The sequence below is a fragment of the Oncorhynchus nerka genome, linkage group LG14 (genome assembly GCF_034236695.1).
Source record: "Oncorhynchus nerka isolate Pitt River linkage group LG14, Oner_Uvic_2.0, whole genome shotgun sequence".
In the NCBI taxonomy this organism is placed as follows: Eukaryota; Metazoa; Chordata; class Actinopteri; order Salmoniformes; family Salmonidae; genus Oncorhynchus; species Oncorhynchus nerka.
In genome coordinates, this window is record NC_088409.1 from 67,642,623 (window position 1) to 67,703,813 (window position 61,191).

Genomic DNA, 61,191 nt, shown 5'->3' on the forward strand with positions numbered 1-61,191 from the left:
GACATGAGTCAGCTAGTGCACCTACAGCTTCACGTCACCACGACGACTCAGAACAGTGACCATGGAGATGACAGAGAAACAAGAGAGAGCGAGAGGTGGAAGGACAAAGGCAGAGAGAGGGTGAAGGACAGTGTGCGTAACGCCAGTGTCTATGCAGGCTTTTATAACTCTGAAAAGTTCCCACTCAGTCTCAGTCAATAGAGGTTGCCTTCCTCTGCTCAGACGTTGCATACATCAATCAATGGTTGCATGCCACATCATTGACCGTGCAGTTGGGCACTAGGTTGCTATAACATACTGTACATGTAGATGTGATTAGCTGATACGTACAATACCTGTCCAGGCTTTGAAACACGACCAGAACCTGGACTTATTTTACAGCAGCCAATCGGAGCACTTACCTCTCTTGTTCATACGAAAAAAGTGCAGCCCAATTGGCCAGGACAGGAGAGTCATCAATAAAACCCCGCCTACCTGAAGAAAGGGGGCTGTGACCTAGCCAATCAGGAGGGGGATAGAGAAAGGGAGGGAGAGAAAGGTTCATATCACAATGCAGACAACTGAACATACACATTTCACATTGTTGCTTTGGGTTGCTTGATGTGATTGGTCTGAGACAGCTAGACTGGCCAACCTGCAGGGAGAGGAGAAGGGTCTTCCACTCTTTACTCCACACCTCAGAGAGAACGGCCGTGGCACTGACAGAGAACGCCATGGTCACCACGATCCCCATCTAACACAGAAAAACAACAAAGGACTAATCAACATGGGTCATCCTGATCTGTCTGTGCTGCTTCACAGAGGTTGAATGTGTGCTGTACTACATGGATGATAGGAGATACCTTGTGACTCCAGTGAAGGTACAACCTCTGTCCCTCAGACAGTAAACACACTGCTAGTACCTGCAAGACAACAACAGAGAGACGTAGATTAACAGAGCAGCAGTAGTGCTGTTGTATAGTAATGTAGTAGTACTGAAGAGAGAAGGGGTAGTACAGGTTTATAGTAATGTAGTAGTACTGAAGAGAGACGGGGTAGTACAGGTTTATAGTAATGTAGTAGTACTGAGGAGAGCAGCAGTAGTACAGTTGTATAGTAATGTAGTAGTATTGAAGAGAGTAGGAGTAGTACTGTTGTATAGTAATGTAGTAGCACTGAAGAGAGCAGGAGTAGTACAGTTGTATAGTAATGTAGTAGCACTGAAGAGAGCAGCAGTAGTACAGTTGTATAGTAATGTAGTAGTATTGAAGAGAGTAGGAGTAGTACTGTTGTATAGTAATGTAGTAGCACTGAAGAGAGCAGGAGTAGTACAGTTGTATAGTAATGTAGTAGCACTGAAGAGAGCAGCAGTAGTACAGTTGTATAGTAATGTAGTAGTACTGAAGACAGCATCAGTAGTAGTATAGTGATAGTACTATAGTTGTCACTAGCAACAGCAATAGTATAGTAGTAATAATATTATAGTAATAGTAGTAATATAAGTATAGTAGTATTACTAGTTCTCACCAGTAGCAGAAAGATGTAGGTTAAATGAGCAGCAGTAGTAGTATAGTAGTAGTAATAGTACAGTAATATCAGTAGTATAAGTATAGCAGTATTTATAGTAGTAGTACTAGTTCTCACCAGCAGCAGAGAGATGTAGGTGAACAGAGCAGCAGCAACAACCAGCAGCACCAGAGACCAGGGGAACCAGAATCCCAGAGTCTCAAATTTAAACCTGCAATGCAAACATATAAACTCAATCCAAATAACTTCCCAGATATTTCCCATGCTTGTTCAATGAACGATAAACAATTAACGAACATGCACCTGTGGAACGGCCGTTAAGACACTAACAGCTTACAGGCGGTAGGTAATTAAGGTCACAGTTATGAAAACTTAGGACACTAAAGAGGCCTTTCTACTGACTCTGAAAAACACTAAAAGAAAGATTTCCAGGGTCCCTGCTCATCTGTGTGAATGTGCCTTAGGCATGCTGCATGGAGGCATGAGGACTGCAGATGTGGCCAGGGCAATAAATTGCAATGTCCGTATTGTGAGACGCCTGATCGTCCTCGCAGGCAGACCACGTGTAACAACACCTGCACAGGATCAGTACATCCGAACATCACACCTGTAGGACAGGTACAGGATGGCAACAACTGCCAGAGTTACACCAGGAACGCACAATCCCTCCATCAGTGCTCACACTGTCCACAATAGCCTGAGAGAGGCTGGAATGAGGGATTGTAGGCCTGTTGTAAGGCAGGTCCTCACCAGACATCACCAGCAACAACGTTGCCTATGGGCAAAAACCCACTGTCGCTGGACCAGACAGGACTGGCAAAAAGTGCTCTTCACTGACGAGTCGTGGTTTTGTCTCACCAGGGGTGATGGTCGGATTTGCGTTTATCGTTGAAGGAATGAGTGTTACACTGAGGCCTGTACTCTGGAGCGGGAGAGATTTGGAGGTGGAGGGTCCGTCATGGTCTGGGGCGGTGTGTCACAGCATCATCGGACTGAGCTTGTTGTCATTGCAGGCAATCTCAACACTGTGCGTTACAGGGAAGACATCCTCCTCCCTCATGTGGTACCCTTCCTGCAGACTCATCCTGGCATGACCTTCCAGCATGACAATGCCACCAGCCATACTGCTCATTCTGTGCGTGATTTCCTGCAAGACAGGAATGTCAGTGTTCTGCTATGGCCAGCGAAGAGCTCGGATCTCAATCCCATTGAGCACGTCTGTGACCTGTTGCATCGGAGGGTGAGGGCTAGAGCCATTCCCCCCAGAAATGTCCGGGAACTTGCAGGTGCCTTGGTAGAAGAGTGAGGTAACATCTCACAGCAAGAACTGGCAAATCTGGTACAGTCCATGAGGAGGAGATGCACTGCAGTACTTAATGCAGCTGGTGGGCACACCAGATACTGACTGTTACTTTTGATTTTGAGCCGGGACAGGGACACATTTACTCCATTTCGGTTGGTCACATGTCTGTGAAACTTGTTCAGTTTATGCCTCAGTTGTTGAATCTTGTTATATTCATATACATTTTTACACATGTTAGGTTTGCTGAAAATAAACACAGTTGACAGTGAGAGGGGACGTTTCTTTTTTTGCTGAGTTTAGTACAATCAGTGTGTGTGTGTGTGTGTGTGTGTGTGTGTGTGTGTGTGTGTGTGTGTGTGTGTGTGTGTGTGTGTGTGTGTGTGTGTGTGTGTGTGTGTGTGTGTGTGTGTGTGTGTGTGTGTGTGTGTGTGTGTGTGGTGTGTTTGTGTGTCGTGCGCTTGTGTGTGTGTGTGACCCACCAGTCAAAGTCATTGTAATCATTGTGAGCCTGGCTCCAGAAGTAGAGGAACAGAGAGGAGAGGAGGAAGGTCAGGACCAGGAAAACCACGCTCCCACACTCCACCTGGAGGAGAGAGAGAGGAGGAAGGTCAGGACCAGGAAAACCACGCTCCCACACTCCACCTGGAGGAGAGAGAGAAGGAAGGTCAGGACCAGGAAAACCATGCTCCCACACTCCACCAGGAGGAGAGAGGGGAGGAAGGTCAGGACCAGGAAAACCACACTCCCACACTCCACCTGGAGGAAAGAGAGAAGGAAGGTCAGGACCAGGAAAACCACGCTCCCACACTCCACCTAGAGGAGAGAGAGGAGGAAGGTCAGGACCAGGAAAACCACGCTCCCACACTCCACCTGGAGGAAAGAGAGAAGAAAGGTCAGGACCAGGAAAACCACGCTCCCACACTCCACCAGGAGGAGAGAGAGGAGGAAGGTCAGGACCAGGAAAACCACACTCCCACACTCCACCTGGAGGAAAGAGAGAAGGAAGGTCAGGACCAGGAAAACCACGCTCCCACACTCCACCTAGAGGAGAGAGAGGAGGAAGGTCAGGACCAGGAAAACCACGCTCCCACACTCCACCTGGAGGAAAGAGAGAAGGAAGGTCAGGACCAGGAAAACCACGCTCCCACACTCCACCAGGAGGAGAGAGAGGAGGAAGGTCAGGACCAGGAAAACCACGCTCCCACACTCCACCTAGAGGAGAGAGAGAAGGAAGATCAGGACCAGGAAAACCACGCTCCCACACTCCACCTGGAGGAGAGAGAGGAGGAAGGTCAGGACCAGGAAAACCACGCTCCCACACTCCACCTGGAGGAGAGAGAGGAGGAAGGTCAGGACCAGGAAAACCACACTCCCACACTCCACCTGGAGGAGAGAGAGATGGGGGAGAGGGTGAGGGAGGGTGGAGGGAGGGAGGGAAGGAGAGAGGGAGGGGGGTTGAGGGAGAGAGGGGGGTGTCAGAGAGAGCGAGAGTGAGAGCGAGGGAGTCAGAGAAAGAGTGTAATTTTTCCTGTAAAGACATAGTTCAGTAAAATGACAAACACACTGCAGTATGTCAGCAGAGAGAGAATGATTGACATTGGGAAAAGATGATGATGATGATGTAAATATGCTAGCTAGCTAGTTAGCTAAGCTGTCAAAACAAAATAGTTGTTACTTGATTTGAGTTTGTTCTGCTGCTAACATCTGCCTCTTACTAACAAGCAGTCGAATTGCTCCATTTCCCGCCTGGCGCACAGTGGTCACAGCATTCAAGTCAGACAGGAGCGCGCTCTAAGAGGGAAGGCAGGGAAGGAGCTATTTTCTCAGATTCAAGAGTTTATGAAATTAGTTATTTTGATGTTGTGTGTGTGTGTGTGTGTGTGCGTGTGTGCGTGCGTGCGTGCGTGCGTGCGTGCGTGCGTGCGTGCGTGCGTGCGTGCGTGCGTGCGTGCGAGCTTCTGTGTGTGTATAGCCTACCCTGCTGCAGCAGCTCTCCCCGGGCTGTGACTTGGCCCTCTGGTAGCGTCTCCATTGACAGCCGTATAGACCAGCCAGACATGACACAAACGGCTGGTGCTCATACCTAGATAAAAGCACAATAATACTACAATATAATGCAATATACAAGAATATACTACAATAATACTATAATATAATGCAATATACAAGAATATACTACAATAATACTATAATATCACCTGAAAACAACACACTATAATTCTATAACAATACTATTATACCTGTTAACGACAGCTTATACTATAGTACTGTATCATCTATCATTTAGAATGGAATCTTCTACACAAGACAACACACACACTAGTAGTTACCTCTGCAGCAGCTGCCGCCGCACCACCTTTAGCTTCCCCAGCTTCAGACTGGACACAGACCCTCACCCACTGCCTCAGCCACAGCCCCTCATCACAGAGAGAGAAGGAAAGGAGGGGGAAGAGAGACAGAAAGGAAGGGAAGGGAAGGAGAGAGAGAGACAGACGGAACAGGAAAGATGGAATGGTTCTTTTTTGGTCCCAGTAGTTTATTCAGTATTGGAGGAGAGCTGTGGAGAGAGAGAGAGAGAGAGAGATGGGAGCTTAAAGGGGCCATCTGTAATTTCTGCATTAATTTTTGGACCTTGAAAAGGTATGATATTTACCCATGTATTTCTTGAAGAATTTATAAATGCCTTATGAGTTTAATTCAACTGTTGTACCCCATCACAACCCAAAACATAAGCTTAGAGAGACTTTAGTAGATGATGCAGGCAATTCATAAGTTTACCAACAGACCAGGATTTACCAGAGGAAAGCTAGTAGACCTAGGGCTAGATTCAATCCAATTTCCCCTTTCAGCTATGAACCTTTTCAAGGCTACATATCCACGTTTGGAAAACCGCATTCACAGTACAAGCTGCATATGCTGAATCAACTGGAAATGAATTACCTTTAAATGTCAATAGCTATCACGATCTCCCATGGTCCGATTTGAATCTAGGCCCTACTGTATCTTTGGACACATCCAAAATGGCCTCCCTTCTCCAGCCCTGAGCTCCATCCATCAACACTGAGCTGCATCCAGCTCGTTTTTAAACACTAACATACTGTATCTAGTCTACTTAAAACCAGGTCACCGAACAAACATCTACAGCACTCTACACTGTCTCCACTGATCTAATATTCCACCTACAGCACTCTACACTGTCTCCACTGATCTAATATTCCACCTTACAGCACTCTACACTGTCTCCACTGATCTAACACCCCATCTACAGCACTCTACACTGTCTCCACTGATCTAATATTCCATCTACAGCACTCTACACTGTCTCCACTGATCTGATATTCCATCTACAGCACTCTACACTGTCTCCACTGATCTAATATTCCATGTACAGCACTCTACACTGTCTCCACTGATCTAACACCCCATCTACAGCACTCTACACTGTCTCCACTGATCTAACACCCCATCTACAGCACTCTACACTGTCTCCACTGATCTAATATTCCATCTACAGCTATCTACAATGTCTCCACTGATCTAATATTCCATCTACAGCACTCTACACTGTCTCCACTGATCTAATATTCCATCTACAGCACTCTACACTGTCTCCACTGATCTAATATTCCATCTACAGCACTCTACACTGTCTCCACTGACCTAATATTCCATCTACAGCACTCTACACTGTCTCCACTGATCTAATATTCCATCTACAGCACTCTACACTGTCTCCACTGATCTAACACCCCATCTACAGCACTCTACACTGTCTCCACTGATCTAATATTCCATCTACAGCACTCTACACTGTCTCCACTGATCTAACACCCCATCTACAGCACTCTACACTGTCTCCACTGATCTAACACCCCATCTACAGCACTCTACACTGTCTCCACTGATCTAATATTCCATCTACATCACTCTACACTGTCTCCACTGATCTTATATTCCATCTACAGCACTCTACACTGTCTCCACTGATCTAATATTCCATCTACAGCACTCTACACTGTCTCCACTGATCTAACACCCCATCTACAGCACTCTACACTGTCTCCACTGATCTAATATTCCATCTACAGCACTCTACACTGTCTCCACTGATCTAACACCCCATCTACAGCACTCTACACTGTCTCCACTGATCTAATATTCCATGTACAGCACTCTACACTGTCTCCACTGATCTAACACCCCATCTACAGCACTCTACACTGTCTCCACTGATCTAATATTCCATCTACAGCACTCTACACTGTCTCCACTGATCTAATATTCCATCTACAGCACTCTACACTGTCTCCACTGATCTAATATTCCATCTACAGCACTCTACACTGTCTCCACTGATCTAATATTCCATCTACAGCACTCTACACTGTCTCCACTGATCTAACACCCCATCTACAGCACTCTACACTGTCTCCACTGATCTAATATTCCATGTACAGCACTCTACACTGTCTCCACTGATCTAACACCCCATCTACAGCACTCTACACTGTCTCCACTGATCTAATATTCCATCTACAGCACTCTACACTGTCTCCACTGATCTAACACCCCATCTACAGCACTCTACACTGTCTCCACTGATCTAACACCCCATCTACAGCACTCTACACTGTCTCCACTGATCTAACACCCCATCTACAGCACTCTACACTGTCTCCACTGATCTAACACCCCATCTACAGCACTCTACATCTGCACTCTCACACTCCACTGATCTAATATTCCATCTACAGCACTCTACATTGTCTCCACTGATCTTATATTCCATCTACAGCACTCTACACTGTCTCCACTGATCTAATATTCCATCTACAGCACTCTACACTGTCTCCACTGATCTAATATTCCATCTACAGCACTCTACACTGTCTCCACTGATCTAACACCCCATCTACAGCACTCTACACTGTCTCCACTGATCTAACACCCCATCTACAGCACTATACACTGTCTCCACTGATCTAACACTCCATCCTGTACACTGACCTAAGACCTGAAGGTAGTTAGAGAGAGAGGGGTGGGGGAAGGAGGAAGGGAGAGAGGGGGTACTTGTCTTCCGGTTAGAGTGGATAGGATAGAAGATATTAAGACTAGGGAAAGAGATGAGGGTAAATATAGGAGAGCTGAAGGTCTACCACCTATCAGACAAACAATCAACCAATCAGGTAGGCTACCCAAACAGGTCTCCCCCACAGAACACAAACTATCTACCTTCTTCACTCTATTTGTTTTCATTTTGGACATTTAGCTTAAAGTTAGTCGATTCAAATATAGTTTACGAAAGTTCTAACAGGAAGGCTGGACTGAATTCTTCTTTAACTGCATCCAGTTAGCATAACATCATTCACTGCTGTTTCCTATTCTACGGGCATACCGGGAATGAATACAAACACATCATCAGCATAGCGACTGGTTTCTTCTCTTCTTTCCTACTAGCCACGTGTGGAATATCATTCACCTATTAACCTTACAGCCTATAAGCACAATAATGAACATTCCTCATGCTTGCTGTTTAACCTATTGGCTCTCTCTTGCAATAATTACCTTCCTGTCTCTCAACCAATGGGATGTTTTGTATGTCAATTTACCCATGTTCTCTCAGCTTCCGACCACCATCCATCTCCCCGCCACCACCAGCCATAATAACCTTAAGGCCCGCAAATAGAACTCCTTTCCCCCAGTGGGGGGGTTTTGATGCCAGTAGTTACGCGTAGGGCTACCTGCCATCACATCATCTGGCTCCGAGGATCTTCCCTCGAAGACGAGGCCAATCCCCAAACTATTTAATCAAATGTCTTATTGCATTCCATCTTTGTTGGTCTTTCAGTTAAGCCTGTACTTGTGGAGGAAATGATTTAATTGCCTACTATGTTGTTTAATTACACATACTATGCTGTTACTTGTCCATTGTTATATTGTTATATTATATAGTATTTTGCTGATACAGGCTTGTCTTGTGTGATTTACTCATAAGTCTGGGTGTGCATATATGAGCTGTTTAGGTGCGACTGCAGTATGTGACATCTTGTTTTCACAATCTACAGGAATTTAGATATGTGGAAACATGCAGGAATTAACAGACACTGGTGGCAAATTCAGCTATCTTAATCTGCACAGACAAGCTAAATCAGCTTTTACACACCATGTTCCCTCCCTGTTTCCACCCATCTGCTAAACTGCCACGTAGACAAAACAAGTTGTACTTTTTCTATAAAAGGAGAGAGACAACGCTGTTCGTTGGGCTTTCCTAACGATGCACTGTTGAGTGGTTGTTATTGATTGCTTCATTTTTGCAAATCTTATAATAAAGTTGTTTTGAAGAATACAGTCTCTCTCCTTTTGGTTAGAATTACCACAACATATTCGATTGAACTAAGTTAAACACATCTATATCGGATTAAAAAGGCCTACCTCATCTGTACTGTAACACTAACCCACATCTGAACCACCATTAATCCAGGTTAATCGCATACACTGATCATTTCTCTTTCACAGGACAGACCTACTCCCGTGACCTGGCACAGCATGTCTTTAAAACCTTTTAGGGATAGCCCTGTTTTTTTCCCCATTTTCGCCTAAAATGACATACCCAAATCTAACTGCCTGTAGCTCAGGCCCTGAAGCAAGGATATGCATATTCTTGGTACCATTTGAAAGTAATCACTTTGAAGTTTGTGGAAATGTGACTTGAATGTAGGAGAATATAACACAATAGATCTGGTAGAAGAAAATATCAACAGTTTTTTCCCCCTACCACCATCTTTGAAATGCAACAGAAAAGTCCCACGTCTGTAATTCCGATGGTGTCCACAAGACAGCCACAGTGTATGTGCAAAGTTTCAGACGGATAACTTGAAGTATGAGCGAAACGCGTGACATTTAGTGTGAAGTCACCCAGGTACATTTAGGCAAATCGTGAAGGTGCCATACCGGGTCAATGGATTAATGCTCTCTATGGTAAAATTAAAAAAAAGAGATTTGATGTAAAAAGGAGAGAAAGAGACAGTGACTAAGCTGATCTGAGGTCAAGGTAAAGATTAGATTGAGGTTTATTGTCCTACAAGAGGAAATTCTTACAGCTCACTTCATTACACACACAAACCCCGTAGAAACACGGCAGGAAACAGTCAGACATACTGTATATGGTAGGATGGGCTGGTGTTGTACCAGCAGCTATAGGATGCAAGGTCAATAAAACCCTGAGAGAACTGGACCAACACAAACCCTGTAGAAACACAGCAGGAAACAGTCAGACATACTGTATATGGTAGGATGGGCTGGTGTTGTACCAGCAGCTATAGGATGCAAGGTCAATAAAACCCTGAGAGAACTGGACCAACACAAACCCTGTAGAAACACAGCAGGAAACAGTCAGACATACTGTATATGGTAGGATGGGCTGGTGTTGTACCAGCAGCTATAGGATGCAAGGTCAATAAAACCCTGAGAGAACTGGACCAACACAAACCCTGTAGAAACACAGCAGGAAACAGTCAGACATACTGTATATGGTAGGATGGGCTGGTGTTGTACCAGCAGCTATAGGATGCAAGGTCAATAAAACCCTGAGAGAACTGGACCAACACAAACCCTGTAGAAACACAGCAGGAAACAGTCAGACATACTGTATATGGTAGGATGGGCTGGTGTTGTACCAGCAGCTATAGGATGCAAAGTCAATAAAACCCTGAGAGAACTGGACCAACACAAACCCTGTAGAAACACAGCAGGAAACAGTCAGACATACTGTATATGGTAGGATGGGCTGGTGTTATACCAGCAGCTATAGGATGCAAAGTCAATAAAACCCTGAGAGAACTGGACCAACACAAACCCTGTAGAAACACAGCAGGAAACAGTCAGACATACCGTATATGGTAGGATGGGCTGGTGTTGTACCAGCAGCTATAGGATGCAAAGTCAATAAAACCCTGAGAGAACTGGACCAACACAAACCCTGTAGAAACACAGCAGGAAACAGTCAGACATACTGTATATGGTAGGATGGGCTGGTGTTGTACCAGCAGCTATAGGATGCAAAGTCAATAAAACCCTGAGAGAACTGGACCAACACAAACCCTGTAGAAACACAGCAGGAAACAGTCAGACATACTGTATATGGTAGGATGGGCTGGTGTTGTACCAGCAGCTATAGGATGCAAAGTCAATAAAACCCTGAGAGAACTGGACCAACACAAACCCTTTAGAAACACAGCAGGAAACAGTCAGACATACTGTATATGGTAGGATGGGCTGGTGTTGTACCAGCAGCTATAGGATGCAAAGTCAATAAAACCCTGAGAGAACTGGACCAACACAAACCCTGTAGAAACACAGCAGGAAACAGTCAGACATACTGTATATGGTAGGATGGGCTGGTGTTGTACCAGCAGCTATAGGATGCAAAGTCAATAAAACCCTGAGAGAACTGGACCAACACAAACCCTGTAGAAACACAGCAGGAAACAATCAGACATACTGTATATGGTAGGATGGGCTGGTGTTGTACCAGCAGCTATAGGATACAAAGTCAATAAAACCCTGAGAGAACTGGACCAACACAAACCCTGTAGAAACACAGCAGGAAACAGTCAGACATACTGTATATGGTAGGATGGGCTGGTGTTGTACCAGCAGCTATAGGATGCAAAGTCAATAAAACCCTGAGAGAACTGGACCAACACAAACCCTTTAGAAACACAGCAGGAAACAGTCAGACATACTGTATATGGTAGGATGGGCTGGTGTTGTACCAGCAGCTATAGGATGCAAAGTCAATAAAACCCTGAGAGAACTGGACCAACACAAACCCTGTAGAAACACAGCAGGAAACAGTCAGACATACTGTATATGGTAGGATGGGCTGGTGTTGTACCAGCAGCTATAGGATGCAAAGTCAATAAAACCCTGAGAGAACTGGACCAACACAAACCCTGTAGAAACACAGCAGGAAACAGTCAGACATACTGTATATGGTAGGATGGGCTGGTGTTGTACCAGCAGCTATAGGATGCAAAGTCAATAAAACCCTGAGAGAACTGGACCAACACAAACCCTGTAGAAACACAGCAGGAAACAGTCAGACATACTGTATATGGTAGGATGGGCTGGTGTTGTACCAGCAGCTATAGGATGCAAAGTCAATAAAACCCTGAGAGAACTGGACCAACACAAACCACTAACCCAGAAAGGACAGAGAGAGCGAGAAAAGAGATATGCAGGAAGATGTGATGTTTTGCTCATCATCTGCATGGATACAGTGGATGATGTTTCGATGTTTGTATTAATGTATCATTAATGCCAGTTGACTAGTAGAAGTAGAATGACTCTGTACTTTGGAGAGTAGCCTAAACCGTAGAATTAGAGTAGAACAGACATGGAACCCCTGACCTTGTCAATGACTGGTAAACTCATACACTCACAATGCCTGACGTTGAAAGGGGATTCCCGTTCTACCCATTCTTATTGTTATATGGCCTACTATACACCATCTGCCCTGTACAGTAGGCTTAACAATGACCTTAGGCAAGGGCTACAGACAGTATGTGTGTGTCTATAAATAAACAGTGTTAAACTTAACAGTGACTCTCTGTTGTCTCCGTTGTTCATTCATTCTCTCCCAGCATCACCCCATAATCATCACCAGCTATACACCAGCACCAATAGGCCTCCCATCCAAGCTGAGTACCAATACACCAGGCACCGATACAAATCTTCAACCCAATACACCAGCACCAATCCCAGAAGCAGTTGACCTACCCCAGCACCAAGACCTATCACAGCACCAATGCAATGTCTCACCTAATACACCAACCAGGCTATTCGTGGACAGAGGGAGGGACGAGAGAGAGCGCGAGAGAGATATATGTAGGCTATGCTATGTACCCACATATTCCCGGGCTGTCACATACCCAACAGAATCAAAAAAGAGCGGACCCTGAAACAAACAGACCGTTAGATAGATCTGGTAAATCTAGAAATCTCCCGATCAATATAACGGTCTGGTCATTCCCTCCGTGTGTCGGTCACTCCGGAGACAATGACGGCTCTACACAGCAGCAGACGCAATCTATCAATCTTCATTCAATCAACTGTTATGATCAGAGTGTTCAATGGTCAACCTACAGCCTATTCATGAATACTAACAATTAGTCAGTCATCGTTTTAATGATCTATTTGTAGAATAGCCCAGTAAACTACTGTTTTACCGTGACAGTGTTGCAGTGGGTTGTCTCTGGCGCAAGAGAGGATGATCTGCCTTTAAATACATGGGACTCGTTAACTAATAATAAAACAAGAAAAAACAAGAATCCTATTACCACCAGGCAACAATATATTCCAGACTTACCGGACGGTGATTATAACAGCTACTGTTGTTATTATGTTATTATTTTATCTGTCTGTTTATCCGTTTAGAAAAAAAAGCACGCGATCTGTGTTGCCGCAGCCTCCTGCAGTCTGGTGGTGGTATAATAACAGCCGCGTCTGTCTCGCTCCAGAGAAAGAACCTTAGCACGAGAGAGAGAGAGAGAGAGAGAGAGAGAGCGAGAGAGAGAGAGAGAGCGGGAGAGAGAGAGAGAGAGAGAGAGAGAGAGAGAGAGAGAGACGGCCACTCCCACCTGTTGCTAACAGCACATCTATAATTACACAGTAAGGAATAATGCTCCAAATAGGCTGAAACTATTACGCTCGTTCTTTGGCAGCGAATGAAAAGGTTGTTGTTTGAAGCTCAGACTAGAGGGATGCAACATAACGGATTTGACCACACCGATTTTAAAGTGTTATAGTCTAGTTGATCATTATTTAGTAGCCTATGCTAAAGTGTGTGGTTGGAGTAGGAGGCAATGAGTGAGGATGCAAGGAGTATGCAATTGAGATTCTCCCAGAGATCGAGGAATAGACAGAGACGGATAAACGAGGCAGTGAGAGGGGAAAAAAGGGATAGAAATAAAGAGCTGGTGGGTTGCGACACAGACGCACACATACCCTTTGTCTAGCCAGGCAGATTAAGACTGTGGCAACAGTAATTACCAGTTGAATCAGTGTCTTGAGTCTTATTTCCCATTCAGATAAGAACCCCACCCAGAGGAGGAGAAACACCTACAATAACACTTTATATAAACAGACCTAACCAGGGGTACACCCAACAGACCGAGACAGACAGACTCTCTCCATAATAGAGATTTGTCTCAGTCAAAATAAGATTTTTATAAGCATCATAATTATGTCTATAATACACAGGAAGAGAAGACTTCAATAACTATCGCCACCCTTATAAGAACTGGTCTGAACCAGTCTATCCCAGTTCTAAACCGGTCTAACCTCAGGTGGACTATAGTATTCTGGGGAACTGAAAATATTTGAATGTTGTCTAGCCTCTTCTCACAACAGCAGGAGCATGCAGAGCACCAGAGGAGCGTGTAGAGCACTAAAGGAGCGTGTAGAGCACTAGAGGAGCGTGTAGAGCACTAGAGGAGCGTGCAGAGCACTAGAGGAGCGTGTAGAGCACTAGAGGAGCGTGTAGAGCACTAGAGGAGCGTGCAGAGCACTAGAGGAGCGTGTAGAGCACTAGAGGAGCGTGCAGAGCACCAGAGGAGCGTGCAGAGCACCAGAGGAGCTTGTAGAGCTCTAGAGGAGCGTGTAGAGCACTAGAGGAGCGTGCAGAGCACTAGAGGAGCGTGCAGAGCACTAGAGGAGCGTGTAGAGCACTAGAGGAGCGTGCAGAGCACCATAGGAGCGTGCAGAGCACTAGACGAGCGTGCAGAGCACCAGAGGAGCGTGCAGAGCACCAGAGGAGCGTGTAGAGCACCAGAAGAGCGTGTAGAGCTCTAGAGTAGCGTGTAGAGCACTAGAGGAGTGTGCAGAGCCCTAGAGGAGCGTGTAGCGCACCAGAAGAGCGTGCAGAGCACTAGAGGAGCGTGTAGAGCACTAGAGGAGCGTGCAGAGCACTAGAGGAGCGTGCAGAGCACCAGAGGAGCGTGCAGAGCACCAGAGGAGCGTGCAGAGCACTAGAGGAGTGTGTAGAGCACTAGAGGAGCGTGTAGAGCTCTAGAGGAGCGTGTAGAGCACTAGAGGAGCGTGCAGAGCACTTGAGGAGCGTGTAGAGCACTAGAGGAGCGTGCAGAGCACTAGAGGAGCGTGCAGAGCACTAGAGGAGCGTGTAGAGCACTAGAGGAGCGTGTAGAGCACTAGAGGAGCGTGCAGAGCACTAGAGGAGCGTGTAGAGCACTAGAGGAGCGTGCAGAGCACTAGAGGAGCGTGTAGAGCACTAGAGGAGCGTGAAGAGCCCTAGAGGAGCGTGTAGCGCACCAGAGGAGCGTGCAGAGCACTAGAGGAGCGTGTAGAGCACCAGAAGAGCGTGCAGAGCTCTAGAGGAGCGTGTAGAGCACCAGAAGAGCGTGTAGAGCTCTAGGGGAGCGTGTAGAGCACTAGAGGAGCGTGCAGAGCACTAGAGGAGCGTGTAGAGCACTAGAGGAGCGTGCAGAGCACTAGAGGAGCGTGCAGAGCCCTAGAGGAGTGTGTAGAGCACTAGAGGAGCGTGCAGAGCACTAGAGGATCGTGCAGAGCACCAGAGGAGCGTGCAGAGCCCTAGAGGAGTGTGTAGAGCACTAGAGGAGCGTGCAGAGCACTAGAGGAGCGTGCAGAGCACTAGAGGAGCGTGCAGAGCACCAGAGGAGCGTGCATAGCACTAGAGGAGCGTGTAGAGCACTAGAGGAGCGTGCAGAGCACTAGAGGACCGTGTAGAGCACTAGAGGAGCGTGCAGAGCACTAGAGGAGCGTGCAGAGCACTAGAGGAGCGTGTAGAGCACTAGAGGAGCGTGTAGAGCACTAGAGGAGCGTGCAGAGCCCTAAAGGAGCGTGTAGCGCACCAGAGGAGCGTGCAGAGCACTAGAGGAGCGTGTAGAGCACCAGAAGAGCGTGCAGAGCTCTAGAGGAGCGTGTAGAGCACCAGAAGAGCGTGTAGAGCTCTAGGGGAGCGTGTAGAGCACTAGAGGAGCTTGTAGAGCACTAGAGGAGCGTGCAGAGCACTTGAGGAGCGTGTAGAGCACTAGAGGAGCGTGCAGAGCACTAGAGGAGCGTGTAGAGCACTAGAGGAGCGTGCAGAGCACTAGAGGAGCGTGTAGAGCACTAGAGGAGCGTGCAGAGCCCTAGAGGAGCGTGTAGCGCACCAGAGGAGCGTGCAGAGCACTACAGGAGCGTGTAGAGCACCAGAAGAGCGTGCAGAGCACCAGAGGAGCGTGCAGAGCACTAGAGGAGTGTGTAGAGCACTAGAGGAGCGTGTAGAGCTCTAGAGGAGCGTGTAGAGCACTAGAGGAGCGTGCAGAGCACTAGAGGAGTGTGTAGAGCACTAGAGGAGCGTGCAGAGCACTAGAGGAGCGTGCAGAGCCCTAGAGCGTGCAGAGCACTAGAGGAGCGTGCAGAGCACTAGAGGAGCGTGTAGAGCACTAGAGGAGCGTGCAGAGCACTAGAGGAGCGTGCAGAGCACTAGAGGAGCGTGTAGAGCACTAGAGGAGCGTGCAGAGCACTAGAGGAGCGTGTAGAGCACTAGAGGAGCGTGCAGAGCACTAGAGGAGCGTGTAGAGCACTAGAGGAGCGTGAAGAGCCCTAGAGGAGCGTGTAGCGCACCAGAGGAGCGTGCAGAGCACTGGAGGAGCGTGTAGAGCACCAGAAGAGCGTGCAGAGCTCTAGAGGAGCGTGAAGAGCACCAGAAGAGCGTGTAGAGCTCTAGGGGAGCGTGTAGAGCACTAGAGGAGCTTTTAGAGCACTAGAGGAGCGTGCAGAGCACTAGAGGAGCGTGTAGAGCACTAGAGGAGCGTGCAGAGCACTAGAGGAGCGTGTAGAGCACTAGAGGAGCGTGCAGAGCACTAGAGGAGCGTGCAGAGCCCTAGAGGAGTGTGTAGAGCACTAGAGGAGCGTGCAGAGCACTAGAGGATCGTGCAGAGCACCAGAGGAGCGTGCAGAGCCCTAGAGGAGCGTGCAGAGCACTAGAGGAGCGTGCAGAGCACTAGAGGAGCGTGCAGAGCACCAGAGGAGCGTGCAGAGCACTAGAGGAGCGTGTAGAGCACTAGAGGAGCGTGCAGAGCACTAGAGGAGCGTGTAGAGCACTAGAGGAGCGTGCAGAGCACTAGAGGAGCGTGTAGAGCACTAGAGGAGCGTGCAGAGCACTAGAGGAGCGTGTAGAGCACTAGAGGAGCGTGCAGAGCCCTAGAGGAGCGTGTAGCGCACCAGAGGAGCAGAGCAGAGCACGTGTAGAGCACCAGAAGAGCGTGTAGAGCACTAGAGCAGCCCAGAGGAGCGTGTAGCGCACCAGAGGAGCGTGCAGAGCACTAGAGGAGCGTGCAGAGCACCAGAGGAGCGTGCAGAGCACTAGAGGAGCGTGTAGAGCACCAGAGGAGCGTGCAGAGCACTAGAGGAGCGTGTAGAGCACTAGAGGAGCGTGCAGAGCACTAGAGGAGCGTGTAGAGCACTAGAGGCGCGTGTAGAGCACCAGAGGAGCGTGTAGAGCACTAGAGGAGCGAGTAGAGCACTAGAGGAGCGTGCAGAGCACTAGAGGCGCGTGTAGAGCACCAGAGGAGCGTGCAGAGCCCTAGAGGAGCGTGCAGAGCACTAGAGGAGCGTGTAGAGCACTAGAGGAGCGTGCAGAGCACTAGAGGAGCGTGTAGAGCACTAGAGGAGCGTGAAGAGCCCTAGAGGAGCGTGTAGCGCACCAGAGGAGCGTGCAGAGCACTGGAGGAGCGTGTAGAGCACCAGAAGAGCGTGCAGAGCTCTAGAGGAGCGTGAAGAGCACCAGAAGAGCGTGTAGAGCACTAGAGGAGCTTTTAGAGCACTAGAGGAGCGTGCAGAGCACTAGAGGAGCGTGTAGAGCACTAGAGGAGCGTGCAGAGCACTAGAGGAGCGTGTAGAGCACTAGAGGAGCGTGCAGAGCACTAGAGGAGCGTGCAGAGCCCTAGAGGAGTGTGTAGAGCACTAGAGGAGCGTGCAGAGCACTAGAGGATCGTGCAGAGCACCAGAGGAGCGTGCAGAGCCCTAGAGGAGCGTGCAGAGCACTAGAGGAGCGTGCAGAGCACCAGAGGAGCGTGCAGAGCACTAGAGGAGCGTGTAGAGCACTAGAGGAGCGTGCAGAGCACTAGAGGAGCGTGTAGAGCACTAGAGGAGCGTGCAGAGCACTAGAGGAGCGTGTAGAGCACTAGAGGAGCGTGCAGAGCACTAGAGGAGCGTGTAGAGCACTAGAGGAGCGTGCAGAGCCCTAGAGGAGCGTGTAGCGCACCAGAGGAGCGTGCAGAGCACTAAAGGAGCGTGTAGAGCACCAGAAGAGCGTGTAGAGCACTAGAGGAGCGTGCAGAGCCCTAGAGGAGCGTGTAGCGCACCAGAGGAGCGTGCAGAGCACCAGAGGAGCGTGCAGAGCCCTAGAGGAGCGTGTAGAGCACTAGAGGAGCGTGCAGAGCCCTAGAGGAGTGTGTAGAGCACTAGAGGAGCGTGCAGAGCACTAGAGGAGCGTGCAGAGCACCAGAGGAGCGTGCAGAGCACTAGAGGAGCGTGTAGAGCACTAGAGGAGCGTGCAGAGCACTAGAGGAGCGTGTAGAGCACTAGAGGCGCGTGTAGAGCACCAGAGGAGCGTGTAGAGCACTAGAGGAGCGAGTAGAGCACTAGAGGAGCGTGCAGAGCACTAGAGGCGCGTGTAGAGCACCAGAGGAGCGTGCAGAGCCCTAGAGGAGCGTGCAGAGCACTAGAGGAGCGTGCAGAGCACTAGAGGAGCGTGCAGAGCACCAGAGGAGCGTGCAGAGCACCAGAGGAGCGTGCAGAGCACTAGAGGAGCGTGTAGAGCACTAGAGGAGCGTGCAGAGCCCTAGAGGAGCGTGTAGCGCACCAGAGGAGCGTGCAGAGCACTAGAGGAGCGTGTAGAGCACCAGAAGAGCGTGTAGAGCACTAGAGGAGCGTGCAGAGCCCTAGAGGAGTGTGCAGAGCACCAGAGGAGCGTGCAGAGCACTAGAGGAGCGTGCAGAGCACTAGAGGAGTGTGTAGAGCACTAGAGGAGCGTGCAGAGCACTAGAGGAGCGTGCAGAGCACTAGAGGAGCGTGCAGAGCACTAGAGGAGCGTGTAGAGCACTAGAGGAGCGTGCAGAGCACTAGAGGAGCGTGCAGAGCCCTAGAGCGTGCAGAGCACTAGAGGAGCGTGTAGAGCACTAGAGGAGCGTGCAGAGCACGTGCAGAGGAGGAGCGTGTAGAGCACCAGAGGAGCGTGTAGAGCTCTAGAGGAGCGTGCAGAGCACTAGAGGAGTGTGTAGAGCACTAGAGGAGCGTGCACTAGAGCACGTGCAGAGCCCTAGAGCGTGCAGAGCACTAGAGGAGCATGCAGAGCACTAGAGGAGCGTGCAGAGCACTAGAGGAGCGTGTAGAGCACTAGAGGAGCGTGTAGAGCACTAGAGGAGCGTGCAGAGCACTAGAGGAGTGTGTAGAGCACTAGAGGAGCGTGCAGAGCACTAGAGGAGCGTGCAGAGCACTAGAGGAGCGTGCAGAGCACTTAGAGGAGCGTGCAGAGCACTAGAGGAGTGTGCAGAGCACTAGAGGAGCGTGCAGAGCACTAGAGGAGCGTGTAGAGCACTAGAGGAGCGTGTAGAGCACTAGAGGAGCGTGCAGAGCACTAGAGGAGCATGTAGAGCACTAGAGAAGCGTGCAGAGCACTAGAGGAGCGTGTAGAGCACTAGAGGAGCGTGAAGAGCCCTAGAGGAGCGTGTAGCGCACCAGAGGAGCGTGCAGAGCACTGGAGGAGCGTGTAGAGCACCAGAAGAGCGTGCAGAGCTCTAGAGGAGCGTGAAGAGCACCAGAAGAGCGTGTAGAGCTCTAGGGGAGCGTGTAGAGCACTAGAGGAGCGTGCAGAGCACTAGAGGAGCGTGCAGAGCACTTGAGGAGCGTGTAGAGCACTAGAGGAGCGTGCAGAGCACTAGAGGAGCGTGCAGAGCACCAGAGGAGCGTGCAGAGCACCAGAGGAGCGTGCAGAGCACTAGAGGAGCGTGTAGAGCACTAGAGGAGCGTGCAGAGCACTAGAGGAGCGTGCAGAGCACTAGAGGAGCGTGCAGAGCACTAGAGGAGCGTGTAGAGCACCAGAGGAGCGTGCAGAGCACTAGAGGAGCGTGTAGAGCACTAGAGGAGCGTGCAGAGCACTAGAGGAGCGTGTAGAGCACTAGAGGAGCGTGCAGAGCACTAGAGGAGCGTGTAGAGCACTAGAGGAGCGTGTAGAGCACTAGAGGAGCGTGCAGAGCCCTAGAGGAGCGTGTAGCGCACCAGAGGAGCGTGCAGAGCACTAGAGGAGCGTGTAGAGCACCAGAGGAGCGTGCAGAGCACTAGAGGAGCGTGCAGAGCACCAGAGGAGCGTGTAGAGCACTAGAGGAGCGTGCAGAGCACTAGAGGAGTGTGTAGAGCACTAGAGGAGCGTGCAGAGCACTAGAGGAGCGTGCAGAGCACTAGAGGAGCGTGCAGAGCACTAGAGGAGCGTGTAGAGCACTAGAGAGGAGCGTGCAGAGCACTAGAGGAGCGTGCAGAGCACTAGAGGAGCGTGTAGAGCACCAGAGGAGCGTGCAGAGCACTAGAGGAGCGTGTAGAGCACCAGAGGAGCGTGCAGAGCACTAGAGGAGCGTGTAGAGCACCAGAGGAGCGTGCAGAGCACTAGAGGAGCGTGCAGAGCACTAGAGGAGTGTGTAGAGCACTAGAGGAGCGTGCAGAGCACCAGAGGAGCGTGCAGAGCACTAGAGGAGCGTGCAGAGCACTAGAGGAGTGTGTAGAGCACTAGAGGAGCGTGCAGAGCACTAGAGGAGCGTGCAGAGCCCTAGAGCGTGCAGAGCACTAGAGGAGCGTGTAGAGCACTAGAGGAGCGTGTAGAGCACTAGAGGAGCGTGCAGAGCACTAGAGGAGCGTGCAGAGCACTAGAGGAGCGTGCAGAGCACTAGAGGAGCGTGCAGAGCACTAGAGGAGCGTGTAGAGCACTAGAGGAGCGTGCAGAGCACTAGAGGAGCGTGTAGAGCACTAGAGGAGCGTGAAGAGCACTAGAGGAGCGTGCAGAGCACTAGAGGAGCGTGCAGAGCACTGGAGGAGCGTGCAGAGCACCAGAAGAGCGTGCAGAGCACTAGAGGAGCGTGAAGAGCACCAGAGGAGCGTGTAGAGCTGCAGAGCACTAGGAGGAGCGTGTAGAGCACTAGAGGAGCTTTTAGAGCACTAGAGGAGCGTGCAGAGCACTAGAGGAGCGTGCAGAGCACTAGAGGAGCGTGCAGAGCACTAGAGGAGCGTGCAGAGCACTAGAGGAGCGTGCAGAGCACTAGAGGAGCGTGCAGAGCACTAGAGGAGTGTGTAGAGCACTAGAGGAGCGTGCAGAGCACTAGAGGAGCGTGCAGAGCACTAGAGGAGCGTGCAGAGCACTAGAGGAGCGTGCAGAGCACTAGAGGAGCGTGCAGAGCACTAGAGGAGCGTGCAGAGCACAGAGGAGCGTGCAGAGCACTAGAGGAGCGTGTAGAGCACTAGAGGAGCGTGCAGAGCACTAGAGGAGCGTGTAGAGCACTAGAGGAGCGTGCAGAGCACTAGAGGAGCGTGTAGAGCACTAGAGGAGCGTGCAGAGCACTAGAGGAGCGTGTAGAGCACTAGAGGAGCGTGCAGAGCCCTAGAGGAGCGTGTAGCGCACCAGAGGAGCGTGCAGAGCACTAGAGGAGCGTGTAGAGCACCAGAGGAGCGTGTAGAGCACTAGAGGAGCGTGCAGAGCACTAGAGGAGCGTGTAGAGCACTAGAGGAGCGTGCAGAGCACTAGAGGAGCGTGCAGAGCACCAGAGGAGCGTGCAGAGCACTAGAGGAGCGTGTAGAGCACTAGAGGAGCGTGCAGAGCACTAGAGGAGCGTGTAGAGCACCAGAGGAGCGTGTAGAGCACCAGAGGAGCGTGCAGAGCACTAGAGGAGGAGCGTGCAGAGCACTAGAGGAGCGTGTAGAGCACTAGAGGAGCGTGCAGAGCACTAGAGGAGCGTGCAGAGCACTAGAGGAGCGTGTAGAGCACTAGAGGAGCGTGCAGAGCACTAGAGGAGCGTGTAGAGCACTAGAGGAGCGTGCAGAGCCCTAGAGGAGCGTGTAGAGCACCAGAGGAGCGTGCAGAGCACTAGAGGAGCGTGTAGAGCACGTGCAGAGCACCAGAAGAGCGTGCAGAGCACTAGAGGAGCGTGCAGAGCACTAGAGGAGCGTGCAGAGCACTAGAGGAGCGTGTAGAGCACTAGAGGAGCGTGCAGAGCACTAGAGGAGCGTGCAGAGCACTAGAGGAGCGTGCAGAGCACTAGAGGAGCGTGCAGAGCACTAGAGGAGCGTGCAGAGCACTAGAGGCGTGCGTGCAGAGCACTAGAGGAGCGTGCAGAGCACCAGAGGAGCGTGCAGAGCACTAGAGGAGCGTGCAGAGCACTAGAGGAGCGTGCAGAGCACCAGAGGAGCGTGCAGAGCACTAGAGGAGCGTGTAGAGCACTAGAGGAGCGTGCAGAGCACTAGAGGAGCGTGTAGAGCACTAGAGGAGCGTGCAGAGCACTAGAGGAGCGTGTAGAGCACTAGAGGAGCGTGCAGAGCACTAGAGGAGCGTGTAGAGCACTAGAGGAGCGTGCAGAGCACTAGAGGAGCGTGTAGAGCACCAGAGGAGCGTTTAGAGCACTAGAGGAGCGTGAGGAGCGTGTAGAGCACCAGAGGAGCGTGTAGAGCACTAGAGGAGCGTGCAGAGCACTAGAGGAGCGTGTAGAGCACTAGAGGAGCGTGCAGAGCACTAGAGGAGCGTGTAGAGCACTAGAGGAGCGTGCAGCAGAGCAGCTGCAGAGCACCAGAGGAGCGTGCAGAGCACTAGAGGAGCGTGCAGAGCACTAGAGGAGCGTGCAGAGCACTAGAGGAGCGTGCAGAGCACTAGAGGAGCGTGTAGAGCACTAGAGGAGCGTGCAGAGCACTAGAGGAGCGTGCAGAGCACTAGAGGAGCGTGTAGAGCACTAGAGGAGCGTGCAGAGCACTAGAGGAGCGTGTAGAGCACCAGAGAGCGTGCAGAGCACTAGAGGAGCGTGCAGAGCACTAGAGGAGCGTGCAGAGCACTAGAGGAGCGTGCAGAGCACCTAGAGGAGCGTGCAGAGCACCAGAGGAGCGTGCAGAGCACTAGAGGAGCGTGCAGAGCACTAGAGGAGCGTGCAGAGCACTAGAGGAGCGTGCAGAGCACCAGAGGAGCGTGCAGAGCACTAGAGGAGCGTGTAGAGCACCAGAGGAGCGTGCAGAGCACTAGAGGAGCGTGCAGAGCCCTAGAGGAGCGTGCAGAGCACCAGAGGAGCGTGCAGAGCACTAGAGGAGCGTGCAGAGCACTAGAGGAGCGTGTAGAGCACTAGAGGAGCGTGCAGAGCACTAGAGGAGCGTGCAGAGCACTAGAGGAGCGTGCAGAGCACTAGAGGAGCGTGCAGAGCACTAGAGGAGCGTGTAGAGCACTAGAGGAGCGTGCAGAGCACTAGAGGAGCGTGCAGAGCCCTAGAGGAGCGTGCAGAGCACTAGAGGAGCGTGCAGAGCACTAGAGGAGCGTGTAGAGCACCAGAGGAGCGTGCAGAGGAGCGTGTAGAGCACTAGAGGAGCGTGTAGAGCACTAGAGGAGCGTGCAGAGCACTAGAGGAGCGTGTAGAGCACTAGAGGAGCGTGCAGAGCACTAGAGGAGCGTGCAGAGCACTAGAGGAGCGTGCAGAGCACTAGAGGAGCGTGCAGAGCACTAGAGGAGCGTGCAGAGCACTAGAGGAGCGTGCAGAGCACTAGAGGAGCGTGTAGAGCACTAGAGGAGCGTGCAGAGCACTAGAGGAGCGTGTAGAGCACCAGAGGAGCGTGCAGAGCACTAGAGGAGCGTGTAGAGCACCAGAGGAGCGTGCAGAGCACTAGAGGAGTGTGCAGAGCACAGAGGAGCGTGCAGAGCACTAGGAGGAGCGTGCAGAGCACTAGAGGAGCGTGCAGAGCACTAGAGGAGCGCGTGCAGAGCACTAGAGGAGCGTGCAGAGCACTAGAGGAGCGTGTAGAGCACTAGAGGAGCGTGCAGAGCACTAGAGGAGCGTGCAGAGCACTAGAGGAGCGTGCAGAGCACTAGAGGAGCGTGCAGAGCACTAGAGGAGCGTGCAGAGCACTAGAGGAGCGTGCAGAGCACTAGAGGAGCGTGTAGAGCACTAGAGGAGCGTGCAGAGCACTAGAGGAGTGTGTAGAGCACTAGAGGAGCGTGCAGAGCACTAGAGGAGCGTGCAGAGCACTAGAGGAGCGTGTAGAGCACTAGAGGAGCGTGCAGAGCACTAGAGGAGCGTGCAGAGCACTAGAGGAGCGTGCAGAGCACTAGAGGAGCGTGTAGAGCACTAGAGGAGCGTGCAGAGCACTAGAGGAGTGTGTAGAGCACTAGAGGAGCGTGCAGAGCACTAGAGGAGCGTGCAGAGCACTAGAGGAGCGTGCAGAGCACTAGAGGAGCGTGCAGAGCACTAGAGGAGCGTGCAGAGCACTAGAGGAGCGTGCAGAGCACTAGAGGAGCGTGCAGAGCCCTAGAGGAGCGTGTAGAGCACTAGAGGAGCGTGCAGAGCACTAGAGGAGCGTGCAGAGCACTAGAGGAGCGTGCAGAGCACTAGAGGAGCGTGCAGAGCACTAGAGGAGCGTGCAGAGCACCAGAGAGCGTGCAGAGCACTAGAGGAGCGTGTAGAGCACTAGAGGAGCGTGCAGAGCACTAGAGGAGCGTGCAGAGCACTAGAGGAGCGTGCAGAGCACTAGAGGAGCGTGCAGAGCACTAGAGGAGCGTGCAGAGCACTAGAGGAGCGTGTAGAGCACTAGAGGAGCGTGCAGAGCACTAGAGGAGCGTGCAGAGCCCTAGAGCGTGCAGAGCACTAGAGGAGCGTGTAGAGCACTAGAGGAGCGTGCAGAGCACTAGAGGAGCGTGCAGAGCACTAGAGGAGCGTGTAGAGCACTAGAGGAGCGTGTAGAGCACTAGAGGAGCGTGCAGAGCACTAGAGGAGTGTGTAGAGCACTAGAGGAGCGTGCAGAGCACTAGAGGAGCGTGCAGAGCCCTAGAGCGTGCAGAGCACTAGAGGAGCATGCAGAGCACTAGAGGAGCGTGCAGAGCACTAGAGGAGCGTGTAGAGCACTAGAGGAGCGTGTAGAGCACTAGAGGAGCGTGCAGAGCACTAGAGGAGCGTGCAGAGCACTAGAGGAGCGTGCAGAGCACTAGAGGAGCGTGCAGAGCACTAGAGGAGCGTGCAGAGTGCAGAGCACTAGAGGAGCATGCAGAGCACTAGAGGAGCGTGCAGAGCACTAGAGGAGCGTGTAGAGCACTAGAGGAGCGTGCAGAGCACTAGAGGAGCGTGCAGAGCACTAGAGGAGCGTGTAGAGAGCACTAGAGGAGCGTGCAGAGCACTAGAGGAGCATGTAGAGCACTAGAGGAGCGTGCAGAGCACTAGAGGAGCGTGTAGAGCACTAGAGGAGCGTGCAGAGCCCTAGAGGAGCGTGTAGAGCACCAGAGGAGCGTGCAGAGCACTGGAGGAGCGTGTAGAGCACCAGAAGAGCGTGCAGAGCTCTAGAGGAGCGTGAAGAGCACCAGAAGAGCGTGTAGAGCTCTAGGGGAGCGTGTAGAGCACTAGAGGAGCTTTTAGAGCACACGTGCAGAGAGGAGCGTGCAGAGCACTAGAGGAGCGTGTAGAGCACTAGAGGAGCGTGCAGAGCACTAGAGGAGCGTGTGCACCAGAGAGCACTAGAGGAGTGTGTAGAGCACTAGAGGAGCGTGCAGAGCACCAGAGGAGCGTGCAGAGCACCAGAGGAGCGTGCAGAGCACTAGAGGAGCGTGTAGAGCACTAGAGGAGCGTGCAGAGCCCTAGAGGAGTGTGTAGAGCACTAGAGGAGCGTGCAGAGCACTAGAGGAGCGTGCAGAGCACTAGAGGAGCGTGCAGAGCACTAGAGGAGCGTGTAGAGCACTAGAGGAGCGTGCAGAGCACTAGAGGAGCGTGCAGAGCACTAGAGGAGCGTGTAGAGCACTAGAGGAGCGTGCAGAGCACTAGAGGAGCGTGCAGAGCACTAGAGGAGCGTGCAGAGCACTAGAGGAGCGTGCAGAGCACTAGAGGAGCGTGCAGAGCACTAGAGGAGCGTGTAGAGCACTAGAGGAGCGTGCAGAGCACTAGAGGAGTGTGCAGAGCACTAGAGGAGCGTGCAGAGCACTAGAGGAGCGTGCAGAGCACTAGAGGAGCGTGCAGAGCACTAGAGGAGCGTGCAGAGCACTAGAGGAGCGTGCAGAGCACTAGAGAGCAGAGCGTGCAGAGCACTAGAGGAGCGTGTAGAGCACTAGAGGAGCGTGCAGAGCACTAGAGGAGCGTGCAGAGCACTAGAGGAGCGTGCAGAGCACTAGAGGCGTGCAGAGCACTAGAGGAGCGTGCAGAGCACTAGAGGAGCGTGCAGAGCACTAGAGGAGCGTGCAGAGCACTAGAGGAGCGTGCAGAGCACTAGAGGAGCGTGCAGAGCACTAGAGGAGCGTGCAGAGCACTAGAGGAGCGTGCAGAGCCCTAGAGGAGTGTGTAGAGCACTAGAGGAGCGTGCAGAGCACCAGAGGAGCGTGCAGAGCACTAGAGGAGCATGTAGAGCACTAGAGGAGCGTGCAGAGCACTAGAGGAGCGTGTAGAGCACTAGAGGAGCGTGCAGAGCACTAGAGGAGCATGTAGAGCACTAGAGGAGCGTGCAGAGCACTAGAGGAGCGTGTAGAGCACTAGAGGAGCGTGAAGAGCCCTAGAGGAGCGTGTAGCGCACCAGAGGAGCGTGCAGAGCACTGGAGGAGCGTGTAGAGCACCAGAAGAGCGTGCAGAGCTCTAGAGGAGCGTGAAGAGCACCAGAAGAGCGTGTAGAGCTCTAGGGGAGCGTGTAGAGCACTAGAGGAGCTTTTAGAGCACTAGAGGAGCGTGCAGAGCACTTGAGGAGCGTGTAGAGCACTAGAGGAGCGTGCAGAGCACTAGAGGAGCGTGTAGAGCACTAGAGGAGCGTGCAGAGCACTAGAGGATCGTGCAGAGCACCAGAGGAGTGTGCAGAGCCCTAGAGGAGCGTGCAGAGCACTAGAGGAGCGTGCAGAGCACCAGAGGAGCGTGCAGAGCACTAGAGGAGTGTGTAGAGCACTAGAGGAGCGTGCAGAGCACTAGAGGAGCGTGAGGAGCGTGTAGAGCACTAGAGGAGCGTGCAGAGCACTAGAGGAGCGTGCAGAGCACCAGAGGAGCGTGCAGAGCACTAGAGGAGCGTGTAGAGCACTAGAGGAGCGTGCAGAGCACTAGAGGAGCGTGCAGAGCCCTAGAGGAGTGTGTAGAGCACTAGAGGAGCGTGCAGAGCACTAGAGGAGCGTGCAGAGCACTAGAGGAGCGTGCAGAGCACTAGAGGAGCGTGCAGAGCACTAGAGAGGAGCGTGCAGAGCACTAGAGGAGCGTGTAGAGCCCTAGAGGAGCGTGCAGAGCACTAGAGGAGCGTGCAGAGCACCAGAGGAGCGTGCAGAGCACTAGAGGAGCGTGTAGAGCACTAGAGGAGAGGAGCGTGCAGAGCACTAGAGGAGTGTGCAGAGCACTAGAGGAGCGTGCAGAGCACTAGAGGAGCGTGCAGAGCACTAGAGGAGCGTGTAGAGCACTAGAGGAGCGTGCAGAGAGCCTAGAGGAGTGTGCAGAGCCCTAGAGGAGCGTGCAGAGCACTAGAGGAGCGTGTAGAGCACTAGAGGAGCGTGCAGAGCACTAGAGGAGCGTGTAGAGCACTAGAGGAGCGTGCAGAGCACCAGAGGAGCGTGCAGAGCACTAGAGGAGTGTGTAGAGCACAGAAGAGCGTGCAGAGAGGAGCGTGCAGAGCACTAGAGGAGCGTGCAGAGCACTAGAGGAGCGTGCAGAGCACTAGAGGAGCGTGCAGAGCACTAGAGGAGCGTGCAGAGCACTAGAGGAGCGTGTAGAGCACTAGAGGAGCGTGCAGAGCACTAGAGGAGCGTGCAGAGCACTAGAGGAGCGTGCAGAGCACTAGAGGAGTGTGTAGAGCACTAGAGGAGCGTGCAGAGCACTAGAGGAGCGTGCAGAGCCCTAGAGCGTGCAGAGCACTAGAGGAGCATGCAGAGCACTAGAGGAGCGTGCAGAGCACTAGAGGAGCGTGTAGAGCACTAGAGGAGCGTGTAGAGCACTAGAGGAGCGTGCAGAGCACTAGAGGAGCGTGTAGAGCACTAGAGGAGCGTGCAGAGCACTAGAGGAGCATGTAGAGCACTAGAGAAGCGTGCAGAGCACTAGAGGAGCGTGTAGAGCACTAGAGGAGCGTGAAGAGCCCTAGAGGAGCGTGTAGCGCACCAGAGGAGCGTGCAGAGCACTGGAGGAGCGTGTAGAGCACCAGAAGAGCGTGCAGAGCTCTAGAGGAGCGTGAAGAGCACCAGAAGAGCGTGTAGAGCTCTAGGGGAGCGTGTAGAGCACTAGAGGAGCTTTTAGAGCACTAGAGGAGCGTGCAGAGCACTTGAGGAGCGTGTAGAGCACTAGAGGAGCGTGCAGAGCACTAGAGGAGCGTGTAGAGCACTAGAGGAGCGTGCAGAGCACTAGAGGAGCGTGCAGAGCCCTAGAGGAGTGTGTAGAGCACTAGAGGAGCGTGCAGAGCACTAGAGGAGCGTGCAGAGCACTAGAGGAGCGTGTGTAGAGCACTAGAGGAGCGTGCAGAGCACTAGAGGAGCGTGCAGAGCACTAGAGGAGCGTGCAGAGCACTAGAGGAGCGTGCAGAGCCCTAGAGGAGTGTGCAGAGCACTAGAGGAGCGTGCAGAGCACTAGAGGAGCGTGCAGAGCACTGTAGAGAGGAGCGTGCAGAGCACTAGAGGAGCGTGCAGAGCACTAGAGGAGCGTGCAGAGCACTAGAGGAGCGTGTAGAGCACTAGAGGAGCGTGCAGAGCACTAGAGGAGCGTGCAGAGCACTAGAGGAGTGTGCAGAGCACTAGAGGAGCGTGCAGAGCACTAGAGGAGCGTGCAGAGCACTAGAGGAGCGTGCAGAGCACTAGAGGAGCGTGCAGAGCACTAGAGGAGCGTGTAGAGCACTAGAGGAGCGTGTAGAGCACTAGAGGAGCGTGCAGAGCACTAGAGGAGCGTGCAGAGCACTAGAGGAGTGTGTAGAGCACTAGAGGAGCGTGCAGAGCACTAGAGGAGCGTGCAGAGCCCTAGAGCGTGCAGAGCACTAGAGGAGCATGCAGAGCACTAGAGGAGCGTGCAGAGCACTAGAGGAGCGTGTAGAGCACTAGAGGAGCATGTAGAGCTCTAGAGGAGCGTGCAGAGCACTAGAGGAGCGTGTAGAGCACTAGAGGAGCGTGCAGAGCACTAGAGGAGCATGTAGAGCACTAGAGGAGCGTGCAGAGCACTAGAGGAGCGTGTAGAGCACTAGAGGAGCGTGAAGAGCCCTAGAGGAGCGTGTAGCGCACCAGAGGAGCGTGCAGAGCACTGGAGGAGCGTGTAGAGCACCAGAAGAGCGTGCAGAGCTCTAGAGGAGCGTGAAGAGCACCAGAAGAGCGTGTAGAGCTCTAGGGGAGCGTGTAGAGCACTAGAGGAGCTTTTAGAGCACTAGAGGAGCGTGCAGAGCACTTGAGGAGCGTGTAGAGCACTAGAGGAGCGTGCAGAGCACTAGAGGAGCGTGTAGAGCACTAGAGGAGCGTGCAGAGCACTAGAGGATCGTGCAGAGCACTAGAGGAGCGTGCAGAGCACCAGAGGAGCGTGCAGAGCACTAGAGGAGTGTGTAGAGCACTAGAGGAGCGTGCAGAGCACTAGAGGAGCGTGTAGAGCACTAGAGGAGCGTGCAGAGCCCTAGAGGAGTGTGCAGAGCACCAGAGGAGCGTGCAGAGCACTAGAGGAGCGTGTAGAGCACTAGAGGAGCGTGCAGAGCACTAGAGGAGCGTGCAGAGCCCTAGAGGAGTGTGTAGAGCACTAGAGGAGCGTGCAGAGCACTTGAGGAGCGTGCAGAGCACTAGAGGAGCGTGCAGCGCACTAGAGGAGCGTGTAGAGCACTAGAGGAGCGTGCAGAGCACTAGAGGAGCGTGCAGAGCCCTAGAGGAGTGTGTAGAGCACTAGAGGAGCGTGCAGAGCACCAGAGGAGCGTGCAGAGCACTAGAGGAGCGTGTAGAGCACTAGAGGAGCGTGCAGAGCACTAGAGGAGCGTGCAGAGCACTAGAGGCGCGTGTAGAGCACTAGAGGAGCGTGCAGAGCCCTAGAGGAGTGTGCAGAGCACCAGAGGAGCGTGCAGAGCACTAGAGGAGCGTGCAGAGCACTAGAGGAGCGTGCAGAGCCCTAGAGGAGTGTGTAGAGCACTAGAGGAGCGTGCAGAGCACTTGAGGTGTTTGCAGAGCACTAGAGGAGCGTGCAGAGCACTAGAGGAGCGTGTAGAGCATTAGAGGTCCTCGTTTGCTAAGTCAAACGACACCGCTGGTTCTGCTCACACTGCCCTACCCTGTGCTCTGACCTCTTTCTCCCCTCTCTCTCCAGATGACATCTCGCGTCTTGTGACGGCCGGCCGCCCAACAACCTGCCCGCTTGACCCTATCCCCTCCTCTCTTCTCCAGACCATCTCCGGTGACCTTCTCCCTTACCTCACCTCGCTCATCAACTCATCCCTGACCGCTGGCTACGTCCCTCCCGTCTTCAAGAGAGCGAGAGTTGCACCCCTTCTGAAAAAACCTACACTCGATCCCTCCGATGTCAACAACTACAGACCAGTATCCCTTCTTTCTTTTCTCTCCAAAACTCTTGAACGTGCCGTCCTTGGCCAGCTCTCCCGCTATCTCTCTCAGAATGACCTTCTTGATCCAAATCAGTCAGGTTTCAAGACTAGTCATTCAACTGAGACTGCTCTTCTCTGTATCACGGAGGCGCTCCGCACTGCTAAAGCTAACTCTCTCTCCTCTGCTCTCATCCTTCTAGACCTATCGGCTGCCTTCGATACTGTGAACCATCAGATCCTCCTCTCCACCCTCTCCGAGTTGGGCATCTCCGGCGCGGCCCACGCTTGGATTGCGTCCTACCTGACAGGTCGCTCCTACCAGGTGGCGTGGCGAGAATCCGTCTCCTCACCACGTGCTCTCACCACTGGTGTCCCCCAGGGCTCTGTTCTAGGCCCTCTCCTATTCTCGCTATACACCAAGTCACTTGGCTCTGTCATAACCTCACATGGTCTCTCCTATCATTGCTATGCAGACGACACACAATTAATTTTCTCCTTTCCCCTTCTGACGACCAGGTGGCGAATCGCATCTCTGCATGTCTGGCAGACATATCAGTGTGGATGACGGATCATCACCTCAAGCTGAACCTCGGCAAGATGGAGCTGCTCTTCCTCCCGGGAAGGACTGCCCGTTCCATGATCTCGCCATCACGGTTGACAACTCCATTGTGTCCTCGTCCCAGAGCGCTAAGAACCTTGGCGTGATCCTGGACAACACCCTGTCGTTCTCAAATAACATCAAGGCGGTGGCCCGTTCCTGTAGGTTCATGCTCTACAACATCCGCAGAGTACGACCCTGCCTCACACAGGAAGCGGCGCAGGTCCTAATCCAGGCACTTGTCATCTCCCGTCTGGATTACTGCAACTCGCTGTTGGCTGGGCTCCCTGCCTGTGCCATTAAACCCCTACAACTCATCCAGAACGCCGCAGCCCGTCTGGTGTTCAACCTTCCCAAGTTCTCTCACGTCACCCCGCTCCTCCGCTCTCTCCACTGGCTTCCAGTTGAAGCTCGCATCCGCTACAAGACCATGGTGCTTGCCTACGGAGCTGTGAGGGGAACGGCACCTCACTACCTCCAGGCTCTGATCAGGCCCTACACCCAAACAAGGGCACTGCGTTCATCCACCTCTGGCCTGCTCGCCTCCATACCACTGAGGAAGTACAGTTCCCGCTCAGCCCAGTCAAAACTGTTCGCTGCTCTGGCCCCCAATGGTGGAACAAACTCCCTCACGACGCTAGGACAGCGGAGTCAATCACCACCTTCCGGAGACACCTGAAACCCCACCTCTTTAAGGAATACCTAGGATAGGATAAAGTAATCCTTCTCCCCCCTTAAAAGACCTAGATGCACTATTGTAAAGTGGCTGTTCCACTGGATGTCATAAGGTGAAAGCACCAATTTGTAAGTCGCTCTGGATAAGAGCGTCTGCTAAATGACTTAAATGTAAATGTAAATGTAGAGGAGCGTGCAGAGCACTAGAGGAGCGTGTAGAGCACTAGAGGAGCGTGCAGAGCACTAGAGGAGCGTGTACAGCACTAGAGGAGCAGAGCACTAGAGGAGCGTGCAGAGCACTAGAGGAGCGTGCAGCAGAGCACTGCAGAGAGAGGAGCGTGCAGAGCACTAGAGGAGCGTGCAGAGCACTAGAGGGGCGTGTAGAGCACTAGAGGAGCGTGCAGAGCACTAGAGGCGCGTGTAGAGCACTAGAGGAGCGTGTAGAGCACTAGAGGAGCGTGTAGAGCACTAGAGGAGCGTGCAGAGCACTAGAGGAGCGTGCAGAGCCCTAGAGGAGTGTGTAGAGCACTAGAGGAGCGTGCAGAGCACTAGAGGAGCGTGTAGAGCACTAGAGGAGCGTGCAGAGCACTAGAGGAGCATGTAGAGCACTAGAGGAGCGTGCAGAGCACTAGAGGAGCGTGTAGAGCACCAGAGGAGCGTGTAGAGCACTAGAGGAGCGTGTAGAGCAGTAGAGGAGCGTGCAGAGCCCTAGAGGAGTGTGCAGAGCACCAGAGGAGCGTGCAGAGCACTAGAGGAGCGTGTAGAGCACTAGAGGAGCGTGCAGAGCACTAGAGGAGCGTGTAGAGCACTAGAGGAGCGTGTAGAGCACTAGAGGAGCGTGTAGAGCACTAGAGGAGCGTGCAGAGCCCTAGAGGAGTGTGCAGAGCCATAGAGGAGCGTGTAGAGCTCTAGAGGAGCGTGCAGAGCCCTAGAGGAGCGTGTAGAGCACTAGAGGAGCGTGTAGAGCCCTAGAGGAGCGTGCAGAGCACTAGAGGAGCGTGCAGAGCACTAGAGAAGCGTGCAGTGCACTAGAGACTAGAGGTTGTCCAACTGTCTGCTAGAACTCTTCCACCGGTGAGACAGTTTAAGGCCGAGGGTAGTTAACGCTACATTTTAAAAACAGAACAAACCTCCTGGTAGAAAGTATACTTCTTATTGGTACCTTGGTATTCTTCAACTCTATCTGAATAAAGAAAAACACGTTGCTAAACAAAGAAAGCAGACAATATTTTTCTGGTTGTTTTAGTTGGGTTTTTATGCAGTTTTTTCACATGTAATGTACATACTCTCTTCAGAAGTTTGGGACTAGTACCAGTCCAACATTGTACCATACCGATTGTACTGGAAAAATAGGATTTAGATATGTTCTTCTATACTGTATCATACACAGGCATCCTTCATGTACCATCATTATCATCATCATCACCATTTGTATTATTATTATTATGATTTGAGACATTCCATAAGAAAGGTGTCATGCGTCAGTCAGCCAGACAGAGAGAGAGAAAGAGGGAGAGCGAGAGAGGAGAAGAGATAAGGAGATACGTTTGACGTTCCAACGTTTGATCAGACTGAAAGACTGTCCCAAATGGCACCCTATTTTTGACAAAAGTAGTGCACTATTTAGGGTCTATGGTGCCGTTTGGGACTTAGACTATAACAGTACCACTTTGCGTCTCTTCATTACACTGTAATCAACCAATCACTTCTCCCCAAAACAAAACACCTAAACACATGAAAATAACAGTCAGACATAAACAAACAAACAGTTCAAAGGTCAGATCAGATCCAGTCCAGAGCCACTGTCTGTTGAGAGTTCAGACACTTTCCTGCTGAAACTACAATTCCCATGAGTCTTTGGGCCTGGAACTTTTCTCCAATCCGATCAGTGTATTTGTACCAGCAATGACATCAGTAAGAGCGTCCTTCCCACAGTCACCATGATAGGTCAAGGGTTTGAGGGGGATGGGACACCCTGAAACACCCCCTGTCTGGGTCCATAGGCGAGAGGGGGGGGGGGGATCCATTGTGCTAGCATCTAGCAGGTTAGCGGTTAGCCTTGGCTGCTTCTTTGGCTGCCAGGATGAGAGGAGTCAGACTGGATAAAGGCTTGGCCACCTTCAGGAACTGGTGCTGTGGAGGAGGAGGAGAGAAGAGAGGAAAACGAGGAGAGGAAAGATGGGTTTAGTTTTATTAGTGGTAAAACTAGTCATGTGGTTTGATGCAGAAACCAACCTTATGCTCTCTCTCTCTCTCTCTCTCTCTCTCTCTCTCTCTCTCTCTCTCTCTACCTGTAGTAGGTCATTAGCGCTCCCTCTCTTCTCCACATCCATCTCCAGGCAACAGGTGAGGAAGTCTCTGAAGACTGAGGACAGTTTCTCTGGGTTCTGAAGCTCTGGAGTCCCGTTGGTCGCAATCAGATACAACGCCTAGGAGATAGGACAGGACAGACAGGGGCCGTTATTGACACACAAAGACAGAGAGACACACACATACATTCGCTCTCTCTCTACCTCTTACCCTGAGTGGGTTCTCATTGAGGTAAGGGGGTTCTCCCTCCACCATCTCTATAGCCATGATGCCTAGAGACCAGATGTCAACTTTAGGACCGTAAGCCTTCCTGGTCACCACCTCTGGAGCCATCCAATAGGGAGTCCCCACCATGGTGCTCCTCTTACTCTGCTCTGGAGTGATCTGGGCACAGAACCCAAAGTCAGCTAGAGAGGAGAGAGAGCGCACACATGTTAGAATAGGACATTGCACTCTAATGCACTATATAAGACTAAATATGCAATGGCACAGTGGTAGTGCTGCATTAGAACAGACTATGAGCTCCATCTGCTGGTCAAATGGAGACACTGCACATTAATGCCCCCATCTCCAACCCTAAGTGTGTTACATACTGAGTTTCACTGATCCGTCTATTCCCAGAAGGATGTTGTCACTCTTGATGTCACGATGGATCACCTGGTTAGAATGGAGGAACTCCAAGGCCTGCAGACACTGGAGAGAGAGAGAGAGAGAGAGAGAGATGTACAAAAGTGCTTAAGGCATCACTTTCTGAATTAGAAAGCAGGCCGACAAGCCATGTACACACACACACAGCAGCACTGACCTCCCGACACACAGCAGCGATCTGAGCCTCGTCCATACATGTTTCCGTGACAACGTCAGTCAGAGAACCTCCAGCCAGATACTCCATCACTACCCATAGTTCCTCCCCCACCAGGTAACTACAGAAACACAACAACCACACCCATGTTACCATGGTAACATCAAATATCACCACTGTACCAGTTCGTCAATGGTAAGGGGAAGATAAGAGGATGTGAGGGACGGTTAGGGTGTGTCTGTGTGTGAAAAAGAAGAAGCCGAAAGACAAGATGAAGATATCTAGTCCTCACAACTAATATGTGTGTTTACATGTCAATGTGTGCGTTTAGGAGTGTGTGTGTTTGTAAGCGTGTCTCACCTGTCTAGTAAACGATGTGTGTGTGTGTGTCTCACCTGTCCAGGTAGTTAACAATGTTGGGGTTCTTGTTTTCCCTCATGACCAGGATCTCGTTGATGATGAGCTCCTTCTTGGGCTGCTGCTGCAGGTTCATCTGTTTAATGGCCACCTCCTGGCCTGTAGCGATGTCTATGGCTGTATATACCGTACCTGACGCACTGGAGGGAGAAGGAAAGAGAGGAGGGGAGAGAGACTTCTTTCATTATTTCAAAGTAAAGAAGTGAAGTGTGTGTGTGTGTGTGTGTGTGTGTGTGTGTGTGTAGTGTAGACTCACCCCTGTCCGATCTTCTCGAAGCGCGTGTATTTCTTCTTGGGGTCTCCCACACTGACTATACTCCCTGAGAGGAGGGAGGAAGGGAAAGAAGTGAGGTTAATAAATTGCCTGGTTCCTCTCTAGGTTTCTTCCTAGGTTTTGGCCTTTCTAGGGAGTTTTTCCTCGCCACCGTGCTTCTACACCTGCATTGCTTGCTGTTTGGGGTTTTAGGCTGGGTTTCTGTACAGCACTTTGAGATATCAGCTGATGTACGAAGGGCTATATAAATAAATGTGATTTGATTTGATAAATGAAACAGAAAGACAGAGTGAAGAGTCAGAGAGAGACAGACAGACAGGGAAACAGGGAAACAGAGAAGAGGCATAGAGGCAGAAGTGGGACCATTACAGTACAGAGACTCTCAGAGATTTCACTTTAAAACCACTGTAGGACCACGGCTGTCAGGGTCAGGTCAAAGACATGCTGGTCGGACTCAGACAGATGGTGAGAGAGGGAGAGGAGGAGAGAGAGAAAAAGAGACAGTAACAGACAGAACATCTTGTTAGGTCCACAGTTGGAGGTGAGACTGTCAGATGCTCAATTTAACAGAATCACTCAGTAACTCCAGGAGATTGGACAGTAGAGAGAGAAGAGGACCAATCAGATGCCAGGGTTGGACGGGAGGGTAGGAGGGTAGGAGGATGTCTGAGTGACAGTATTGTTTCTTACCAGTAGAGGGAGACCTGAGTACATCTGAGGCATGGAGCATCATAGGATGATATAGTTGAACTAGTTATACATACACACACACACACACACACACCTCACCCAATGGATTACAGAGTACACACACCATTCATCACTACAGCGTATCTTACGGAACAATGACAGGAGATAGTACAAGAGATCTGAAACCAGCAGCCAGTGCAGTTTACTTCTATTGCAACTTTCAGACTAGCTGTGTGTGTCTGTGCATGCGTTACTTACGCAGTTTCTCCAGTATCTCTTCATCAGACATCTTCTTCTTGCGTGTTTTGTCTGCGGGGCGTGGCAGGGAGGGGCCAGGAGCAGGACTAGGGGTGGGGCTAGTGGGGGGTGTGATGGCGGAGGTGGCGCCCTCCGGAGGTGGGGGGGAGATAGGCGACGTGGCAACGTCTCTGGTGGGAGGAGCTGGGAGGGGATCTATCACAGAACGAGTGTATATCTGAGGAGAAAGAGAGAAGGAGGGAAGGAGAGAGGAGGAGGGAGGGAGGGAGGGGGGGGTGAAAGAAGGGAGAGTGTGAAAGAAGGGAGAGAGAAGGACAACGTTAGCCTTCTGAGCTATAGCTTATGCAATTGGTGGTCCACCAAACCAACTCAGTTACAGTTACTGTTCCTTATTTTACTGTGTCTGTGTGTCCCAGTCAGGTGCGCTAAGCTGCTAAATCACCGTGGCAACAGTGGCGCCATGGCAGTAGCCCTGTCTGAGACGCCACTTCAGTTCGGACCGAAAGAAAAGACCCCTCTCAGCCAATCAGAGAACAGACTTCTCTAGGGGATTTCTCTGGTGTGTGTGTGTGTGTGTTTTCTGTGACAACAGAGTGAACAGAGAGGCAGTGTGAGTTTAGTATCTAAATTCAGCCCCCTGCTGCCGCCCATGATCGTCACACACACACACACACACACACACACACACACACACACACACACACACACACACACACAATGCTGAGTCTGTTAGCGAGGAGCAGCACAAGGATAGTGTGACTTTATTTACCTTGTCTGGAGCCAGGGGGCTGAGTGTATGTGTGTGGCGTGTGTCTTACTGATTTGGTGTGTTCTGGTCGGGGAGCGACAACAGGAGGGGGCGTGGCCTCATCTTCCTCGTCCTCAGATACGGTTGCTATGGCAGGCGTCTCTGACACAGCCTTGGAGCTCTGAAGAGGATGTGACATCACTTTCAGTTAGCTCACTTTCTTTTCCTGTTGTTAATACTCACTCCTTCTCCATCTCCCCCTTTCTTCTCCTTCTGACTGACTGACAGCCAGGCAGATAGAGAAGGTGAATGGAGGAAAATATACGGATTCACAGACAGTGCAGACAAAGGGAGAGAATGAGGGATGGAGAGGTAAAGAGAGAGGGAGAAGTAGAGCCAGGGAATGTTGATTGGCACACCTCTCCATTTTGTCCTCTGCTCTCTCTTCCACCATCTCTTATCCTCTCATTCTCTCTGTTTATCCCGTTTTTCTCTATCCCTCCAATCCTTTTTGCCATTCTTCATCTATGGCAGATGCTCTAAACACACATTGATAGTTGAGATATGTTCCTATCAAAATGCACCCTATTCCTTATATAGTGCCCTACCATGGCTCATAGGGCTCTGGACAGAATTGTGGTGATGGACCCTGATCAAAAGTCATATCAAATCAAATTTTATTTGTCACATACACATGGTTAGCAGATGTTAATGCGAGAGTAGCGAAATGCTTGTGCTTCTAGTTCCGACAATGCAGTAATAACCAACAAGTAATCTATCTAACAATTCCAAAACTACTACCTTATAGACACAAGTGTAAGGGGATAAAGAATATGTACATAAAGATATATGAATGAGTGATGGTACAGAGCGGCATAGGCAAGATACAGTAGATGGTATCGAGTACAGTATATACATATGAGATGAGTATGTAAACAAAGTGGCATAGTTAAAGTGGCTAGTGATACATGTATTACATAAAAGATGCAGTAGATGATATAGAGTACAGTATATACATATACATAGAGATGAATAATGTAGGGTATGTCAACTTGATATTAGGTAGCATTGTGGCTAGTGATATATTTTACATAATTTCCCATCAATTCCCATTATTAAAGTGGCTGGACTTGAGTCAGTGTGTTGGCAGCAGCCACTCAATGTTAGTGGTGGCTGTTTAACAGTCTGATGGCCTTGAGATAGAAGCTGTTTTCAGTCTCTCGGTCCCAGCTTTGATGCACCTGTACTGACCTCGCCTTCTGGATAATAGCGGGGTGAACAGGCAGTGGCTCGGTTGTTGTTGTCCTTGATGATCTTTATGGCCTTCCTTTGACATTGGGTGGTGTAGGTGTCCTAGAGGGCAGGTAGTTTGCCCCCGGTGATGCGTTGTGCAGACCTCACTACCCTCTGGAGAGCCTTACGGTTGTGGGCGGAGCAGTTGCCGTACCAGGCGGTGATACAGCCCGCCAGGTTGCTCTCGATTGTGCATCTGTAGAAGTTTGTGCGTGCTTTTGGTGACAAGCCGAATTTCTTCAGCCTCCTCCTTCTTCACGATGCTGTCTGTGTGGGTGGACCAATTCAGTTTGTCTGTGATGTGTACGCCGAGGAACATAAAACTTACTACCCTCTCCACTACTGTTCCACCGATGTGGATAGGGGGGTGTTCCCTCTGCTCTTTCCTGAAGTCCACAATCATCTCCTTAGTTTTGTTGACGTTGAGTGTGAGGTTATTTTCCTGACACCACACTCCGAGGGCCCTCACCTCCTCCCTGTAGGCCATCTCGTCGTTGTTGGTAATCAAGCCTACCACTGTTGTGTCGTCCGCAAACTTGATGATTGAGTTGGAGGCGTGCGTGGCCACGCAGTCGTGGGTGAACAGGGAGTACAGGAGAGGGCTCAGAACGCACCCTTGTGGGGCCCCAGTGTTGAGGATCAGCGGGGTGGAGATGTTGTTGCCTACCCTCACCACCTGGGGGCGGCCCGCCAGGAAGTCCAGTACCCAGTTGCACAGGGCGGGGTCGAGACCCAGGGTCTCGAGCTTGATGACGAGCTTGGAGGGTACTATGGTGTTAAATGCCGAGCTGTAGTCGATGAACAGCATTCTCACATAGGTATTCCTCTTGTCCACATGGGTTAGGGCAGTGTGCAGTGTGGTTGAGATTGCATCGTCTGTGGATCTATTTGGGCGGTAAGAAAATTTGAGTGGGTCTAGGGTGTCAGGTAGGGTGGAGGTGATATGGTCCTTGACTAGTCTCTCAAAGCACTTCATGATGACGGAAGTGAGTGCTACGGGGCGGTAGTCGTTTAGCTCAGTTGTGCACTATATATGATTAGGGGCGGCACCCAGGTGGCGCAGCAGTCTAAGGCACTGTATCTCAGTGCTGTCACAACAGTCCCTGGTTCGAATCCAGGCTGTATCACATCCGGCCATGATTGGGAGTCCCATAGGGCAGCACAGAATTGGCCCAGCGTCGTCCGGGTTTGGCCGGGGTAGGCCGTCATTGTAAATAAGTATTTGTTCTTAACTGACTTGCCTAGTTAAATAAAGGTTAAATAAAAAATGTGAAATGAAATAGGGTGTGTCAGGAGACTTACGGCAGTGTTGGAACAGCTGTAGTTGTCTGAACTCTTGTCTGTAGAGGAGAAGGAAAACAGGATAAAGGAGGAGAAAACAAGACAAATAGTGTGTGTGTTCTGACAAATAGTGTGTGTTAACATCTGAATGTGTGTGTGTGTATACATGCTAGTGTGTGTGTACCTGTAAAGCTCATGTATTTCTGGCTGTTGTTGGTCTCCTTGGAGTCATAGAATTTGAGAACATCAAGGACAGCCTGAGGATTCTTCTTCTGTTCCAGCTTAGTGATGTTAGAGGTCTGGAGCAACCGAGCCCATTGCTCCGGCATGCCCTACACACACAATGTTAGTAACAAGAGAGAGATGTCTGCATTGGTCAGAGAACTGGGTCATATCTCCATCCTACAGTATCATCCCCCACTCTGCTTCCCTCTCCCTCTACTCACTCGCTCCATTCCTCCTAAGATCTCCCCCTATGACAGACAGAGAGGGAGCAAGAGGCATTGAGGGTAATAGTGAAATAGAGAGGATGTGTCTGAAATAGTTCCATATTCCCTATAAAGTGCACACATTTTGACAAGGGCCCATAGGACTCTAGTCAAAAGTAGTGCATTAATATATTAATATATACACAGTGAGGGGAAAAAGTATTTGATCCCCTGCTGATTTTGTACGTTTGCCCACTGACAAAGAAATGAACAGTCTATAATTTTAATGGTGGGTTTATTTGAACAGTGAGAGACAGAATAACAACAACAAAAAATCCAGAAAAACGCATGTCAAAAATGTTATAAATTGATTTGAATTTTAATGAGGGAAATAAGTATTTGACCCCTCTGCAAAACACGACTTAGTACTTGGTTGCAAAACCCTTGATGGCAATCACAGAGGTCAGACGTTTCTTGTAGTTGGCCACCAGGTTTGCACACATCTCAGGAGGGATTTTGTCCCACTCCTCTTTGCAGATCTTCTCCAAGTCATTAAGGTTTCGAGGCTGACGTTTGGCAACTCGAACCTTCAGCTCCCTCCACAGATTTTCTATGGGATTAAGGTCTGGAGACTGGCTAGGCCACTCCAGGACCTTAATGTGCTTCTTCTTGAGCCACTCCTTTGTTGCCTTGGCCGTGTGTTTTGTGTCATTGTCATGCTGGAATACCCATCCACGATCCATTGTTAATGCCCTGGCTGAGGGAAGGAGGTTCTCACCCAAGATTTGACGGTACATGACCCCGTCCATCGTCCCTTTGATGCGGTGAAGTTGTCCTGTCCCCTTAGCAGAAAAACACCCCCAAAGCATAATGTTTCCACCTCCATGTTTGACGGTGGGGATGATGTTCTTGGGGTCATAGGCAGCATTCCTCCTCCTCCAAACACGGCGAGTTGAGTTGATGCCAAAGAGCTCCATGTATATGTGCTTTCTTGAGCAGGGGGACCTTGCGGGCGCTGCAGGATTTCAGTCCTTCACGGCATAGTGTGTTACCAATTGTTTTCTTGGTGACTATGGTCCCAGCTGTCTTGAGATCATTGACAAGATCCTCCTGTGTAGTTCTGGGCTGATTCCTCACCGTTCTCATGATCATTGCAACTCGGCGAGGTGAGATCTTGCATGAAGTCCCAGGCCGAGGGAGATTGACAGTTCTTTTGTGTTTCTTCCATTTGCGAATATTCCCACCAACTGTTGTCACCTTCTCACCAAGCTGCTTGGCGATGGTCTTGTAGCCCATTCCAGCCTTGTGTAGGTCTACAATCTTGTCCCTGACATCCTTGGAGAGCTCTTTGGTCTTGGCCATGGTGGAGAGTTTGGAATCTGATTGATTGATTGCTCCTGTGGACAGGTGTATTTTATACAGGTAACAAACTGATATTAGGAGCACTCCCTTTAAGAGTGTTCTCCTAATCTCAGCTTGTTACCTGTATAAAAGACACCTGGGAGCCAGAAATCTTTCTGATTGAGGGGGGGTCAAATACTTATTTCCCTCATTAAAATGCAAATCAATTTATAACATTTTTGACATGCGTTTTTCTGGATTTTTTTGTTGTTATTCTGTCTCTCACTGTTCAAATAAACATAGCATTAAAATTATAGACTGATAATTTCTTTGTCAGTGGGCAAACGTACAAAATCAGCAGGGGATCAAATACTTTATTCCCTCACTGTGTATATACACTGCTCAAAAAAATAAACACTAAAATAACACATCCTAGATCTGAATGAATGAAATATTCTTATTAATTACTTTATTCTTTACATAGTTGAATGTGCTGACAACAAAATCACACAAAAATTATCAATGGAAATCAAATTTATCATCCCAGAGGTCTGGATTTGGAGTCACGCTCAAAATTAAAGTGGAAAACCACACTACAGACGGATCCAACTTTGATGTAATGTCCTTAAACAAGTCAAAATTAGGCTCAGTAGTGTGTGTGGCCTCCACGTGCCTGTATGACCTCCCTACAACGCCTGGGCATGCTCCTGATGAGGTGGCGGATGGTCTCCTGAGGGATCTCCTCCCAGACCTGGACTAAAGCATCCAACTCCTGGACAGTTGGTGGATGCAGCGAGACATGATGTCCCAGATGTGCTCAATTGGATTCAGGTCTGGGGAACGGGCGGGCCAGTCCATAGCATCAATGCCTTCCTCTTGCAGGAACTGCTGACACACTCCAGCCACATGAGGTCTAGCATTGTCTTGCATTAGGAGGAACCCAGGGCCAACCGCACCAGCATATGGTCTCACAAGGGGTCTGAGGATCTCATCTCGGTACCTAATGGCAGTCAGGCTACTCACACTTCTGTGAAATCAAACTGTCCACTTAGGAAGCAACACTGATTGACAATAAATTTCACATGCTGTTGTGCAAATGGAATAGACAACAGGTGGAAATTATAGACAATTAGCAAGACACCCCCAATAAAGAAGTGGTTCTGCAGGTGGGGACCACAGACTACTTCTCAGTTCCTATGTTTCCTGGCTGATGTTTTGGTCACTTTTTAATGCTGGCGGTGCTTTCACTCTAGTGGTAGCATGAGACGGAGTCTACAACCCACACAAGTGGCTCAGGTAGTGCAGCTCATCCAGGATGGCACATCAATGCGAGCTGTGGCAAGAAGGTTTGCTGTGTCTGTCAGCGTAGTGTGCAGAGCATGGAGGCGCTACCAGGAGACAGGCCAGTACATCAGGAGACGTGGAGGAGGCCGTAGGAGGGCAACAACCCAGCAGCAGGACCGCTACCTCCGCCTTTGTGCAAGGAGGAGCACTGCCAGAACCCTGCAAAATGACCTCCAGCAGGCCACAAACATGCATGTGTCTTGCTCAAACGTTCAGAAACAGACTCCATGAGGGTGGTATGAGGGCCCGATGTCCACAGGTGGGGGTTGTGCTTCCAGCCCAAAACCGTGCAGGACGTTTGGCATTTGCCAGAGAACACCAAGATTGGCAAATTCGCCACTGGCGCCCTGTGCTCTTCACAGATGAAAGCAGGTTCACACTGAGCATGTGACAGACGTGACAGAGTCTGGAGATGCCGTGGAGAACGTTCTGCTGCCTGCAACATCCTCCAGCATGACCGGTTTGGTGGTGGGTCAGTCATGGTGTGGGGTGACATTTCTTTGGGGGGCCGCACAGCCCTCCATGTCCTCGCCAGAGGTAGCCTGACTGCCATTAGGTACCGAGATGAGATCCTCAGACCCCTTGTGAGACCATATGCTGGTGCGGTTGGCCCTGGGTTCCTCCTAATGCAAGACAATGCTAGACCTCATGTGACTGGAGTGTGTCAGCAGTTCCTGCAAGAGGAAGGCATTAATGCTATGGACTGGCCCGTTCCCCAGACCTGAATCCAATTGAGCACATCTGGGACATCATGTCTCGCTCCATCCACTAACAGACTGTCCAGGAGTTGGCGGATGCTTTAGTCCAGGTCTGGGAGGAGATCCCTCAGGAGACCATCCGCCACCTCATCAGGAGCATGCCCAGGCGTTGTAGGGAGGTCATACAGGCACGTGGAGGCCACGCACACTACTGAGCCTCATTTTGACTTGTTTTAAGGACATTACATCAAAGTTGGATCAGCCTGTAGTGTGGTTTTCCACTTTAGTTTTGAGTGTGACTCCAAATCCAGACCTCCACGGATTGATACATTTGATTTCCATTGATCATTTTTGTGTGATTTTGTTGTCAGCACATTCAACTATGTAAAGAAAAAAGTATTTAATAAGAATATTTAATTCATTCAGATCTAGGATGTGTTATTTTAGTGTTCCCTTTATTTTTTTGAGCAGTGTATATAGTATATCACAAAAGTGAGTACACCCCTCACATTTTTGTAAATATTTGAGTATATCTTTTCATGTGACAACACTGAAGAAATGACACTTTGCTACAATGTAAAGTAGTGAGTGTACATCTTGTATAACAGTGTAAATTTGCTGTCCCCTCAAAATAACTCAACACACAGCCATTAATGTCTAAACCGCTGTCAAGAAAAGTGAGTACACCCCTAAGTGAAAATGTCCAAATTGGGCCCAATTAGCCATTTTCCCTCCCCGGTGTCATGTGACTCGTTAGTGTTACAAGGTCTCAGGTGTGAATGGGGAGCAGGTGTGTTAAAAAATAAATAAAAATTGTTTATGACATTCACGGAGGAGGATGGTCCTCACCATCCTCCTCTGAGGATCCTCCACTATTCTACACAGGCCATAGTTGATCAACTGAATCATTGTTAAACACCCTACTAGATACAGAGCATGTAGACAGACCCTAGTAGAGCATAGATGTAGAGTACATGGACTCACTGTGAACTCTCCAGTGACCGCATCGAAGCCCACATGGATGGTGTGTTCAAAATCAGAAGGCAGAGAGATCTCTGGACGCTCCTTCTTCTTGTTGGCTATGAGAGAGATAAAGAGAGAGATAAAATTAGGAGAGAAAGGGAGAGAGGAGAGGCTCATGGGAAGGCTAACCATGCAAGCTACCGCAAGGGATCCTGGGGGATTTGGATGTCTGTCTTCCCCCTGGTTACCTCCCTTCATTGTGCGTGCGCACACAGGACTCACTCTTGTCTCCTCCTCCTGTCAGGATGGACCTGATGGAGCGATCTTTCTTCTTCCTGTCCTCTGGGTTGGGGGGAAGGGGCTTGGAGCCATGGGGGGCGGGATCTTTGCTGCATGAGCCAATCAGAGTGCTGGTGTTCCTCATGGGCGGGGCTGGGGGCTTGTCCTCAATGTCCCCATTATCAGACATCTTCACCAATTACACGCCGGCTGCTCCTGGAACAACCAATCAACATTAGGTCACAGAACATTACCAGTCTACCAGCCTATCAACTAACATGACATTAGTCCACTAGCCAATCAACTGACAAAATATTTAGCCAATCAGCTGACAACACCAGTCCACTAGCCTGTCAGCTGACAGAACATTAGTACTCTAGCCAATTAGCTGACAGAACATTATTCCACTAGCCCATCAGCTGAGAGAGCATTAGTCAACTAGCCTATCAGCTAACATGACACAGGTAGTAGAGCTACCAGTCCATAGTTGACAAGCTGGTATTCTGTTTGATCCGGAAACACACATATCATTTCCAGGCCAGTTTCCCGGAAACAGAGTGTGTGCGTGCACGCTGCAAACACTGACCACCGAGTCACAATCCAGGAAGAGAAAGACACACACAACCCTGCTGCCTCTGCTCACAAACTAATTCTACGAGCCATTGAACTGAGGAGAGAAAGGAACAAGCTAATGACTGGTTGTACCACAAACATCTAAAAATGGCACACACACACAGATTCTTACACACACAAAGTCATTCACATAGGGGATGTAAGCTAACCTGCTATAGTGAATGCTCTGGTGGACACAGTCTACCAAAGGGAACAACTATCTGGGTCAGATACACACACACAGGACAGTTTTACAGAGTTCATGTCAAGAGAAGAGCTTACCAAGAAAAACGTCCAAAAGGACTAATTTGAGTTAGAAAGTTGGAGCACTAAAAGAAAAAAGCTGATTGATTTATTTTAGCTCACTTTAATCCACTGTACAGGAGAATAACAGAGTTCATGTCGTCTCAATGCAGGAATGAACCAACTTCCACATGGTAAATAATGTGACATTTACATCTGATTTGTAATCATCTGGTACACTGACCTCATCATACCTCAGGGTTAGTGTAACAGAGTTAATATCGTATACCGCAATGCCACAGCTTGAAATGGCTCCCTTCCTGTCGCTGAATTGCTAGCTCTTCGGTGGTGTAGCTGGCTAAGCAGTTGTCAAGCGGGCGGTCTCTCGTTTGCGAACCACTTGTAAGAGGACTGGGACAGTGAAGGAAGCTACAGTACACTTCTATACAGACACAGTGACGCCTGTGCTACATTAGCAGTGGCTAGGTTCTGTCTGGCCTTACCCAGGTCTGTCTGTCTATCAGGCTGGAACTCTGATCTTGGCTTCAGCTTCTGTCTCCTCAGTCCTCCTTTAACTGCAGGGGGGGGTTGTATGTGTGAAAGAATGTGAGAGTGTGTGTGTTTGGACTTGAGTTCTGTTCTGCTGCCTTCCAGTCATAATGAGGTCACAGTCTGTGATGTCAGAACGAGTCATGGGGTAGGAGGTGGGGTTTGTGGCTCACACACACGTCATGAAAGTGTGGAACTACAGTATATTTCTCACACAAACACTAAACAGATGTATAAACAAATGCACACAGTCTACAATCACACACCTCTTCACATTCACAGCTCTGGTGACTAAGAGAGCAGCTGGCCACAAGGTGGATCACACACACATACTGTACTTGATATGGTTCTGTAATTCTAGAGCACCTTTGTCACCTCCTCCCTTCTTTCCATCTTCCCTCCCTCCTTCAGACATCAAACACATCCTCCCCCGTCTCACCTTCCCCCTTCTCCCCATCCAAATCCTCCTCTGGCGAGCAGACACAAGGGAGATCTCACATTTTAGTTTATACACACAACCCTGTCATCACACATCACCCTACTAACACACACACACACACACACACACACACACACACACACACACACACACACTGAGCAGAAGACTAATAAGAAGGTACATCTTGAGCTACGTCCCAAATGGCACTCTATTCCCTTTACAGTGCACAACTTTTGACCAGGGCCCATAGAGCTCTAGTCAAAAGTAGTATGCTATGTAGGGAATAGGGTGCCATTTGAGATGCATCTCTGGTGCTTTCCACTGACTGAGCTGACGCTATAGATATCAAACAGGGTTGGACTCAGATTACAACCCTGTCTCACCCCTGTCTGAATTTTTTTTTTTTTGGTGACCAATTTTAAAAAGTACAAAACACACACATATTGTTTTGTTGTCTGACAGAGACAGTGGGTTAGCCTGTTGGTGTTCCTCCCTGCTGATCAGCTGAATTAGCTAAACCTCCACAGCCAGCAGGCGAAGAGAGGGGAGGCCTCAATACACCAAGCCCAGAAGACCTCACTATCCCTGGGGAGTTGAGGAGACAGAGACCCCCCCCTATGGTGGAGCTAATGACTAGACAGATCGAGCCTACGCTCATCGTTTTGTGTGTGTTTGTGTGAGATGACATTTTTTTCAACAAAAGAAAGAACAATATCAAGAGAAAAAAATTAAGAAAGGAAGCAAGAAAGCGAGAAAAAGATCAAATAGTATTCCTGTCCCACCATGTTAATGAGACAGCCCCTAGGGCAGAGAGAGAGAGGTTTCCAATGCATATTTTACCATATTTTAAAACACACACACACCAGGTTTCAGTCTTTCAAGTAGATGAGAGCAGACTGTTCTCTCTGATACATTAGCTTCTTGGTTTATTTAAATTCCCAAACAAAGATCAGAATTATCATCATTGTCATGAAAAGATATCAACGTAATCACAACATAATCATGCTTTTATCATCTAGGAAATATAGCTAGGTCACTGATCTGGAGAAAGTTACACATGCTTTTATTGTAACTCTTTGTATACACTCTTTGTCAATCAATCACTCCATTGTCTACAGTTATTTCAAAATGCTCGCTCGGCTTTCAACTGGCACCAGAAAATGTAACCATGTCAGCTTCTCTGGCTACCAGTCACTTTTAGAATAGATTTTAACACTATTAATCATGTTTAAGGCTCGACTCGGTTTAGCCCCCATCCTATATATCAGCCTGAGATCCTCTGGCAGGACACTGTTGATCATTCTAAAGTCTAGGTTGAAAACTAAAGGAGACTGAGCATTTGCCATTAGGGCCCCTAGACTTTGGAATGGTCTGCCAGAGGATTTCAGGCTTGCAAATTCACTGACTCTTTTTTAATCCCTGCTGAAGACACACTTTTATAAAGATGATCTTAATGTAGGACTTCAATATATGCTTAAATGTGCCATAATTTTATGATGTAAAGCACTTTGTTACTTGTATTGAAAAGCACTATACAAATACATGATTATTATAATAATGACTGTATGAATATTATGTATGAGGACAGAATGCTTATTATTTGAAAATAGATGGGTTCATAAAGAGAACTTGAAGGTGTGTGTGTGTCCCACTCCCAGGAGTCCCACAACAGGCCCGAGCAGATGGCAGAGAGGACATGGCCAAACACACAATTAGAGAGAGAGAGAGCAGCATAGCATAGCGCCTGCTGGCTGGCTGTGGAGGGGGAGAGGGGGGGGTACATTTTTGCATGAGTGAGGAACAAGCCAAGCCTGAACTGGACATGCAGTGAGAGACAGCGAGATATTGAGAGAGAGACAGTGAGAGAGAAGGTAAAGAGAAAAAAAAGAGGTTGTGGTACTGCCCTGGCGCACTGTCCTGCCCCCTCTGGTTGCCTGGGGTTACGGTGTTGATGGATGGACAGTGACAGGAAGACTCTCACTCTATTCACACACAATTCAAATGACCAAACTCACACAGACCAAAACCTGAGAGCTCCTGCTCTCGCTCCTTCTATTTCCATCCCCCTCTCTCTCTCTCTCTCACACACACACACACACACACATCACCTCGTCTCACTACAGGCACTCCACCATGCAGAACGGATGACAATTGATTCCAAGAGACATACCCCCTGTGTGTGTGTGTACCAGCTGGTCTATGATACTGCAGTGTTCTCTCACGCCTAAGAGCAGGAAATGAAGCCAAACAGAGAAAATCAACAACACTCTCTCATCCATGACAGACTGATGACATCACCAATCACCATGACGACCTACTACATCACCATGACCAACAAACTATACTGAACAAAAATAAAAATGCAACAATTTACAAGATTTTACAGAGATACAGTTCATATGAGGAAATCAGTAAATTAAAGTTAATTAGGCCCTAATCTATGGATTTCACATAACCGGGAATGAAGATATGCATCTGTCCAGAAGAAAATAACTCTTCTGAAACTCATCAGTCTATTCTTATTCTGAGAAATGAAGGCTATTCCATGCGAGAAATTGCCAAGAAACTGAAGATCTCGTACAACGCTGTGTACAACTCCCTTCACATAACAGCACAAACTGGCTCTAACCAGAATAGAAAGAGGAGTGGGAGGCCCCGGTGCACAACTGAGCAAGAGGACAAGTGCATTAGAGTGTCTAGTTTGAGAAACAGATGCCTCACAAGTCCTCAACCGGCAGCTTCATTAAACATTACCTGCAGAACACCAGTCTCAACGTCAACAGTGAAGAGGCGACTCCAGGATGCTGGCCTTCTAGGCAGAGTTTGTCTGTCCAGTGTGTGTTCAAAAACAAGGACATTTCTAAGTGACCCCAAACTTTTGAACGGTAGTGTATATTTCCTTCATTCTTTCTTTCACTGGAGGACATTAAGTGCTTACAATCCAAAGATGCTTTGCAGCCCGGCACTGTGAGAGGTCTGTCCTCCTAATAACTCTAAGTGAGCTTAATGTCAGCTTAAGAGAAAAACACACACACAGCAGCCAGTGTTGATAAATCAGTGTATGTTGGCGTCTTAAAAATGTCAACCTGAGAAGGCTTTCAAATACACTTTAACATACACTCTACTCTGGCTGTGTGTGTGTGTTTCGGAATTGATGATGACAACATTCAAGATTCCCAGTGTGCTCATAGGGCGTATCCTAGTGCGTGTGTGTGTGTTCAAATGTATGACTAGCCTTCCTCACCTTTCATCAATGCACTGTGTGTGTATGTGTGTGTCGCGGCTCTCCATGGGTGCCTAGAGATATCACAGGAATCTAGTCGCCAGCAGATTCTTAGGGTGGGGTGCATCCCAACATTCTACTGTGGCTCCCCCTTTTCCTCTCCTCCTTGACACTCCATCACCATGACATCATCATGAGTTCCACCAGGCGATTGTTTTGAATCACAAAGAAGAAAAAGATCCATCTTCTTTCTCTCTGTCTCCCTTTGCATCGCTCTCTTTACATCTGCTGTCTGTTCGTTTAACCGTGCCTAGAGAGACGCTCACACTGACTGCGTTCTCCTTTACCTCTGAAGATGTGTGTGTGTGTGTGTGTGCGCGCGTGCACGCATTGAAGAGGGAAGGGGGTGAGATGGATAGAGGAGTAGAAAGCAAGGGAGCGAAGCAGAGAGAAAGAGAACAATGCCAGTCCTGAGGAATACTAGGAGCTCCATTATTCACTAAAAAGTGTTTGAAGCTGATCCCTCTATTTTACCCCCTCTACCCCTTGCCCTCTCTCACCCTATTTCTCTGACAAAAAAAGGGAAGGGTGTGTGAGAGAGAGAGAATTGAATGAGAGCTGTGAGCCACTGACTAGTCTAAGTACCCAACACATAATCTCTCTCTCCTTCTCCCCCTCTCTGTGCCTGTCCAGAGTAAACTACAGGGAGAGGGCTGGTCAGTGACCTCACCACTGAACTACTCACTCCTCATATGATAACTATTAAACACAGAACTGGAACAGACACACACACACACACACAAAGCCATACAGGTATGAGGGTCTCTGCCCACCAGCTGTCTGGCCCTGCCCACCAAACCAATCACCATAAATAATGCATGTTGCAAAGCCTGCTGGGAGCCCAGAGCTGCTCCACCCCCAAGAAAAGGAATGATATAACTAGACAAGTGTGTGTGTGTGTGTGTGTGTGTGTGTGTGTGTGTGTGTGTGTGTGTGTGTGTGTGTGTGTGTGTGTGTGTGTGTGTGTGTGTGTGTGTGTGTGTGTGTGTGTGTGTGTGTGTGTGTGTGTGTGCAAAAATGTATCTAGCCTAACTAGAGAACAAAAGTTCAGCATGGTGGCAGGAGGCCCTTAACTATTCAAATGGTAAATATTTAAACTCCAACCACTGTTATGGTTTTATAAATGCATTGTATGCACATTGAGTATTGCTAGCTGCAGAGCTGTCTGTGATTGTTAGCAGATCTCCTGAGAGAGAGAGAGAGAGAGAGAGAGAGAGAGAGAGAGAGAGAGAGAGAGAGGGGTGTAAAATAGCCAGCAACTCTCAGAGACACTTTACCCTGCTACTAACCTGCTGGCTAGTCTTTCAATACATAGGTGTAGCCAGCTAACCAGCTAGCATGATAACCAAAAAGAGATTTAATAAGGAATTCTTCCATATTCTGACTATAGCAAACTACATTTTTGCCACCAAACTATCCATTGAACAAAACACTATCCCTTTAACACTAAACTAACACCCAAACTATCCCATTGGTTAGGGGACATAGTCACTTTAACTCTATCCTAACTCTACTCTTTAACTCTATCCTACCCGGTGCCCCCGCACATTAGCTCTGTACCAGTACCCCCTGTATATAGCCTCGCTACTGTTATTTTACTGCTGCTCTTTAATTATTAGTTAATTTTATTTTTTACTTATCTAGTTTTCTAAAATTGCATTGTGGGTTAAGGGCTTGTAAGTAAGTATTTCACTGTAAGGTGAAACCTGTTGTATTCGGCGCATGTGACAAATAAAATTTGATTTGGTTGAACAAAACACTATTCCTTTAACACTAAACTCACACCCAAACTATCCTACCCCAGACAGTTTGTGTTCCGCTGCTCAGACATTGCATGCATCAACCAATGGCTGCATGCCATGTCATAGACTATAACATACGTGGTTAGCTGATACGTAAAATACCTATCCAGGTTTTGTAAGATCTAGCATGCATCAGCAATGTCTGAGCAGGGGAACACAACCTATCTATTTAACACCCAAACTTTCCCTTTAACACCAAACTATCAGACTCCTCAGACATTTCACCACACCGCCAGCCGACCAGATGGCAAAACAGCAGGGTGTGTGTGTGTGTGTGTGTATTTGAGAGGATAATGGTTATCAATGGAGGTCATCTGAGGTAGAGAAAACAGCTCAATTAATATAGAGAGGAGGTGAGATTCCTACTGCAGCTGTTCACGCATTCACACTCTAAGCAAGACAAAAAGAGAGAAAGGAAGAGCAAGAGGACTTAACTACAGGTCCATAAGGTCAGCAGCAGGATGGGAATTTAAAGGTTATTTAAATGCTAATGTAGCACTACCTGTCACTGTGTGTGTGTGTGTGTGTGTGTGTGTGTGTGTGTGTGTGTGTGTGTGTGTGTGTGTGTGTGTGTGTGTGTGTGTGTGTGTGTAGAGGGAAAGAGAGAGAAGGGAGAAGGTATAGGATGAGTAAAGTGAGAGAAAAGGATAACACTTATAAAAGAAGAGGGGGAGGAGAGAGAGAGAGAGAGAGAGAGAGAGAGAGAGAGAGAGATATTTATAGTTGATAGTATTATTCTTGCTTCAGTGGACAGGTTAGCTCTGATGCCAGTATTCTGTTCCCTACAGTACTACACTAGAAGGAGAGAGCTCAGGGTAGAAACAAATGATGGAAATACTCCCTCCCTCTGTGTGTGTCAGAGAGAGAACACACACACACACACACAAACACACACACAATTAAACCTTGGCCTGGCTAAAGTGTCCAACCCTAAACAGTCTGTCAGGTATAAATACCTGACAGGTGAGAGACAATGCAGCCAGGAGACCACACCCACGTTCTTACCCCCTTTTACATCCCCACATCCTCCAGCATCTCTTCATATCACATTGATGAGGCTAATAATAATATTATTACACTGTTTTACACTTGTACATAACATGCACCCATCCCACTTTCCTCCAGCCAGCCAATCACATCTCACTTATTCCTCTACATATTGATGCCATTAAACCTTTATGGGGCACGAAGGTCAATGTTGACTCAGGCACATTAACAGAATTGAGACAAGACCAATGGTGAGAGAGACGACACTAAGATGGGGCTACATCCCAAATAAAAACACTATTCCCTATATTGTGCACTACTTTTGACCAGAGACCCCCATATAGGAAAAAGGGTGCCATTTGGGATGCAAACTGTGTTGTTTCCCCAACCCAGATTAGCCTAGTCTTCTTGGTTAGCCTGTTATTCCTGATGTGTCATTTATTCAAAGTGCCAAGTCAAACTGAGTGAAAGCACTGTCACTAATCAGGCAGCTACAGCTACACTTATCTAGCCTACCCTCTCTTTCTGTTTCTTCCAGTCTTTTTCTCTTTCAGCCTGTCGGTCTCTCCCTCCCTCTTTCGCTCTTTTCTCCTCTCTCTGTCTCTCTATTCTCTGTCTGTGTGTGTCTGTCTGTCGCTCTCCCCCGTAAGTGCTATACGGGATCCTTGGGACGTCCCTACCCTAAAACCCTCATCTTAACCCCTAGCTTTACCATACCCAAACCTAACCATTTGAAATGTCAACTTCAATGGGGTAGGGACACCGGAAGGATCGGAAGATTCCCCCATGACGCATAATGATTCGTTTCACATCTTTCTCCTAAAGACATTAAATAAATGAAAATGTCTGCATTAAAATGTATACACTCTGTAATATCTAGCCTAGACTATACATGAGATCAGAACAGTTTAACCATGACATTTTTTGCCAATTTTCATCCAGGCGATCAAACACACGGAGTTTATTTCATTCAAATGATAACTGTATATTCCCAAATGTTTCAGTCATACCGTTCGGCCCTGAAGCGACAGACAACTGGTCCGCGCGCGCACACACACACATATACACAGGAGCTCCACCGCCACACACATAAAGCACCCCGTTCCTTTCTCCCAGGGGCAACATCAGTGTAACGATAAATCTGTGTCGCGGCCCCAAGTCCATCCACTGATATAGCTACTGTATGTACGTTCCCTTTCCGTTAGACTGTAGCGCGGTGAGCACGCTCCTCCTGTCTGCCTGGTGGTAACAGTCCTGTAATGTACCGGTAAAGGAAGGTAAAACTAAAAAGACTGTCATGCCCGGTTCTGTCTGTGGATAAAGGAATAGGAGAAACTCACCTCTCGTCGTGTCTTTTGAAAAATTACTGATGGCGATCCGATCTCTTTGCCAGCACTCACACACATGCATTCGCTCAAGTCGCTTCAGTTTTTTCTTTCTGCCCAATTTGCCAAACCCTTCTTCTATCGCTCTGCCCAGGCTCTGCCAATCCCTGGCTATTGTTAGATACACACCACCCTGCTACATAGCAACGCCCGCCCACTATACTCGTTTATAGAATGCCAGCGGGTCAGGCTGAAACTCAGTCGTGTGCTTATTGGTCTGTCTGGCTGTTTGTTTCACTGGGAGGTGAGGTGGGTCTCACCATGAGTTTCCCGATTACTTTTCGGGGCTGCATCTCAACAGTATATGTATATCGCTTCCTATCCTTGTGTTCTCTCCTTGTGTCCTTCTCTCCTTGTGCCCACTTTATTCATCTGTAGGCTACAGACTTGACAGGTGCAAAGGTCAATCACTGGGCTGGATTTTACATTAGCCTTATTTAGATTTATCAGCATCATTTATCATCAGACTAATCACTGAATCTTCTGAAGGAGAGGATATAAGGAAAGCATGAGAGAACACTTGTGTGTAATTGAGTGAGGGTGATGGGCATAGACATAGGCCTGTCTCAAAAAGCATTCTATTCTCTTTGTAGTGCACTACTTTTAACCAGGGCCCATAGGGCTCTGGTCAAAATAAGTGCACTATATAGGGACCTAGGGCCATTTGGGCCATACATTACATGTATATGGTATGACATCATTGAATCTGTATAGCTACTGTTCTCTCTGGTGGTGGGTGGGGGGATCACACCACATAGCCTGGCCACGTTATAGCAGCAATGGGCATGGAGGTAGCAGCGCAGTGTAGAGAGAGACATAGAGGAGAGCAGGGAGCCAGAGAGACGAAAGAGGAGGGAGGGAGGTAGCCACTTGCGCACCAAATGAGCTCAGGCTCATCATCATCTACAGCAGAGCGCATCTCTGATCACACACACGCGCGCGCACACGCACGCGCACACGGTAGCCTGCTGCAGCCGTAAGAAAACAGATCCAGAGGAGCACGCGAGAAGACACATAAAGAGAGAGAGGCGGAGAGACCGAGACTGAGGAGAGAGGCAGATATCTGCAGATAGAGATGTCAGGCGTTGTGGTGTCTCTGTGTCTGCTAGCGGTCTTTGTGCTGCTGTGTGAGCTGAGCAGGAGAATCTTAACCAAGCTACTAGCTCCCAGAGGGCTGTGTCTGTCTGCTGTTTACGCAGTGGAGCTGGTCTCTACGCTGCAGCTGTGTATCTGCAACCTAGAGCTGCGTCTATTGGGGGAGGTGGGCCGGCTGCAGCCTCAGTTCTGTCTCAGCCTCACATATCTGGCATCTGTCGTCCATGGCCTCACCTTCCATGGAGCCCTGGGGAACCCCTGTAGCACGCTGGAATACACCTACCGGGGACGCCTCACTGCCAGGTTCTATTCTATTCTACTGTATTCTATTGTTGTCTCTATCTAATGGATACATGATCTACTCTATTGTTGATTCTATGTAATGGATACATGATCTATTCTATTGTTAATTATATGTAATGGATACCTATTTTAGTCTATTCCTTATAATATATATTTTTGTATGAAAAATCTATTATATTCTATGTAAAATGTACACTACCATTCAAAAGTTTGGTGTCACTTAGAAATGTCCTTGTTTTTGAAAGAAAAGCAATATTTTTGTCCATTAAAATAACATCAAATTGATCAGAAATACAGTGTAGACGTTGTCTAGGCCCATTATCAGCAACCATCACTCCTGTGTTCCAATGGCACGTTGTGTTAGCTAATCCATGTTTAGCATTTTAAAAGGCTAATTGATCATTAGAAAACCCTTTTGCAATTACGTTAGCATAGCTGAAAACTGTTGTTCTGATTAAAGAAGCAATATAACTGGCCTTCTTTAGATTAGTTGAGTATCTGGAGAATCAGCATTTGTGGGTTCGATTACAGGCTCAAAATGGCCAGAAACAAAGGACTTTCTTCTGAAACTCGTCAGTCTATTCTTGTTCTGAGAAATGAAGGCTATTCCATGTGAGAAATTGCCAAGAAACTGAAGATCTCGTACTACTCCCTTCACAGAACAGTGCAAACTGGCTCTAACCAGAATAGAAAGAGGAGTGGGAGGCCCCGGTGCACAACTGAGCAAGGAGACAAGTACATTAGAGTGTCTAGTTTGAGAAACAGACGCCTCACAAGTCCTCAACTGGCAGCTTCATTAAATAGTACCAACACCAGTCTCAACGTCAAAAGGGAGGAGGCGACTCCGGGATGCTGGCCTTACATTATCTATTGTATTGTTGTCTCTATGTAATGGATACATTATATATTCTATTGTTGATTATATGTAATGGATACCTATTTTAGTATATTCTTTATAATAGATAGTATTGGATGAAAAATCTATTATATTCTCAGTAAAATGTACACTACCGTTCAAAAGTTTGGTGTCACTTAAAAATGTCCTTGTTTTTAAAAGATTTATTTTTTTTGTCCATTAAAATAACATCAAATTTGATCAGAAATACAGTGTAGACATTGTTAATGTTGTAAATGACTATTGTAGCTGGAAATTGCTGATTTTTAATGGAAACAGAGGCCCATTATCAGCAACCATCACTCCTGTGTTCCATGGCACGTTGTGTTAGCTGAACGGTAGTGTATATTCTGTTAAATTCTATGGGTACATATTCTATTCTATGCATAATGTCATTCTATTGCTGTCTTTCTATAATGGATATGTATTATATGGATACATATTCTATTCTACTCTATTGTATTCAGGAGCGGCGTGCTGAGGATGGTGTGCCAGTTCATGGCAGCAAGCGTGGCTCGTACCATGCTACAGGGGCTGTGGACCCTTGGTCTCTCTGACCTGCACCTGAGACACACACTCCAGGGCTCCCAATGCATTAGCCCCATCCACACAGACACACACACCAGCCTGGTGCTCCCCGGCCCTCTGGTCACCGCTGCAGCTGTGGAGCTGGCAGGGGCCTTTGCCATGCAAACCGCCTTCACACACACACACACGATGGACCAGAGGTACCGGGTACATGCCATAGCAGCACTCACCGCTACCTTGACCTATGCAGGTGGGTTACCGTGTTTAACCCTGTGTGTGTGTTATTGTTGCAGGTGTCAGTGATAGGAGCAGTGTTTAACCCTGTGTGTGTGTTATTGTTGCAGGTGTCAGTGATAGGAGCAGTGTTTAACCCTTGTTGCAGGTGTCAGTGATAGGAGCAGTGTTTAACCCTGTGTGTGTGTTATTGTTGCAGGTGTCAGTGATAGGAGCAGTGTTTAACCCTGTGTGTGTGTTATTGTTGCAGGTGTCAGTGATAGGAGCAGTGTTTAACCCTGTGTGTGTGTTATTGTTGCAGGTGTCAGTGATAGGAGCAGTGTTTAACCCTTTGTGTGTGTTATTGTTGCAGGTGTCAGTGATAGGAGCAGTGTTTAACCCTGTGTGTGTGTTATTGTTGCAGGTGTCAGTGATAGGAGCAGTGTTTAACCCTTTGTGTGTGTTATTGTTGCAGGTGTCAGTGATAGGAGCAGTGTTTAAGCCTTTGTGTGTGTTATTGTTGCAGGTGTCAGTGATAGGAGCAGTGTTTAACCCTGTGTGTGTGTTATTGTTGCAGGTGTCAGTGATAGGAGCAGTGTTTAAGCCTGTGTGTGTGTTATTGTTGCAGGTGTCAGTGATAGGAGCAGTGTTTAAGCCTGTGTGTGTGTTATTGTTGCAGGTGTCAGTGATAGGAGCAGTGTTTAACCCTTTGTGTGTGTTATTGTTGCAGGTGTCAGTGATAGGAGCAGTGTTTAACCCTGTGTGTGTGTTATTGTTGCAGGTGTCAGTGATAGGAGCAGTGTTTAACCCTGTGTGTGTGTTATTGTTGCAGGTGTCAGTGATAGGAGCAGTGTTTAAGCCTGTGTGTGTGTTATTGTTGCAGGTGTCAGTGATAGGAGCAGTGTTTAAGCCTGTGTGTGTGTTATTGTTGCAGGTGTCAGTGATAGGAGCAGTGTTTAACCCTGTGTGTGTGTTATTGTTGCAGGTGTCAGTGATAGGAGCAGTGTTTAAGCCTGTGTGTGTGTTATTGTTGCAGGTGTCAGTGATAGGAGCAGTGTTTAACCCTGTGTGTGTGTTATTGTTGCAGGTGTCAGTGAAAGGAGCAGTGTTTAAGCCTGTGTGTGTTATTGTTGCAGGTGTCAGTGATAGGAGCAGTGTTTAACCCTGTGTGTGTGTTATTGTTGCAGGTGTCAGTGATAGGAGCAGTGTTTAAGCCTGTGTGTGTGTTATTGTTGCAGGTGTCAGTGATAGGAGCAGTGTTTAACCCTGTGTGTGTGTTATTGTTGCAGGTGTCAGTGATAGGAGCAGTGTTTAACCCTGTGTGTGTGTTATTGTTGCAGGTGTCAGTGATAGGAGCAGTGTTTAAGCCTGTGTGTGTGTTATTGTTGCAGGTGTCAGTGATAGGAGCAGTGTTTAAGCCTTTGTGTGTGTTATTGTTGCAGGTGTCAGTGATAGGAGCAGTGTTTAAGCCTGTGTGTGTGTTATTGTTGCAGGTGTCAGTGATAGGAGCAGTGTTTAAGCCTGTGTGTGTGTTATTGTTGCAGGTGTCAGTGATAGGAGCAGTGTTTAAGCCTGTGTGTGTGTTATTGTTGCAGGTGTCAGTGATAGGAGCAGTGTTTAACCCTGTGTGTGTGTTATTGTTGCAGGTGTCAGTGATAGGAGCAGTGTTTAAGCCTTTGTGTGTGTTATTGTTGCAGGTGTCAGTGATAGGAGCAGTGTTTAACCCTGTGTGTGTGTTATTGTTGCAGGTGTCAGTGATAGGAGCAGTGTTTAAGCCTGTGTGTGTGTTATTGTTGCAGGTGTCAGTGATAGGAGCAGTGTTTAAGCCTGTGTGTGTGTTATTGTTGCAGGTGTCAGTGATAGGAGCAGTGTTTAACCCTGTGTGTGTGTTATTGTTGCAGGTGTCAGTGATAGGAGCAGTGTTTAAGCCTGTGTGTGTGTGTTATTGTTGCAGGTGTCAGTGATAGGAGCAGTGTTTAACCCTGTGTGTGTGTTATTGTTGCAGGTGTCAGTGATAGGAGCAGTGTTTAAGCCTTTGTGTGTGTTATTGTTGCAGGTGTCAGTGATAGGAGCAGTGTTTAACCCTGTGTGTGTGTTATTGTTGCAGGTGTCAGTGATAGGAGCAGTGTTTAACCCTGTGTGTGTGTTATTGTTGCAGGTGTCAGTGATAGGAGCAGTGTTTAACCCTGTGTGTGTGTTATTGTTGCAGGTGTCAGTGATAGGAGCAGTGTTTAACCCTGTGTGTGTGTTATTGTTGCAGGTGTCAGTGATAGGAGCAGTGTTTAAGCCTGTGTGTGTGTTATTGTTGCAGGTGTCAGTGATAGGAGCAGTGTTTAAGCCTTTGTGTGTTTGTGTTGCAGGTGGCAAGATGACGGGGGCTGTGTTTAACCCTGCATTGGCCCTCTCCACCCAGTTCTCCTGCAGTGGGCACTCCTTTCTGGATTACTGCCTGGTCTACTGGCTGGCTCCTCTATTAGGTACGCACACACACACACACAGGTAAACTATGGGGTCCACTTTCTTTTCTGTTTTTCTGACATTACTCCCACTCTCTTCTTCCCTCCTCTTTTCTAACTCCCCCCCCACCCTGCAGGTATGATGTGTTCGGTCCTGTTGTTTGATCAGATGTTGTCTGGTAGAGATGCTCCCTACCGCCCCCTTCTGGCTAACAAGAGGAAATGACCCTGGGTCATTTTCATTAGTGCACATGTAGCAAAACCGTTTTGTAACAGAATACATTTAACTACAAAAACAAGTTTTTTTTTTAGACAAGTTCAGGTAGTTCCTCCCCTTTTCGGTTAGTTTTCTTCTGTTTGGTGTCTACGGCCCTGGACCCACCATCAATCCCTACGAACCGAAGACCCTGATGCATAGTGACCTCTTTAAAACTAAGCACATTCAAACAAAAAAAAGACTATATATTGAGATGTTTTTTAATCTAGTATGATTTGTGCAGTGGTGGCTGGTGGCACTTAACAATTGGTCTGGAACGTAATGATACCATTTCATTTACTCTAATCCAGACATTTTTATGAGCGGTCTTCCTCTGGATTGATGTAAAAAAAAAAAAAAAGATTTCTGTAGTTAGTAGTGTTAGTAGCATATTTAAAACTATTTGAGATAGTATTTTATGTACAGTTCTTCAATAGATATGCCTATGGTCAACTTGAGGAGTATTGTCAACCTTTCCAAGTCACCCCGTTCCTCCGCAGTCCACACACTCCACTGGCTTCCAGTCAAAGCTCACATCTACTACAAGACCATGGTACTTGCCTACGGAATAGCAAGAGGAACTGCCCCTCCAATCTACCTTCAGGCTATGCACAAACCGTACACCCCAACCCGAGCACTCTGTTCTGCCACCTCTGGTCCCTTGACCTTCCCCCACACCTATGGGAGGAAGCTCCCGCTCAGCCCAGTCCCAGCTCTCCTCTGTCCTGGCACCCCAATGGTGGAACCAGCTAGAACAGCAGAGTCCCTGCCCATCTGAAAACCTACCTCTTCAAAGAGTATCTTAAATAAGTCCACAGTATCCCCCCCCCCCCCCCCCCACACACACACAAAATCCTTTTGTGAACTAACACTCGCACTTTACTTTTCCCCCTTACTAGCTGTGACTTGGCTGAAAGCTACTTTGAGGAAAAACATGCTTGCTATTACTGTGATATGTGGTTGTCTCACCTAGCCATCTTAAAATTAATGCACTATAAGTCACTCTGGATAAGAGTCTGCTAAATGACAAAAATGTCATTTAAATGTATGCAAACTGGGTCAGACCTAGGTGAATGATAAAAAAAGGTGCTCTGACAATAGTTTTAATGATTTAAGTTGGTGAAATTAACAGTTAAAATGGTCAGAGTTGAGTTGCTTTTCCAATCCTTAAGCTGTGAGTGAGTGTAGCTCCGGTG

The 61,191-nt window shown here is 49.2% G+C and overlaps 3 protein-coding genes and 1 long non-coding RNA gene across 7 annotated transcripts in view; 1 reads left to right on the forward strand and 3 right to left on the reverse strand.

The window, feature by feature from the left end:
• LOC115141270 (glycerophosphodiester phosphodiesterase domain-containing protein 5-like) overlaps nucleotides 1-1,647 on the reverse strand; it is an 8,800-nt gene extending 7,153 nt beyond the window's left edge. For both annotated transcript variants that reach the window (XM_065000312.1, XM_029680018.2), the window contains exons 1-4: nucleotides 1,624-1,647; nucleotides 843-902; nucleotides 635-733; nucleotides 402-495 (exon numbers count right to left, since the gene is read on the reverse strand). In XM_065000312.1, coding sequence (XP_064856384.1) covers nucleotides 402-495; nucleotides 635-733 — 193 coding nt within the window. In that variant the 5' untranslated portion in view covers nucleotides 843-902; nucleotides 1,624-1,647. The remainder of the gene's footprint in view (nucleotides 1-401; nucleotides 496-634; nucleotides 734-842; nucleotides 903-1,623) is intronic.
• A 2,441-nt stretch (nucleotides 1,648-4,088) lies between these two features.
• LOC135559681 (uncharacterized) lies at nucleotides 4,089-13,291 on the reverse strand. The gene is made up of 4 exons (XR_010458522.1): nucleotides 13,179-13,291; nucleotides 5,140-5,366; nucleotides 4,787-4,892; nucleotides 4,089-4,135 (listed from the first exon to the last, which is right to left on the reverse strand). It is a non-coding gene; the product is annotated as an uncharacterized LOC135559681 (long non-coding RNA).
• A 19,769-nt stretch (nucleotides 13,292-33,060) lies between these two features.
• Nucleotides 33,061-54,368, reverse strand: pak1 (p21 protein (Cdc42/Rac)-activated kinase 1). Of its 3 annotated transcripts, none has more exons than XM_065000314.1 (15): nucleotides 54,205-54,368; nucleotides 44,953-45,159; nucleotides 44,692-44,786; nucleotides 40,081-40,228; nucleotides 39,918-39,955; nucleotides 37,393-37,503; nucleotides 36,575-36,791; nucleotides 36,317-36,340; nucleotides 35,609-35,672; nucleotides 35,331-35,492; nucleotides 34,939-35,056; nucleotides 34,727-34,826; nucleotides 34,344-34,540; nucleotides 34,115-34,252; nucleotides 33,061-33,956 (listed from the first exon to the last, which is right to left on the reverse strand). In XM_065000314.1, the coding sequence occupies exons 2-15, from the start codon at nucleotides 45,137-45,139 to the stop codon at nucleotides 33,870-33,872; spliced, it is 1,686 nt and encodes a 561-aa protein (XP_064856386.1). In that variant the 5' UTR covers nucleotides 45,140-45,159; nucleotides 54,205-54,368; the 3' UTR covers nucleotides 33,061-33,869. The 3 variants fall into 3 exon arrangements, with proteins under 3 accessions (XP_064856386.1, XP_064856385.1, XP_029536773.1); XM_065000313.1 differs by having other exon boundaries at nucleotides 44,953-45,165; XM_029680913.2 differs by lacking the exon at nucleotides 36,317-36,340 and having other exon boundaries at nucleotides 44,953-45,165; nucleotides 54,205-54,367.
• Nucleotides 54,369-55,242: 874 nt separating this feature from the next.
• On the forward strand, nucleotides 55,243-60,510 carry LOC115142164 (aquaporin-11-like). Its single transcript, XM_029681627.2, has 4 exons — nucleotides 55,243-55,647; nucleotides 57,010-57,320; nucleotides 59,644-59,760; nucleotides 59,877-60,510. Exons 1-4 carry the CDS (start codon nucleotides 55,325-55,327, stop codon nucleotides 59,963-59,965), a joined length of 840 nt encoding a protein of 279 aa, XP_029537487.1. The 5' UTR covers nucleotides 55,243-55,324; the 3' UTR covers nucleotides 59,966-60,510.
• The last annotated feature ends 681 nt before the right edge of the window (nucleotides 60,511-61,191 follow it).

Coding starts and splice junctions, on each gene's coding strand:
- pak1 (XM_065000314.1), bottom strand. CDS start 45,139: ATGTCTGATAATGGGGACATTGAGGACAAGCCCCCAGCCCCGCCCATG. Junction 36,792..37,392: donor GACCAGAACACACCAAATCA/GTAAGACACACG, acceptor CTTTCTCCTCAG/ATATACACTCGTTCTGTGAT. Junction 34,827..34,938: donor TCGCTGCTGTGTGTCGGGAG/GTCAGTGCTGCT, acceptor CTCTCTCTCCAG/TGTCTGCAGGCCTTGGAGTT.
- LOC115142164 (XM_029681627.2), top strand. CDS start 55,325: ATGTCAGGCGTTGTGGTGTCTCTGTGTCTGCTAGCGGTCTTTGTGCTG. Junction 55,648..57,009: donor CGGGGACGCCTCACTGCCAG/GTTCTATTCTAT, acceptor TATTGTATTCAG/GAGCGGCGTGCTGAGGATGG. Junction 59,761..59,876: donor CTGGCTGGCTCCTCTATTAG/GTACGCACACAC, acceptor CCCACCCTGCAG/GTATGATGTGTTCGGTCCTG.